Source organism: Nicotiana sylvestris, chromosome 6 (assembly GCF_000393655.2).
Source record: "Nicotiana sylvestris chromosome 6, ASM39365v2, whole genome shotgun sequence".
In the NCBI taxonomy this organism is placed as follows: Eukaryota; Viridiplantae; Streptophyta; class Magnoliopsida; order Solanales; family Solanaceae; genus Nicotiana; species Nicotiana sylvestris.
In genome coordinates this window covers 71080812-71152900 of record NC_091062.1, presented here as the reverse complement: position 1 = coordinate 71152900, position 72089 = coordinate 71080812, and the positions used below count along the sequence as shown (strand labels likewise).

The 72089-nt window shown below is 39.0% G+C and overlaps 3 protein-coding genes across 6 annotated transcripts; 1 reads left to right on the top strand and 2 right to left on the bottom strand.

Moving 5' to 3' along the window:
• Positions 1-16813: 16813 nt before the first annotated feature.
• On the bottom strand, positions 16814-17638 carry LOC138870760 (uncharacterized). The gene has a single exon (XM_070148596.1). The coding sequence runs from the start codon at positions 17636-17638 to the stop codon at positions 16814-16816; it is 825 nt and encodes a 274-aa protein (XP_070004697.1).
• A 3159-nt stretch (positions 17639-20797) lies between these two features.
• On the top strand, positions 20798-28516 carry LOC104235208 (cyclic nucleotide-gated ion channel 1-like). Of its 3 annotated transcripts, XM_070150231.1 has the most exons (9): positions 20798-21020; positions 21110-21268; positions 21785-21936; positions 22351-22903; positions 23156-23368; positions 23717-24000; positions 26463-26574; positions 27030-27266; positions 27480-28516. In XM_070150231.1, exons 3-9 carry the CDS (start codon positions 21908-21910, stop codon positions 28176-28178), a joined length of 2127 nt encoding a protein of 708 aa, XP_070006332.1. In that variant the 5' UTR covers positions 20798-21020; positions 21110-21268; positions 21785-21907; the 3' UTR covers positions 28179-28516. The 3 variants fall into 3 exon arrangements, with proteins under 3 accessions (XP_070006332.1, XP_009787221.1, XP_009787222.1); XM_009788919.2 differs by having other exon boundaries at positions 20798-21268; XM_009788920.2 differs by lacking the exons at positions 20798-21020; positions 21110-21268 and adding an exon at positions 21299-21380.
• A 1033-nt stretch (positions 28517-29549) lies between these two features.
• Positions 29550-34880, bottom strand: LOC104235209 (plastidial pyruvate kinase 4, chloroplastic). 2 transcript variants are annotated; one of them, XM_009788922.2, is made up of 5 exons: positions 34773-34880; positions 33909-34007; positions 33237-33664; positions 31081-32730; positions 29550-29961 (listed from the first exon to the last, which is right to left on the bottom strand). In XM_009788922.2, exons 2-5 carry the CDS (start codon positions 33957-33959, stop codon positions 29826-29828), a joined length of 2265 nt encoding a protein of 754 aa, XP_009787224.1. In that variant the 5' UTR covers positions 33960-34007; positions 34773-34880; the 3' UTR covers positions 29550-29825. The 2 variants fall into 2 exon arrangements, with proteins under 2 accessions (XP_009787224.1, XP_009787225.1); XM_009788923.2 differs by lacking the exon at positions 34773-34880 and adding an exon at positions 34648-34748.
• Positions 34881-72089: the final 37209 nt, after the last annotated feature.

Here is a 72089-nt window from a genome sequence, read left to right as displayed (position 1 = left end):
GGTTCGCTTAATCACTTCTTCTCTCTTTCTTTATCAACTATCTCTCCTATTAGAATCCCTTCATATATAAAAAGGATCTTGTGTAATTGTTCTGTTGCATTTCTTCATTTCTGTCCCAAACTATAATGCAGTCTAATTTGATAAAAATGTATGTTTAGAGCTGTTGGCATTTGGAGTTTCCATAAGAAGTGTACATGCTATCCTATGCCTTTGTTGTCATAGATTCTTTTGGACATTTTACATGAGACGAGTTGATCCTGAATCTAGGTGTGTTCCTTAAATAGAAAAGTATCCAGGGGTTGTTTGGATGTACGTGATGTATTAGGTTTTGTAAAATTGGTTTTTTTTATTTGGTTAGATCTTTGCCTTGGCTATTTCTTGTTTTAAAAGGTTCTGTAAGTTACCTAAAATAGGTTCAGAAGCAAGAGTATGTTTGAATTCATGTTTTAGCCCTATGTTAGTTGATAGGTTTTTGCTGAAGAAATGCATCATATATAGTTTACAAGCAGCTCCTCCTACTTTGTTTACTGTTGAACACTTTTAGTTTCTTTGTGAATTGGAATCCACATGTAGTGTCAGGAAAATGTTATTTTATCTAGTAAGTTTGAGATTGAAATATATTAAAAAGTGAAGTCCCAGACTATTTGTTGCTTGTTTCTCATTGATTGTGTATGGATGTAAGGCATGTACAACTTGTTTATGAACGGCCCAGAGCAATAATTTTTTTTGGGCCTCAGTAATCATCTTTCTTTTGGCATGCATTGGGTTTAATTGTTTGACTTGCATCTGGGCTCAATTATGAGCCCAATGAGTGATAATGCCCATCTCATTTAAAAAAAAAGTGTGCATTGATACACTGGGCCTGCCGTTGGCCCAGTTCCCACCTCGATCAGTTTAGGCCTGTTTGCTTTGCTTTACACATTAATCAAGGGCCTGAGCCCAAGTTTGGATGCAAATAACCTTAGGTTTAATTAAGTGTAATCCCTTTAAAATGGTTGGAGGAGTGCCATTTTTCATTAAAATTACCCATGACCCTCTTATTAGCAATACAAAATTTAGAAGTAATTAATTCTTTAAATACCCGTAGTTTGCTTTAGATGCGCAATTAAATTATTACGACTATGGGTACGGTTCCCGTGACGTGTTTGTGATAATTAGTTTTAAATTATGTTAAAATAAGTGTACCTTTAGATTGCCTTTAAAATATATACCCCTTTTCCTAAAACAATTTGAGGTGTGTCATGCTTAAAACCCATAATATATGGCCCTCACAAATTTAATTCAAGAGTTTAATACTTCTAAAATTGAGGTGTGCCATCAATTTAACTCTCCCTAGCCCTCACAAATGTTGTTATTAATTTGAACATTTGTAGTTTCCTTAGGCGCGTTCTTTAATTAATTCCATCATAGCTATAGGTGCGGTTCCTGTGACGTAGTTGTGATTTCTTTTAAAATTTCGGGCGTACATTTCATGTAACCCAAGTTCAATTTCTCAACAATGTTAAATGGAACGTATTGCGAACTGCGGGTGCGTTTCATGTAGCGTGGTTCAAGGTGTGATTTAAATAACGTTGAATCTTCCTAAAATTGTTTTAAAATAATTAAAAGCGGTTCTAAAGCGAAAAAAATACAATAGGTTAAAACATGTAGTAAATCAGATAATAGGCCAATTTTAATAGTTTAAGCGACCGTGCTCGAACCACGGAACCCGGGAATGCCAAACACCTTCTCCCGGGTTAACATAATTCCTTATCTAAAATTTCTGGTTTCGCAGACTTTTTTTGATAAAGTCGAATTTTCCTCGATTTGAGATTTAGAATAAACTGCTGACTTGGGACACCCTAAATTATTCCAAGTGGCGACTCTATAATAAATAAATAATCCCATTTTGAATAATGTCACTTTAATTGGAAAAACTCCCTTATATACCCTCGGGTGTAAAAAAAGGAGGTGTGACACCGAGCGCAAACGAACAATCATCATTTCGATCCCGGAGGATGCACGAGTTTTTGTCGCCTCCGTATCGGTGGCTAGTTACCTTTGAAGTCTGGTCATGGAAGAAGACCAAGCTTTGATGGACGAGGTGGGAGCACCATGTCTCTTTAATGAGGCCCAACAGGCTTTGAATCAGGTAAGCCCTAACCTTCATTGTCAATACCAGTTTCCATACTTGTGTTTTTCTTTTCTTGCCTAATTTTTTTTCTTCTATTTATGTAGGCCTCGGTGCTTCATCACGAAGCTTTCTTTAGGTTTTGAGGAGAACTGAGTCGATATGAGGCTGATATCCATGGGCTCACCGAGGAGAACAATGCCTTTAAACTTTTTAGTGAACATAAAGAAGAAAAAATCAAGGGCCTCCAAGCTGAACTGGTCGCGGCTCAAAAAGAACAGAGCGAACTGACCAGCAGGTAATAAAAGTATTAGAAGCTCATGAAATCGGTTTGGGAGTGATGGATAACAATTCGATCTCATATGTCCAGTAGCTACATGAGACAATTGAGCAACTCCGTGGAGAGGTAGATACGATGAAGGCAGAAACCATAGCGTGGAAGAAAAATATGGACCACCTTGCCTCAGAGAAAGAGACAACTAGAGCTTAGTTATCCTCAACTAAAATCCAACTCCAAGGCATGAAGGAGAAGAATTTGGCACAAGCCAAGAAAATTGAGGAGCTCCAGGCTCGGTTGGTCACGGAACTTGCAGTGGCAAAATCTAAGGCTGAGACGGCTAAGGCCGATGCTGAGGCAATCGTGGCCATCTACAAGTCTGATGCCAAAGCCGCTCAAGCTCGAGCAAAGGAAATTGATGATACTGCTCAGACTCGAGCATACTGGGTTGCTGAGCTTGCCAAGTGCCAGTCTTGAAGGGAGACTCTCGTGGAGATCCACGCTCGTGGCTTTGATCTCTCTGCCGAGATCAAAGATGCAAAAGAGCTTGAACCCGAAGCCAAAGCATTGGTCTCTTCTAGTGATGATGATTCCAGGAGTATGAGTGGATCCAAGAGCGGAGAATACCCCGAGGGTGAAGATATTGCTCCTGAAGAAGATTAAGTACTTAGGGTTTTTTTTTTGGATTTTTTGCATAGAATTCCGATCGGACCATGTTGCCCTTGTAAATAACTTTGACGTATATAAAGATCTTTCTCGTGAAATTTCATTTAACTTACGCCTTATGAAATTTGTGCTTTATTTATGCCTTGTGAAATTATTATTCATAGGTTCGAGGTTCAGGTAATTCGACCAAAATAGAACTAGCATAGCTTTTATCGAGTGAGTTCTTGCTCAGACTCGAAGTAAGGTAACCCTTAGGTTTTATATGAATTAGGACGATCTTTTGAACTCAAAGCAAGAGATAGACCTTAGGCTTTTGTATTAGGCCGACATGGCCTTTGTACAAAGAATTTCTATGGCTTTTTCCCCCTTTTTCGGCTTGAAAAGTTTTTGTCATTTATATTTGTAAAACCTGTAATGCCTTAGCATGGAATAAGGGATTGTTCGAGTGTTCCAAAAATTTTGTACTCATTAGAGTTTTCAGGGCTTGATATTATCGAAGCCCTTCATAATTTTGCTGAGGGTAGCCCTTTTAACCGATTTATGAAAATATTCGAAGGCCTGTTTTATTACGGAATTTGGACGTCTCCAAACCGTGTTAATTTGGCCGTAGCCTTTTTATTTGGGACTTGCCCCTTAGGCTTATTTTCCCATTTCACCTCGAGCTTGCCCGAAGTGTCAGTCCCCGAGTGGGGTGGCCGTGGCCTATAAAATCAAGGGCCGCCTTTAAGGTCTTATTATCTTGAAGTTTTAATAATTTGATCTCGTTTGTTTTTCGAACGTCAGTCCCCGAGCATGGGGTTCTGTTATGATCGGCCCTTAAGCCTGTTCACATAATAGATCAAGAGTACGAAATTGTAAAGTAGAAAAAAATTTCTAAGGCATGAGATATCGGCAAGGAAAAATATATCTTTTAATAGGTGATTATACATGCGTACATGTTTGATCTAGGGCTAGAGTAACCTATATGGGCACGGTTAGTTCGAACACTTGGCCCTTACAAAATTTACCTACTGAGACCCCGTAGTTACGAAGTCATTTCCTTGCAGCAAAGTTGATATTCGAGGGTAATGCCCCCTAGTATTCGAGGTTGATTGTAAAGAAGCCTTGGATACTGTTGAATTATTATATGTTAGCACGATCAATGGTTGCCTCGTTAAAAACCTCACCAAAAAATCCATTTGGGACAAAAACAAGTCTAAGGGAAAAAGAGTGTAACACGTGCTTTCATACCTAAAGACTTCATATTGAAGAATCCGTTACCGTCCTCGATCGAACACCTGCAATTGATTAGTTTAAAATATAAATGAAAATGGAAAAGGTCGTACCTTAGCAGTAGTATCACTTTAGAAGTGACACATTCTAATTGTCTAGTAATTGTTTGTCGTTCATTGTGCTGAGCTTGTAAGATCCCTTTCCAATAATGTCGTGGACCTGATATGATCCCTCCCAATTTGGAACCAATTTTCCTTCATTTGGGTTTCGAGTGTTGAGGGTGACTTTATTTAGCACCATGTCCTCAATTTTAAAGTGTCAAAGATTGGCTTTTTGGTTGTAGTACCTTTCAATCCGCTATTTTTGTGTGGCCAATCGAACGAGGGCAGCCTCGCGTCTTTCATCCAACAATTCTAGGCTCGTATTCATGGCCTCGTTATTCGATTATTCTATTACATATCAAAACCTAAGGCTAGATTCCCCTACCTCGACCGGGATAAGGGTTTCGGCACCATAGACCAAAGAGAATGGTGTTGCCCCCGTCCTGGATTTCGACATCGTGCGGTATGCCCAAAAAACCTTGGGCAATACCTCTCTCCATTTTCCATTAGTGCCGGTCAATCTTTTCTAAAGATTTTGAATAATGGTTTTGTTGGTTGAATCGGCTTGTCCGTTTCCACTAGGATGGTATGGCGTTGATAGAATCCTTTTAATCTTGTGATCCTCGAGAAATTTAGTCACTTTGATACCGATGAATTGCTTTTTGTTGTCCCACATGATCTCGGTAAGCATCCCAAATAGGCATATAATGTGGTCCCAAATGAAGTCTATGACTTCTTTTTCTATGACTTTCTCGAAAGCCTGTGCTTCAACCAATTTAGAAAAATAATCAGCAATAAATAAAATAAACTGAGCTTTACCTGGGGCCGATTGTAGAGGGCTGACGATGTCCATTCCGCATTTCATGAATGGCCATGGGATAAGATCGAATGGAGCTGCTCCCCGGGCTGGTGAATCATCGACGCATATCTTTGACATTTATCGTACTTTCGAACGAACTCGTTTGTATCCTTTTCCATATCAGCCCAATAGTACCCTGCTTTGATGAATTTCTGAACCAGTGATTCGGCACCGGAATGGTTCCCATAGGTGCCTTCGTGAATTTCCCATAGGACCTACTCAGTGTCTTCTAGTCCCAAACATATTGCCAATGACACATTAAACATCCTCCTTAATAATGTCCCATCCTCGGCTAAAGTGAACCGTGCTGCCTTGGTGCGTAGAGTTCTTCACTCCTTCGGATCAGACAGGAGTTTCCCGTTCTTTAGGTATTCAATATACTTTGTTCCTCTAATCCCAGGTCAAACTTGTAGAGTTTATTTTGGCATGACCTTCTTCGATTACTAATCTCGATATTTGTACGACAGTCCCTGAGTTAAGTTCGTCATCCACGACCGATGACCCCAAGTTTGCAAAGGCATCGGCCTCGCTATTTTGTTCCTGAGGTATGTATTGTAAGGTCTAGTCTTTAAATTGATGTAAAGTTACCTGTAGCTTATCCAAGTATCTCTACATTCGATCTTCTCGGACTTCAAAAGTTCTGTTGACTTGGTTTACCATAAGTAGGGAATCATATTTGGCCTCGATGACCTCTGCTCCCAAACTTTTATCCAGCTCGAGACCTACAATCATGGCCTCATACTCGGCCTCATTGTTAGTTGACTTCGAAGTTTTGATAGACTGTCCAATTATTTTACCCATGGGTGATTTCAAAATGTTGCCCAGCCCGAACCCTTTCATGTTCGAAGCACTGTTTGTGAAGAGGGTCCACACCACTGATGGTGTACTCAATTTTAGTAATAGTTCCCAATCGACCTCGGGTACGAGGGCTAGTGTAAAATCAGCCACGAAGTCTGCCAAGATTAGGGACTTGATGGCCGTTCGGGGTTGATACTCGATATCATACCTGCTGATCTCAACGGCCCATTTGGCTAGTCGAACTGAGAGTTCGGGTTTGTGAAAAATATTGCGAAGGGGATAAGTAGTTACAACACAAATCGGGTGGCATTGGAAATATGGTTTTAACTTCCTAGAAGTGCTTATTAAAGCAAGCGCTACTTTCTCTAGGTGTGGGTATTGGGTCTCAGCCTCACCTAAGGCCCAACTAACATAGTAAACATGGAATTACATACCTCGCTCTTCTCGAACTAGGACCTCACTTACCGGTATTTTCGAAACCGCCAAGTATAAGTAGAGTTGCTCGTCCACTTTTGGGGTGTGAAGTAGTGGAGGGCTTGACAGGTATCATTTAAGTTCTTCTAAGGCTTGTTGGCAGTCCGGGAAACATGCAAAATTACTCTTTTTCTTAAGCAGTGAGAAGAAACTGTGACTTATATTTGAGGACCTCGAATGAATCGCCCTAGGGCGGCTATGCGCTCGGTCAACCTCTACACGGCCTTCACATTATCTACGACTTTGATATCCTCGATAGCTTTGATTTTATCGGGGTTGATCTCGATCCCCCGATTGAACACCATGAAGCCAAGAAACTTTCCCAAGCCGACCCCGAATGCACACTTTTCTGGGTTGAGTTTCATGTTGTATCTCCTTAGTATATCGAAAGTCTCCTGCAAATGTTTTAAATGGTCCTCTGCTCGCAGGGACTTAACTAGCATGTCATCAATATAAACTTCCATAGATTTCCCTATTTGTTCTTCGAACATTCGATTTACTAGGCGTTGATAAGTTGCACCATCATTTTTTAGTCTAAACGGCATTACGTTATAACAATAGGTGTCGTATTTAGTGATAAATGAAGTCTTTTCCTAATCCTCTGGGTTCATCTGTATCTGATTGTACCCGGAGTAGGCATCGAGAAAAATGAGAATCTCGTGATCGGTCGTGGCATCGATCATGCGATCGATGTTCGGCAAAGAAAAAGAATCCTTAGGGAAGGCCTTGTTCAAGTCCTTATAGTCTATGCAAATTCTAAGTTTATTTCCCTTCTTAGGGACCACCACTATGTTTGCTAACCATTCGAGATATTTTACTTCCCGAATGGACCCTATTTTGAGAAGTTTGGTTACCTCGTCCTTGATGAATGTATTTTTAACCTTGGATTGGGGTCTTCTCTTTTGCTTTACTGGACGGAACTTCGGGTCCAAGCTTAGTCGATGGGTGGTGATCTCTAGTGGGATCCCTGTCATATCAAGATGGGACCAAGCAAAACAATTTATGTTATCCAAAAGGTATTGAATAAGTTTTTTCCTGAGCTCAGGAGTTAACTCCATGCCCAGAGATACCTTTCGATCGGGCAGATACTCGATCAATATGATTTGTTCTAGCTCTTCGACCATTGACTTCATTGCGTCAGAATCATCGGGGATTATGAAGGTTTGAGTTATCATATAATCATCATCCTCGAAAGTTTCCTGCTCCTCCGATCGGGACGAGACCGGTGACTATGGTTGCTATTTGACTTCCTGCTTTCCCTTTGATTTCGATCCCTTTGTTAATGAAAGCGCCGATACCCGTATCACTTCGTCGATTGCAAATATTTCTTTGGCAGCGGGTTGTTCACCGTACATCGTTTTGACTCTTTTCGATGTTGGGAAATTCAGGACTTGATGAAGTGTCGAGGGCACTGCCCTCATGTTATGGATCCAAGGCCTTCTAAGCAGTGCGTTGTACCTCATGTCACCCTCGATCACATGGAACTTTTTTTAATTAGTCCACTAGGCAGTGCCTAGGGCTAGTTATATATATATATAATGAAATAAAAAAATAAAGTGGCATGAAATCCTAAAACATGAAAGAAATAAACTTTGTAAACTACATAAATCCTATTATCAAAGTTGAGTGATGCACACAACAATGATATCACAAAAGTTCTAATGTATGTTTTATAAGTAGAAGCTAGCCCTTGAAGCCCGTTACAATTAAAGTCTAGCTGATTCTTCCGCTCTTTGTAAATATAGCCATACGCTGCCCAGTTCCTCCTGTTGCACACATAACCAAATTGGTTGTATAAATAGCCTCCTCTCTTTTGCTCAATAGCCATTGGCCAAACTATGATGCTATGGAACACCTTTCCTTTGTCTTGTATCCTTGTATGATATCTGATTGCATCCCAATTCGATAGTATGCCATTCCAGTAGTTCACACCTATATAAAAATGTAAGCCATGCAAAATCTGGAAATGGTGCACTGTCCAAAGAAGTACGAGTACACTATTTTTGATTTCATTTTCGCGTAACTTCCATTTCTCATCTCTTGAAGCCTTTACATGAAGTTGATCCTGAGTCATCCTATCATTGTGGCACATGAAAATGTTATTCCAATTTGTCTCCAAGTAGCCCGGTATGAGCTACCAAATGAGCCATAATAAGTATGTTGACCATCGTTGCTCAGGTACACTGTGCCATAGCCTTCGCGTCGCCAGGTCTCTAGCGAGAAAGAGAGTAGGCGTAATACCTCGTGTCACCAGGGTGTTGATCTTGCTCCCGGTCCTGTTGGGCGAGGTCTATAGCATGGAAGAGCAGGCCAGATACTGTGCGCCACCAGGTCCATAGCGAGAAGGAGTTGGTGAAATCCCTAGCATCGCATGGGTGTTGAACTCGCTACTGGGCGTGCTGGGCGAAGTCTAAAGTGTGCTATGAAGCTCTCTATGCCTGCTGATTGTTGCGCCACCAATACCAACGCCAGGAACATTAGGTCGTATTACCAAGCTTGTTGCATTCTATGAATGTTCATTTGCCTCCTTAGTTCCATGATTGTGCATGCCATCTTTTCTCCTTCAAGGGAATGACCACATAGTGCTAATACCATCCATAGAAGTCGTAATAAATGGCAAGACATGAGTACAATAACGTCTCCTGCAAAAAGGAACACAAGGTTAGTAGAAAAAATGATCCCCATATTCTCTTCCTAAAGGATTTGAATATGATAATCCAGTGATGTCTCCCATACCCTACTAGCCCTTTCCTCCTTCTTTCTTAGTTCCTTGCTACCTTCACAAATCATATCCTCACCCTTCATGATTGCTCCTTACAAATAAATTAAAATTTTGCTTGGCAGTCCTTACCCTAACATAGGTATTTGAAGCTTGTCATTGTTTAATATTTTCCTACCTTCTGATTCCAATTCCCAGAATGATTGCACCTGGATCGTATGTTCCTGATCCAATGTCAAGTTAGTTAAGTGATCTGCTAGCTTGTTTCCTTCCCTCAACACATGCACAATCTGGAAAATACCTTTAGCCATAAGAAGTTTGATTTCATCCACCTGATTTGCAATGTTCCAAGGTGGTTCCCATACCTTATCTAACACTTTCTTCAACAATAATGAGTCAGTCTTAATTATACAAGGAGGAAACTGCATTTGAATTATGTACCTGACTGCTTCCAAACTGGCCTGAGCTTCAGTAATGTTATTTGTTGCCTTCTCCACAACATCTTCCTAGGCATATATAAGGTATCCAATACCATCCCTAATGCAAAAACCATAGGAAGCTCCCCCATTTTTTTCCTTTACAAGCCCCATCAGTAATACATTTTATCCAACCATCTGGAGGTAGTTGCCATAGTACCTTAGTATATTTCAATCTAGGAAGATGATTTAGCAATTTCTCATGTAAATCTGGCCCATTGGCAGTAACTCCTTTGAACCCTGGTCTTCTTACCTTGAAGAACATATGAATTGTGGTTGAAATCTGGAATATCAACCTATTAAAAGATACATTCTTCCCATGTTTGCCAGAATTCCTTTTCTTCCACAAATGCCATACTATTATAGATGGCATTGCTTGGTAAATTGCCTTCATACTGGCGTTTCCTGATTTAAGCCACCACTCATTTATTAATTGAACTAATTGCTTCCCTTCAGTTTTGATCCCTATTGGAGCACCAAAGTAGTTCCATACAAATTTGGCTGCTGGAGATGTCAAGAAAATATGGGACATTGTCTCTTCCTTAGGATGCCTATAACACCAACATCTTGATGTTTTAAAGTATCCCAAACTTAAGAACCAATCATCTAATGGTAGTTTTGCCTTCCAGAGTCTCTACACGAAAAAAACAAATCTTTAAAGGCACACCTTTTACCCAGAAAAATTTATATAATTTGCTTTCTGCCCTTCTCTTCCTTATAAATCGCCAAGCTGACTTCACTGAGAATGTCCCTTTTGTTTATAGCTTCCACCATAGTTTATCCTTTATTGAGTAATCTGAAGGTGGTAAGATTGTATCCATGATGTGATCGGCTACCTCCTCAGGCAGTAATTATCTCAAAAGACCTTCATTCCATGTACCATTTTCCATCACCTCATCAACATACTTATAAGATTTATCACACCAATGATCTGGACCTTTTGCATGATAGAGAGCTCCCAAACTAGTCCAATTATCAAACCAAAATCAGGAATTCCCACTCCTCAATTGCTACTAAATTTGATCTTCCACCTCATCCCTCATTTGGATCATCATTCTCCACACTTAGAGAACCATGTCTCCCTGGTACTACTACTTCATTTATCTTCTTACAATATTTTTTCCTCATGAAAACACTCCATAAAGAGTCCTTAGTTCTATAGTTCTACCACAGTTTTGCAAACAAAGCCTTGGACACATCATACATTGATCTAAAACCAAGTCGTCCTTCATTTTTAGGTAGACACAAAGTATCCCAAGAAGCCCAGTGTCTTGCCCTTCCAATACCTGAATTGCTCCAAAAAAAACCTAGCAAACATCTTGTGTAATTGTTTGATCACATATACTGGAGGGTTCACTGCTGAAAGAAGGTGAATTGGCATGCTCTCTAACACATGTGCAATTAATACTTCTCTGCCATCAATTGAAAGTAACTTGCCCTTCCATGCTGATAACCTCTCTAGTACTTTGAATAGAATGTTCTTGTAGAACTCCTTCCTCCTTTTGCTATAGAAAATTGGACCTACTAAGTAAGTAAATATGAAGGAATGTTTTTGGAATTCAGTGATCAAATATACAATATTCACTTCATCTGTTGGTGCTCCTTCATGCATATAAAAGGAAGATTTCTCTTTGTTTATTTTCTGGACAGAGGCTGCCTCATAATCTTCCAAAACATTCATGACAAGCTGGACTGCTCTATAGTGAGAAGAACAGAATATGATTGTGTCATCTGCATAGGATAAGTAGGTGATATTATGGATCCACTTTGGCATGCCAAAGCGTATGAAATATGGATTATCAAATAATGTATCCAATGCTCTCCCAAGAACCTCTGCTGCCAGAATGAATAAAGTAGGAGATAAAGGATCTCCTTGCTTGACACCCCTTGTAGATTTGAAGAATCCATTGGCCTGCCCATTCAATAGTACTGAATACCAATTGTTGGATACTAATATGAATATTATGTCAATGAAGATCTCACCAAACCTCATCTGCATCAACACCTTTGTCAAGAACAACCATGACACTCTATCATAAGCCTTTACCATGTCTAATTTGATCACCACATTAGCTGATTTCCCTCTCATCTTTATATCAGTTATGATCTCTTGTGTAAGTAAAATATGTTCCACTATACTCCTGCCCTTAACAAATCTAGCCTGATTAGGAGAGATTAGAGAAGGAAGAAATTGTACTAACCTCTCATGAATTACTCTAGAGATGATCTTATTGGAAAAAATTGCTCAAACTGATTGGTCTTATATCTGAAAATGTTGCCACATTCTTATTCTTTGGAAGCAATACAAGGTTTGTATGTGTGATGAATTTTGGTAATTATGCACCATAAAAGAAAGCTCTCACCATATGAAGCACATCTTCCCCAATAATATCCCAACTTGCCTGATAAAAATGCCCAGTGAATCCATCTGGACCACTGGCACTATTTCTATTTAGGTCAAATACTGTTTCCTTCACCTCCTCCATGGTTGGTTCTTGCAACAATAATTCATTCTATTCAATAGACACCAACTTAGGGATGTATTGAATGATGTCAAAGTTGGTAGGCACCCTCTCTTCAGTGAATTGAGCTTGGAAGAATTCTACTGCCTCTCTTGCCATATCTTCTTGAGATTCAAGCCCGATTCCTATTGTTATCTAAGATTCTGGATAGTTGTAGTCTTTTCCTCTTTCCCCTCACATGAACATGAAAAAACTTAGTATTCCTGTCACTATCCTAAAACCATTGCATTCCATCCTTTTGCCTCCAAAATTCTTCTTCAAGATGATAGAACCTTGTGAGGCCAACTTCTACCTTGTGCAGTTTTTCCCTATTCTGGACTATTGGATTCAACTCAAACTCAATTTCATGAACCTTTATGATATCTTCCAATGCTGTAATTTGTTTGAAAATGTCTCTAAAAGTTTCCTTACTCCAGGCTGCCAGAACTGACTTTACTTTCTTCAACATACATATTGAAAGGATTCCCCATGATATCAGTTACCTAATTCTCCTTTATCACATTCAAAAAGGCCTTATTTTTAGCCCAAAAGTTGAGAAACTTGAAAGGCTTCTTCACTTGCACAGTGTCAATATTACATGACAATAGAAGGGGTGCATGATCAGATCCATATTTTATGAGATGCTCAACTTCTAATGATGAGAACAAATCAAGGAATTCCTAATTTGCAAAGAACCTATCAAGCCTTTTGAAGATGCAATCTATATCCGACCTTCTATTCCACCAAGTATACATACTCCCTTTGTAGCCAAGATCATACAATGCACATGCATCAACACAGTGTGTAAAGTCTTCCACTTCACACAAATACACTGGACGACCCCATACTTCTCTTCCTCAGATAGTATCACATTAAAATCCCCTCCAACAAGACAAGGGGATTCCATGTCTGAAGCTAAATGGTACATTGAATCCCATAGCTCAATTTTTCAATCACATCACATTTAGCATATCCAATAGTCACGTAAATCTCCTTGTTCAAATTCCTATGAAACAACTTTAAAGTCATTTGTTGTTCCATGTTCATCACAATATCTACATCAATATCTTTATCTACAAAAGCCCAGATTTTTACATTCATATTTGCATAAGCAGAATGTATCCTTAACTTTTGTCTATATTCCTCCACTTTGCTAATGTCTTGCCAAGGTTCCATCAAACCTATTAAATAGAAGTTGTACTTTCTGTGTAGGTTAAGTAACCTATTGAAAGCCATTTGATATTAATCGACCTCACATTCCATACTAGAGCATTATCCATAAGATTAGTTGGAAGTAGAGATCATACTCCTTTTTGGTTGCACCCTTATAGGCACAATGTCTTTGATGTCCTTCTTGTGCCTCCTTGTAGGTTTTGTTGATGATTTCTTCCTATCCACACTTCTGGGGGATAATTCACCATCTCTTACTACTTTTTGGAAGTTAGCAGTAGTAGATTCTTCTTCAATATCCTCCCCCAAATCTTCCCCCTCTCCTTGTGCATTGTCAACCTCCTGAAGTGCTAAAGGGTTTGGTTCATGATTCTTGGCTATCATTCCCAATTCCCTTTTTCCCTTATTGTTGATCAGTGTGCCTTTGGCTAAGATTTCACTAGTGACACTGAAAGTTTTCCCAGCTATTATGCCAGGATCATCAATATCAGCAGTAGCTAATTGCATAGGTTTAGGGACCAGGGATCTGCTTGTTTGCTCACCTATCATCTTCTTCTGTTTCAGCTATGGCACGTCTACTGCATCACGTCCAGTTCCCCCTGGATCAATCGCATCATGTTCATCTCCCTTAGGTTTTACTGTAGTAGCCCTAGGGTTTACTGTAGATGTCTGATTAGGATTGGTATTTTCCTGCTCATTGACGTCACCTTCTTTATTGGTTGCCTTAGCATCTTTATTGATTTTATTAGCACTGGTGTTGGACTTCAATCCCTTACCATTCACGCTTTGATCCTCCTCCTCTACCTCCTCATATGTAGAACTTATCTCACCTTGAGCACCCTCAGGTATTTCCCCTTCCTCTAAATCTTCCTCTGTTTGATTAACCCATAATTTTCCACCACTCCACTGAACCTTCTCGTTTATCTTTGGGAATTTAGCTGTATTATTTGTGTCAATAGTTTGAGAGGGAATATCTTGACACGATTTATTAGTAGTAGCTAGGTTACACCCAAATGCTCTACTCACCCATTGTGCCGTGGATTCCTTATGTATATTTTCAGCACTCTTACTCCTTTGTGCACTAGGATTAAATACATGAGTAATATGATTTAACTTCTTTGCCCTCTTAGGAGTATGATTTCCAGCCTTAGTAGGAGAATCCTTATCCACCTGAATTACCTCCTGGACTTCATCAACAACTGCCAACTGCTTGTTTTGCCCTTCCCCAATGTCTTCACCTTCAAGTGCTGTAAATTTGTTAGATTTTTGTAGCTGCTTATCACCATTGCTAATAATTGGAACTAGTTCTTTCCCAATTTTGGATTATTGTTATCTAATCTAGCACCTGTAATTACTCAATTGTCTTTGACCTCTTTCCATTGTTCCTTTGAATTATCAACCACCTTACCACTGGACAAAATCATCAAAGGACCTTGAATTTTGCCTTTCCCTTCCACAATGCCTCCTCTACCTTGTTTATTATCAGCCTTGTTTTCCACAAGTTCTAGATGTAGTTTCCAACATTCAAGTTCATCATGACCTTGAAGTTTACATTCTTTGCAGTACTTCGGCAAATAATCATATTTTATTGTCACCCATTTAGTCCTTATGTCTCTAGTCACCTCATTCTCAATATCTATACGTACCTTCTTTGGTAATTAGCTAGAAGATCCACCAACACTTTAACTCGTGCACAACTAGGTCGAGTTTTATTAATGGTAGCCATATCTAAGTGCAAAGTCTTTCCCACAGCTGATGCTAACGATAAAAGACATTCCTTATCAAAGTAGGTAGGTAACAGATTAGGGAAAGATATCCAAGCCATAACTTTTGGAGTCTCTTACCCAGCTTTAAATCTGGCATTGTAAATAAGAGTTCTCAATTGATATTCATAGCCATCTTTACCTTTAACATAGTAAACACTTTTGGACGTGAAACTAATATAATCCTTCCATAATGTCATTCTAATTAAAACATGTCTATCATGTAGAAACCCAATGTTATATTCACCTTTAATTCCACATTGAGTAGGTATGATTCTACGTAATTCTTGAAGCTTAGGCTATCCATATGAGAACTTTCATACTACTGCATATTGCAAACCTTCAATCACGTTCATGCACTCCACTTCTGCTTTAGTAAACTTCACTAATGGCTGCCCATGCAAGAAAGTAGCATGCCTAAGGGGAATTGGTTCAACAGTACGCGTAGAACTAGGGTTCGCCTGGACTGTTTTGTTGATCGCGTCTGGTTTAAAAATATTGGAGTAATCTAAAGGCTTGGGGATGTTTGTAGTAGGGTTAGGAATAGAGAGGATGCTTGGGTGGGCTGACCAACCCCCGTAGGAGGCTGGTCATCGGCCAGATTGACTATTAAAGGACTATCGCTGGAAGTCACCAAGAGTCGCCGGAAATCGCCAGAGAGAGAAGCTCTCAAGTGTATTAGGTTTCTAGGAGTAGCATGGTTTTTGAACTTTGTTTCTTGGATGGTCCCGCCCATATTTACTGGCAAAATAATTTCCCATTTGGTGGTTTCACTCGTCATGTTGAAGTCGTTAAGTACTCGACCTGGGGGCACAATTTGATCTTGTAGGCCGAGTTGCTCTACGACCCTTGATCGAATAATATTGGTCGAGTCGCCTAGATCAATCAACACAAGTTTAACTTGAATTTTATTCATAAGGATAGATATTACCAGTGTATCATTGTGAGGTTGTTCAATCCCTTCTGCATCCTCATCGTTGAAAGACAGGGTCTCTTCCGGTAAGTAGTCCTGAGTCTGTTTTTCTCGTGTGATTGTCACCTTGGTGCGTTTGAATACCGGTCCTTGGGGAATATTGACCCCTCCAACGATCATGTGAATCACATGTTGTGGCTCTTCTTGCTCGTTCTGTCTGTTTGAATCTCTATTTTTGAAGTGGTTCTTGGACCGATCACTTAAGAATTCTCAAAGGTGCCCCTCGTTGAACAACCGAGCTACTTCCTTGCTTAGTTGTCTGCAATCTCCAGTTTTATGGACATGGGTGCCATGATACTTGCATATTTGGTTTGGGTTTCTTTGGGTCGGATTGGTCTGCAGAGGTCGGGGCCACCTGGTATATTTGATACGTCTAATGGCCGATACTATGGCGGAAGCATCTATGATGAAGTTATATTGTGCAGTCGAGGTGCTTATTTGGACCCGTCATCCCTATCGAAACCATTCCTGCTCATGAGCCCTCGGGAGCTTTGTCTTCGATCATTCCTTGTATCATTCCGAACGGGGTTGTGTCCAGACCCGCTATTTCTTCGATCTCTCCCGTATGGCTGATATCGATCTCTGTTCAATCGTCATTCCCGATCGACATCCTTTTTAACTCTGTCCACGGGCCTATTGGGATAAATCAAACCAATTGGAGCCCCCAGTTGATCGTCTTCGACCCTAATCTTTGACTGATATCGATTATGTACATCAGACCAAGTGATGGCCAGATATTCGATCAAATTCTGCTTTATATTGTGAAGTTATGGAACTCCCTTCGTTCAGACCTTGAGTGAAAGCTTGAATAGCCCAATCATCGGTGACCGATGGCAAATCCATCCGTTCTATTTGAAATCGAGATACAAATTCCCTGAGTATCTCGTTATCTTTTTGCCTTACCTTGAATAGGTTCGACTTTCTATTAGCAACCTTAATGGCTCCAGCGTGCACCTTCACAAAAGAATCTGTAAGCATAGCAAATGAATCAATAGAATTAGGTGGTAAATTATGGTACCATATCATGGCACCCTTTGATAGAGTTTCTCTGAATTTCTTCAGCAACACGGATTCAATCTCATCATCTTCCAAGTCATTTCCCTTAATGGCACACGCATATGAGGTGACATGTTCGTTTGGATCTATCGTCCCATTATACTTCAAAATCTCAAGCATACGGAACTTTTTTGGGATTAGCTTCGGAGCTGCACTTGGGGGGAAAGGTTTTTGGACAAACTTTTTGGAATCAAGTCCTTTTAATACTGGTGGTGGCCCCAGGATTTGGTCGACCTTGGAGTTATAGGTTTCCACCTTCTTATCATTTTCCTCGATCTTCTTTTCCCCTGTCTCGATTCGCTTCGTCAGTTCCTCGAGCATTTTTATGGTAGCGGGATTAGTATACGATTCTCCTTCATTCGATCTTTTTGGCACCGATTCAACTCTATGAACAACTTCTTGTGATGGCTCGAGCTCGATCCTGCTTGGTGCACGATTCTTATTTTGGAGTTGTGCTATTATAGCTTGTTGAGTCTGCAACATCTTGAATATCATTCGAAGGCTAATTCTGCCCCCTTCACCGCTCTGTGCGTTCTGATCGGCTGTTCGAGCGTCTCTGCGGACGCTATTCTCAGGGTCGATGCCCGAATTCCCATTAATGGCAATATGGGAGCTGACATCGATTGGATCCACGACCGGAGCTCCATCGGAGTTAACTGGAAGTACTCCATTTCCCGGGAAGGCTATGTTTTTGTTCTCGTCATAAAGACCAAGGCTATTGTCTGTGTGTGTGGATGCTGCTTAGGAGTTTGACATGTTGATCCTGAAATCAAAGACACTTCAAAGAACAAGCGTAAAATAATGTGTGTTACGAAAATTGTATCAGACAATCACTATTATCCTTTGACCCATGGTGAGCGCCAAACTGTTTACCCTTAAAATGGGATAATGATTAAACTTATAAGTGGTTTTAAGGATATGTGATTTCACTTGGCACAAACTGATAAATATAAGAATTAATTCTAGGAATTAACAATAAAACAAAGCAAACCAGTATGACGAACAATTATGGCCCTTGAGCTAATTGCCCTCGAACCAACTAAACAAGCTATTGAGAGTATGAACTGGACAATTGAGCTTGCAAGAGATAAAAGTGTGATATATTGCTATGATTAGGGGTGTTCATAAAAATCCGAAAACCCGAACCAAGCCGAAAACCAAACCAAACCGACCAAAAAACCGATACTTTTTGGTTTGGTTTGGTTTTGGTTTTGAAATTTAAAAACCGATTAAATTTGGTTTGGATTTGGTTTTAATTAAAAAAACTGAACCAAACCGAATATAGGAGTAGCTATTTTAAATTTATTATTACACCTATATATATGTATACCTTTATACAAAGTTTTAAATTTTATAGTAAATATTAATCGTTGGCACATTTAGTACAGTTCTTTACCTTTACATTCTAGTTTAATTGGTAGTTTTCTTTTGTTAAATGTAAGAATCTATTTCATGTTAAAAATAAGTATATTTTTAATTGAGTCCTTAAATTATTCATCACTATTTGATTCAATTATCATCAATATATCTTGGTAAATAATAGATTTCTCAAAGGGCAATTGATTTGATAGTGTTACGTTGAAAATGTGGTCGCCGAAATGTGTGATTGGTAGTGTATGTTTTATATTTAAGAAAAAATCGACAAATAACCGAAAAAAACAAAAACCGACAAAAACCGAATCGAGAAAAAACCGACTTAATTGGTTTGGTTTGGTTCTAATATTTAAAAAACCGACTTACTTGGTTTGGTTTCCTTTTTGGGAAAAACCGATCCAAACCGAACTATGAACACCCCTAGCTATGATATGCGTAAAGGTAAGATGGTTACAAAATGATTAGAACCCTCTTTATATAGTAGAGGAATCCTTTTTATGGTACAATTCTAATTACATAAGTAAATCCCTTGATAGGCTGAATATCCGATCCTAACTCGATACATGCCGAGATTTCCGTCACGATCCTCGCCTAATCACGAATATCTCGGATTTCTATTATTCGGCGTAGTAGGCCTTCTTCGATCTTGTTCGATCTCTTTCTTGCTTTGGTCTAGGTCACGGCCGACCTCGATCTTCATTGGCCGTTGATCCATGAGCTTATCAATCTGTCTCCGTACCATGATCCGATATAATTGGGGTCTGGCCTTGACCTTCCGTCCCGACCTCGGTTAGTCGCACAAAATTAGGCAAGCCCGATTTTGACCGTATACAATTTGCACTTTACATTTCTACAACAACAATATACCCAACATACTTTTACATGTGCAGTTTAGAAAAATAATTTGTACGTAGACTTTAACCCTACCTTGTGCATATACAGTGCCGGCTCTATGGTAAAGCAAGTAGGGCACTTGCTTTAGGCCCCCAAATTTGAGGGGCCCCATTTTTTAGTTATAATAATTTATATATTTTTTTTAAAAAAAATTTAGACTAGTTTTAATTTTGGTAACAATTGTAAATATTATCATAATAAACAAAAATCAATATACCTAAAGAACGCCTAGTTTCACAACCATCTTCTAGGAAGAATATTGCAATTCACTAGGCCTCCGACTGCATCTAATTACAAATAAGTTTTATATAAAGAGAAAGATAATTTTATTAAATTTGTGAATAAATTATCAACATCAGAATAATTATTATGGGAGGTATGAATACTTTTAAATTTTTACATTCTCTTTCTTATTTTTTCAAGTCACAATATCTCTTTCTCTTCTCTCACAAAATTATATACTTTCTATTTTATTTCTTTCTCCGAGAGTATAAAAGTTCAACAGCTCAAAAGTTTTTGTGGTAAAAATTTAAGATCATTAGATGACGAGAACTTAAAAAAATATTGTCTTAACCTTGAATGTTCCTTAAAATATAATAGTCACTATGATATTGATGGTTTAAACTTATTTTTTAAATTAAAAATATTAAAGAAAATAGTACAAGTAGAAAATAATACTCCAATCAATACATTCAATAAAATATAAAAGACTTGATTCTTTGTCAAATGCTTTTTTTAATAAAATAGTATTAACATTTCATGTAATAGTTGCCTCAATAGAAATAATTTTTTTTAAAATTAAAAAATAAAATCTTACCTAGGATCAATAATTTTCAAGAAGGATTAAATGAATTGACTATATTGTCATTTGAAAAAAAATTATCTGAAGAAATCGATAATAAAAAAAATATTTACAACTTTATATCTCAAAAAGTTAGAACAATAATTTATTTTAAAAAATATTTTACTTTTTAAATTTAAGGCCTCCAAATAAATTTTGTCTTTAGGCGACTAAAAATACTCGTCCCTGTGCATATAAAGAAGCTGTTTTCGAAAGATCATCGACGCACTTTGCATCTCTAATCTTTTATAAACTTCATTGCATTTATTTGAATTTCTCATAGTGACTCCTTTTACAGCGTGGCCAACTGATTTAATTCCTTTTTGGAACTCCGAAAGTGATTTAACTTATAAACATTATAATAAAATATAAATTACTTTAACATTGTCTGTTTAATTTTATCAGTTATAACCAATTATTTATCATAGTTAAAAAATTACTCCACCAATTTATGCCTAATACAGATAGTTACTTGTAATTATTATTTGAGTATTGATAGTACATATCTGGAGTTTAAAGAAAATGACACCCGCAAGAAAGAAGAAACAAGGAAAAATCCAAGGCAAAGGCCTGGCTGGACGTTGCCCTGTGTGATTTTCAAAGACAGCTGATACCGGTTTGAAAAGCCACCGAGTGGGTCCCGGTAAAACTAAGAACTGGACCCACAAAGGCGGATCCTCTCGCGGACTCTCCTGACTAATCTCTCTCTCTCTCTCTCTCCTATGAACCAGAAAGGAAATCTCAGACAAGTTGCAAGTATTTTTCTTAATTACAATTCAAAATCAGAGCAGAACCATAAATCCGCTTCGCTTTCTAAAAAAATTAGTTGCTTCTTGCTGTTACAGAGTGTAGATTCTTCGTGAACATAGTTAATCGCACTTTGCTTGGTTTGCTTTCTTCACTCCCATGCTTCGCTTTCTGTTCAACTTAAGATCAGCATTCCACACGGATAATTAAGCGATTTCTGTTGAATTCGGTCAACTCCAGTCAAAGGAGGAGGTTTGGTAAGCTGATAGCCAACTTAAATATCGACAAATGCCAATTTTATTAATATTATTTCTTTGGAATTAAGGGCTACAACTTTCATTATGAGGAATTGCCTCATGTTTGATCAAGGTATTGCATTTTGTTGCGCCACTACCCTTATGTAGAAATTTGCTGGTTGCAAAATCTTCATGTCTTCAATTTGACTTTTGTTGTTTTTTCTACAGCATTCAATGCCTTTAACCTCAAATTCATTTGTAACTTCCAGTTATTTTTCTATATTTATTTCATGTGTTATTGGTTTCCTCTTTAACTACTTATCTACCTCTCATGAAAAGGATAAGTTAGACTTTACAGTTCTAGTGTATGTCCTAATTTTAAAAACTTTTGTGACAAAGCTTTATGCATCTTAAAGAATCTTCTAACTTCGTTGAAAACATTTGTTTGCTAATCTGTTTTAAAAGGAATTGCTTTTTTTTTGGGTTGTTTGGTGGTACCTGTAGTTATCTGACAGGCTAGCATACTAATGTTTTCAGGGAATGGTATTTAGCTCTTTGTGGAGCTACTCGAGACAGTTCTCATCAAGAAACTTGTTGCCACTAGAATGATTCTGGAAGTCAATCCCCCACGTTGAGCAGGTTGATGCATTGGCTAAAGTTATGAATCACCGCCAAGACGAGTTTGTGAGGTCAGTTTTCTGAGAACTTGTGCAATCCCCTTTTCCTCTCAATCCACTAAATGCTTTTTCCAGGTTAAACCTTCTAGTAGTTTCTTTCTGAATGTAAATAACACAAATGAACAGATTTTATAGATTTATAAGTGGAAAATAGACTAATTCTAGACCTGGAGGGAAACAATAGAAAGCCTACATAGCCTTACCTATTTGAAATTGGATGAGAACAGAAAATTAAGAGGGAAGTCCAAGCACATTTATGTTTGGTTACTTAAATGGGTATTGAAAAAGCTTAACGAAGTAAATTTTAGCATGGACTATTCTCTTTTTTTCGTTTTGTATATGTATAGATGTTATATAACTGCACCAATTTGCTGACATGTTTTTTGCCAACTTGTATTTCTAATACTTGAATTAATTGCCTTGCAGGTTTCAGGATTGGAAATCAGAGAGAAGCTCTGAGGGAAATTTTCATGCTAAAGGTGGAGTCCACCGAAGTAAAGTTGTAATAGCTTCCGACGAATTACATAATCGCTTGGAATCTGGTAAATGGAGGGCCAAAGGCATAATACAAGCTGTAAAATCTAGTTTAAGTGGTTTTGTGGAAGAAAGCTTGGGATCCAAAAAGAACATTCTTGATCCTCAAGGACCTTTTCTTCAAAAGTGGAACAAAATATTTGTATTATCCTGTGTAATTGCTATCTCCTTGGATCCTTTGTTCCTTTATATTCCAGTGATTGATAACGACAACAAATGCCTGGGGTTAAACAGAACGTTGGAGGTGACAGCTAGTGTTTTGCGTTCTTTTACTGATATATTTTACTTTCTTCATATTGCCCTTCAATTTCGAACTGGTTTTATTGCTCCTTCGTCACGTGTATTTGGAAGAGGTGTTTTAATTGAAGATGCTTGGGATATAGCAAAGAGATACTTATCCACTTACTTCTTGATCGACATTCTTGCAGTTCTACCACTACCACAGGTGCATGTTACTTCCCTTCAAAACATTACTTTGGCTTTCTATTGAAGAGAGACTCATGGTTGGTACATTTTGTGAAAAGATTATTCTGGTTCAAGCAGGCAATGTATCGTATCTCATGGAGATCATAGATTTACATGATGTGGAGCATTTTTGCACTCCATGTATTATATTGCATGTTAGCTTTTACCTACTTCCTATGTAAATAGAAATTTATGTTCAGTTGTTTACTCTTATCCTTTTATGTATTTTCAGGTTGTAATTTTAATTATAATTCCTAAGTTGCGGGGTTCAAGATCTTTGAATACCAAGAATTTGCTGAAGTCTGTTGTCTTTTTCCAATATATTCCAAGGGTCCTTCGAGTGTATCCTTTATATAGGGAAGTCACAAGAACATCTGGCATACTCACTGAAACAGCATGGGCTGGAGCTGCTTTCAATCTCTTCCTTTATATGCTTGCCAGCCATGTAAGCTTGCAATAACCTTGAGTTACAATTCTGATGGATAGTATACTATCTACTCTGTTGTTCAAATTTGTGTTACCCAAAGTTACCTATGGTTGATTCTATCTAAAAGGTGTCCTTTAAAATTTTGTTATTTTGACTAATTGGAACCTTAGAACTAAAAGTTATGGATTTTCAGCCATCTTAGGTTTTCCTGGCATATAAACTTATGATATGCCAGCAGATATCAGTAGTATTATGAAATAGTTATATCATTCTCTATTATATTTTCTTTTAGCGGTGACATCATTCTCTATTCTATACTATCTTGTACTCATTAAACTGAGAATTGAGTGGCTTTGTGCTCTTTAGGTACTTGGAGCCTTTTGGTATCTGTTTTCTATAGAACGCGAAACTACTTGCTGGAAACAAGCTTGTGGAAATTCTTCTCCCTGTCATCATGCCTCATTGTATTGTGATGATGATCATACAAAATTTAAAACATTGCTGAACAGTTCCTGCCCTATAGAGACACCAAATGCAACGCTATTTGATTTTGGGATATTCCTTGGCGCTCTCCAATCAGGTGTTGTGGGACCAATGGATTTTCCGCAGAAGTTCTTTTATTGTTTCTGGTGGGGTTTACAAAATTTAAGGTACGCCTGCACTATGTGCCTCTTATGCATATTAAAAAACAAGTTGGTTAGATCTTTATACCCAAGTGTTTTTCTGTTTAACCACATTTGCATGTACTGTGTAGTGATTACCAGAGGCGGATCTAGGATTTGGAGGTTCCGGGTGCCACACTAATTTTAATGTACACGTGTTGTATTTACATGGTCCAAATAGGATATTTATTGGGTCAGTTGGATCTATTTTTTATTTCGGGTCAGTTATTAGTCTTATCAGGTTTATATATGGACAAACCAATCAAACGAAAAAATAATTACATTGAAGTTGTTCTCCTAGAAAAAAAAATCAATTTTCTACTATCTATTGATACATGATAACAGTAGATACAAAGCGAAAATAGTGTGAAGTTGAAATAGAGTGTATAGACTTTTATGTATTTTGATAGCATAAATTAAGAAGAATTATTCTTGAAAAATGATTCTATAAGATGGGAAAGAGAAGGTTTTTGGAAGGAAGAAACTTTTATAACTTATAGAAGAAGAAAGATAAAGTTACCAAGAATTAATAAAAGATAAAAGCAGAGAAGAATTAATTAAATGCAAATAGTCAATAGGTAGTAAAGAAAAAGGAAGAAAAAACAACATGGTCTCCAGTTTGTCCTAAATGCATGAAATGGAAAAAATATTAATGTGCTTAAGGCTAGGATCAAACTCCTATCACTTGGGAGACAAACCAGAACCTTTGCCAGCGGCACCCAACATTTTGCTGAGCTGGGTGCCACTTAATTCTATTTGGCAACTTTGTCTGTATGTATACATATATTTACAACATTTCGGCCGAGGTTTGCGGGTGCGTGCCACCCCCCTCTTCCTTAATAGATCCGCCCCTGGTGACTACTAACCATCTATTAGAAGTTCAAGCAGCAATAGAAAGAAACTTCTTTGTAGAATAGTGTATGCGTAGCTTGAGCATTTTGGACTTTGCGATGCTAGAGCACTCGGTTGGTTTTTATTGGTTTTATAATGTTGAATTTTGTGACCATCTCATCTAATAGCTCAAAGTGTTAGAGGGAGGATATTGTTAGTTACTCCTATTAATTTAGGTTTGCAATACGTCCTGTCACATATTGCCTAACTCTTTTTTTTTTTTTTTTGGACTAAGCACGTGAAACTATTTATGTTGATGGATGACAGTGAGACTTGAAACCAAGTCCGTTGATATTATGTTGAATTTGGTGACCACCTTGTCTAAAATTTTAAGCTTCAGAGAGAGGATACTTTATCTATTTATTTAGGTTTACAACAGATACCATTCAAGAAAATTCAGTCTGGTGATGGAAAATAACAAGGGTAAGAAAGAGGGGAATCATAGGTGAGGGACAGGGGGTTCTTTTTTGGGGTGAGGGGGGAGACACAGTGAGAGATGGATTTGGTAAACAAGGGGTGGGGGTGTTTCAACTTGTATGTCAATATCATCTAGGACATGCACAATGATGGTTTATAACTGTTTGTTTTGGTTTCATTTTTTCGGTTCGGTTATTTTCGGTCTTGGTTTATAAGTAAATTGAACAGAATAGAAATAACCTCGATTCATTTTGGTTTTCCTGTTTGAGTCTAATGTTCACATTTAGAAAATTGGTCTATTCTTTCTCTGAAAGTAATTGGACCAACAAAAAGGAGGTAGGCTAAATCAATAAATAATTGAATAGAAATATCTACAACGTTAAACAAATAACGCAGTGGTTCAAATCTCAGCAGATACAGAAACACTAAGTAAACAGCATTTTCATCTCTGGCTCTCTTTCGAAGATCTTTGTTGTTGTTTTCCAATAAAAAAGTTATCAATCAGATACTTATTTTAATGTTCTGCATCAGTCTTTTACCGGCAGCTGGGTAGACATTAATATTAAAAGCAGACTAAACCTACCCTATCACAGCTGGGCAGTTCTTCAGTTAAACAGATTTTTGTTTTCCAGAAAACGAAAAACCAAACCGAAAATTGAAATCTCTTTTAATGTTAAACTGAAGAATAGCCCAAAAGATATTGAACTGGAAATATCATATTTTTTTCTGTTCAGTCTGTTTCTTTGGGTTATAACCAAATAATGCCCACACCTAGTAGTGTATCTCTAATCCAAATGTGGCTTTGGAAAAGAAACTAAGCAAAGGCTCTTCCATTGAGGTCGATAAGGTTAAAAGAATCTCCGAAAACTTGATGCACTGCCAAAAGATTAATTTCTTTACTTTGCCAGGTTGTATTATAGCTTCTCTCTTTTCAGCCTTGTCGACATATCCAGTAGGCATTTCTGGTATGTTTAGCCCTTTTTAAAAATAAAAAAAATAAATGGTGATAATTTACTTTCCTGACTAGGATAGATGTGGAAGTCCTGTTAATAGAATTTTGAGTTGTGTCTTAAAAGGTTCATTTTCATTGAGTTTTCTGTCTGTGGTTATTCTAACCAAAACCTTGCTCCTTTATTTTGCAGTTCCCTTGGTCAAAACCTCCAAACAAGTACCTTCATCTGGGAAATTTGCTTTGCAGTTTTCATTTCCATCGCTGGCCTGGTGCTATTTGCCTTTCTCATTGGCAATATGCAGGTAGTTTTTGGTTCTTAGTTTTTCATCACTGTTCTGGAAGATCTAAAGCCAGCATTTGACAGCACAATTCAAAATAATAGCTATCCAAGATTTTATCTCAAGAAATAAAACTTATATGGCAAAGTTCTTATTCTGGTGGCACCTCCTTTCTCTGTCATGTCACAACCTGTTTAAATTCGTTTAATTGGAAAAAAAATTATCGTCGACTTACTAAGGTTTTTGGTACGTCTTATGTGTATAAACAACGTCATGGACTGCGATTTTGTCAACCTTATGGTAGGCCATGATGCCCAGTAGAAACGTCTGTTTGGAATAAACATGTGAATCAGTTGCATTATTAAATGATGGGTGCAGGGATTTAGGGCTTCTTGAAACAGTGCCATTTTACTCTCAGTCGTCAAACTTGAAAATTTTCATCCCAGGCTCTAATCAACTAAAATACTTGTATGTGATAGACATGTCTGCAATCCTCAACATTAAGATTAGAGGAGATGAGGGTGAAAAGACGAGATGCAGAACAGTGGATGTCACATCGGTTGCTCCCTGAGAACCTCAGAGAGCGGATTAGGTGCTATGAGCAATACAGGTGGCAGGAAACTAGGGGTGTTGATGAAGAGAATCTGATTCACAACCTTCCGAAAGACCTCAGGAGAGATATAAAGCGTCATCTTTGTTTAGCTTTGCTCATGAGAGTAAGTTTTGTCACTCCTGCTCTTTGACTGTGGTTCACCCTTATTTTGCAAATACAGATGTGATTTATTCCCCTCTAATGGTTGGCATCATATATTAGATGAACTTTTTATATATAAAAAGTGAGATTTTCTAAGCGTAGTATAGTCAAAAGAATGTTGTTCTTATGATCTGTTTATTAGTTCTTGATTTTGATTATGCATGGATATTTTAAGGTGCCAATGTTTGAAAAAATGGATGAACAACTCTTAGATGCATTATGCGACCATCTGAAGCCAGTGCTATTCACCAAGGACAGCTTCATTGTTCGTGAAGGTGATCCAGTTGATGCGATGCTGTTTGTAATGAGGGGCAAACTACTGTCTGTAACCACTAATGGAGGGAGGACAGGTTTTTTTAACTCTGAGCATCTAAAAGCTGGTGATTTTTGTGGAGAGGAGCTACTTACTTGGGCTCTTGACCCTAATTCGTCAACTAACCTACCAATCTCAACTAGAACTGCCCAAGCACTCTCAGAAGTTGAAGCATTTGCTTTAGTGGCTGATGATTTAAAGCTTGTAGCCTCTCAGTTCAGACGACTTCACAGTAAGCAGCTCCGCCACACTTTCAGGTTTTACTCAGGCCAATGGAGAACTTGGGCAGCTTGCTTCATACAAGCAGCATGGCGGAGTTATTGCAGGAAGAATGTAGAAGAGTCTCTTCGTGATGAAGAAAACAGGTTGCAAGATGCATTGGCAAATGAAGGTGGCAGTTCACCAAGTTTGGGTGCTACCTTTTATGCATCAAGATTTGCTGCTAATGTACTCCATGCTTTGCGGCGCAATACTGCAAAAAAAGCAAGGGTGCCAGACAGGATATCACCCATTCTGCTTCAGAAGCCAACAGAGCCAGATTTTACTGCTGAAGATAATTAACTGCCATTAGTTAATTCTAGTACGTGGTCTTGTTGTAAATGATTGAGTGCATTTTTAGTCGTGTTTTTGTGTATAATATATTGGCAATTTCTTCAAGCCTCGAGGCTTGATGGAAAGAAAGCAATTGTATTTGTACAAAAGAAATGATGTCTACCATTTTACCAGATTATTATAGAATCCACAACAATAAATACCTCAATTCCAAGCCAATTATGGTCAACTATACAAACCCCCACATTTTGCTCCATCTGGACCTATTTTATTCTCGGTGCATGTCTCTATGTATTCACTGTTGTCGGTTTGCCTTATAAATTAAATAATTTTATGTTGATCGTCAACTAACTAAAATCTCCTTTCTTTATCAGAACTTAGGATGCACAACAAATTCGCACATGCAAAGTTCCTTTTTCATATTCTTTGCACAACATCAACAAATTAACACATGCAAAGTTCCTTTTTTCATATTCTTTTTAACCGTGGATAAAGGTTGATGGCGATTGCTCTTTAGATATGACTAATTGGTTTTTAAGTACCATCTACCCCAGAAGTCTTTCACCAGATAGAAAGAGCTAACAAGCAATATCATGTGTTTTGACCGGCTTGCTGCTGACTGCTGAATTACACTTATGTCTACCTAATGCTTTTCAACTGGGTTACCAATGAAATGACTAGGAATAAGCCATTTAACTTGAGCCCCATATCAGAATAAGTGCACAATACTTTTTAATCATTGTGATGTTACTTTTTTATTGGTAGTACCCATGGATTTTTGTTCCTTCATAATGCGCAACAACAGGCTTTTTTTTAATGTGTCATTTGGTAGATCCAAGTCCATCGCCCATTTTGGGTTCACTAGGAGCTTTGGTAACAACCATAGGAGGTGTGATGTACATGCATAAGAAAATGCAAAGCGTTCTCTTGCTTTCCCAACGTATTTATGGAAGTCGCAGGGAACTTGACCATCAAGCTTGAAAAAAGCTGAAGAGGCTTTGCACCTGAAATATGACTAATGCAGATCCAGAACAATAGTCTGGGCTTTCAAAGATATGAAGATGCAAGGGGTAGATCCGAATCATCAAGGGCATCTCTAAAAAACAAAAAATCACTCTTTACATGAATGCTATTTAGGGAGAAGAGTCTCTTGACTCAGGAGCACTTGAATCTATTCTTTCTATGTCTCATCCGCCTATATGTTTAAGCATCCGCTATTCCTCAGTTCCATGCAATGGCATTTCATCAACAGATACCACTTACTGTTCACATTGGCCATCTCAAGATTATATACAGTGTGCCGTTAGGGGGAACTCTTGATAACATTGGTGTTCGGCCAGCTTGCGCATACTTTGACTATTTCACCAGTTACTTGCCACCTTTCACAAGTACAAGCACCAAGAATTACATTACCAGTACCTCCAAAGATTTGGGCAAACAAAGAGATCACCTCGTATTTTTGTCTCAGTTTAGATTTGAACCCTGGTTTCACATAGTTCTTCAACTGTTAAGATAATAGGATTGTACACTACTACTAATTGTTTGGTTTCGCTTAATATTGATGTATGTACATAGCAGAAGAAATGGTCATGGTGAAGTAGAGGATGTACACGAGTGGGGAGAATACATCAGCAGCTACTCGTACGGTCAACGCAACTAAGAGTCATGGCTGGATAAAGCAAGAGGCTTAAATTCCGCATTTGGCTTCATGGAGTGATTGCTCAATATTCTGTGTAAGAAAGTAACAGCTTCCACAATGCATTTACCCTTGTTCAACATGATACAACTTGTCCTGCAATAAGAAAACAGATTAAACACGGGTCGTGCTGTCGAAAAACATTCACAGGAAAATGGAGTAAAGGTCGAGTTTCTACTACAGTTCTAATACGAGTTAACAACAGCACATATTTGAGATTATTTGGAGGATTTTAAGGGGGTTAGGTGGGCAAAAATGGTTTGAGGATAAGTGGTCAGACAAGGGCATTTATTTCTTTATCAACACCATTGGTTATCTGATTTAAGGGAAAGACCTCTTTGTTGATTGTATATGAGCTAGTAAGTCCTACACAACACCAGTCCAATATCTCAGTCCACAAACTAGATGGTGTGGTCCTTCCAAATACCAGTTCTAAGCAAAAGAAATCCAAGTTCAACAGAAAGCAAAGTTACTCTTACAAAGTTAGACATACCAGCCCCATATATCTCCATGGTTATTTCCATCATCCAATTAATACTCATTCTTTGACTTTTAATTGACCCCTTGTTACCCACCTCAAGGCCCCCCCCCCCGGTCCCACCCCACACAGAGATGCTTATTAACTAAGAATAAACGTGATCACAGTTGATTTTTAAAGCATTCAGGACCTTTGCCGATTATTTGGCATCAATTGCTAAATAACTCCGTTTCAAAGATTAGTTATTAGCATACAATTTTTTGGGCTATACATGAGTTATTGGGACAACTATTCCTCTCTGTACTTGGTTCCTTTATAGCTTTTAATATTGTATATAATCTAAGCCTCAAGTATATTTCCAGTAAAAGATGCGTTTTATCTTTCTCCATGTACACTCCACCTACTATTGACAAGTATATCCGTGCATTCACAAGTTTCCATGCCTCAAAACTAGTTAAAACTTATGCATATGTGCTGAGCAAATTTGACTTCTTTGAGATATAACTGATCAAGAAAAGTCCATTCAAGTGTTTGACTTGATAAGTTATGTCACATTTTAATGTTAGAAGTTCCAGAACATGTTAAACTCCATTTAAGTATATAGAAAAAATAAAGAAGCAGCCAGACTATAACCTCCTCGACTCCCGACTCAACTCCTCAAAAAAACCCAAAAAGGAAAGATGGGAATCAAAATGCACTCACACACGCACACACACAGAGGCAAAGAGACTACTGACCTCATTCCGTCTGTCACATCAGTTAGCTCAGCTCTAGTGGGCACCCCATACTTGACGAGCGACTCCAGGACCTGTGTTGCCCAAATGACAGGAACATGAGCAGCTTTGCAGACGGAGATTATCTCCTCCTGTATATATGCCATGTTTTCCCATCCACACTCTACAGCAAGATCTCCTCTGGCAATCATGACGCCTAAAGGATTTGGCATTTTCATTGCCTCCAATAGTAGGAGCGGCAATCTCTCAAATCCTCCTTTTGTCTCAATCTTTAAAACAACCCCCAAGTCCCCTCTTTTCCGCTTCTCAAGTTCTTGGCGCAACAGTAGAATGTCACTGACATCTCGGACAAATGATACCCCCACCATGTCTGCATGCTCGGCCACAAAGTCAAGATCTATAAGGTCCTTTAAAGTGAGGCCTTCATACCGAATATTGCTCCTTGGAATATTTATGGACTTCTCTGACCCAAGTTTACTACCTGTAGGACTTGCATGGGTGATTGATACAACAATTTCGGAAGTGCTAGTTGCTTTAATAATACCCCATATCTTCCCATCATCAAAAGCAATTGGTTCCCCAGGCTTCACTGCATCAAAAACATATCCAGATGAGCAGGTTATCCTGTGAGCACCAGCGGAAGAATAATTCAACTTGTTTTCTTCATTTTGACTATCTCGTGAGATAGACAGCAAGTCACCAACCCTTAATCTGATAAATTGCTTGAGAGGAGGAATGTTTACTACATGTCCAGCTGAAAATTTCTTTCTCTTGTCCTTGATAAACAATTTTGCACCTGACTTGACATAAGCAGTCTTGCTGCATTCAGCCATAAATCCAATGCCGGAGAAAACAGGATACTTGCTTAAGATCTTCAGTGTCCTTCGTTTTCCACGAGCATCAGATAATGTCACAACATCATTTGGCTCCAGCTTACTAAGAAGTTCTTCACCGTCCACATGTAGAACAGCATCAGGGGATACATGGGCAGGTGGAGAACCAGCTCCTGGGCTTGAGAGCCAAACTAGGGCAGGACATATCACTTGACCATAAGCATTCTTCTTGGGAGATAGTTTCAACACACGTGGACCGGGCTGTAGCGTTCCAGTTCGAAGCTTGGGCCCAGCTAAGTCCATGAGAATTCGACAAGGCTTTTCAAGGATTTGAGAGCTTCTTTTCACCCTTCTGATGATCTCACTCCAAATTTCAGGGCTTCCATGGGCACAGTTGATACGAACAATTGTAGTTCCAGCATTGAGAAGATCTTCCACTAGTGTTTCGTTTTCTATAGCTTCTTGCCCCACTGTTACCATGATATGAGTTTTTCTCTTTTCTGGCAATCTGCCCAATAACAGGTCTCCAGTATGGGATGCCCTCCTCCTTATTGTACTAATAGAAAATTCCCCGTTGATTTGTTTGTCCAGACTTTTGGTTGAAGAGATTCCTTCACTATATGAGACACTACGACTTGAAGAATCATATTTCAAGTTATCTAACAGTCGGATGCCTGCAGAAAGACTTGCAAGAACATGTTGATTTATTGTGTCTAAACTCAGAAGACCAATGGAAGAAAGTTCATCTTTAAGCTGCTCTACGTCAAGGCTTTTCAATGCCAAATAATGAATTAGGTTTGTTGCACTGACCAAGTAATTTCTGTCATCCATGGAATCTCAAGTTAGTTGCAGGAATATATGATCAAGCAGGGAAAATTGCAGTAGAGTTGCTGGTGGAAAAGCTGATAAAGAGCAGGTATTCAGTGTAACCACTCTCAATAACTTTTACGCGTAATGATTCAAGTTTATTTTAAAACACTCAAGATACAGTAAATGAAAGTACTTAAGTAAACCAAAAACTTCATCAATAAAAAGGAAGAACGCATATTGATTATGTGTCTGTATTCTACTGGATAAATCCTCCATGCTAGCTATGTTCTCATCACATAGCAATAGCCTTCCATTAGATCTTTCAACCACGCGCTTCCTACACGGTTCAATTTATGTTGTTATTTCACAGAAATGATAACTTTATCTGCTGGTATTTCTCCTTTGGGAGTCTGAGAGAGGACAGAAATGAGGGTAAACAGGCCTATATTATCTCACAATAGAAATGGACATACTTCTTATGGAAATATTTATAAAAAAAATTAAAAGAGAACATACTTGTGGGACATTGTAAGTTTGGAGGCGTTCCATTGTTCCATTGCCAGTACATGCAAATGAACAGCAATCAGCTTAGCAAGTAAGCCATCTTCCTTACCATTGATCTCATTACTTTTAGGAGTACCCTCACCACATGGCAACAAGGAAAAAGTTGTTTCCATCTCTGGCGCACAAGAATTTCCATCTTGTTTCCGATCAATGGCAACTGGATAATCAATATAGTAATCTGAACCTTCTTTTTCAGCATCGTCCTTTCCATTTGGAATAGCAAAGACAATGTTCTTTCTGGTAAGGCTTCCATTATTACCGGCTACAAATTGGAAAATATGTTCCCTAATGCCAGGAATTTTGAAAAAAGGTTGTGGAATTGAGTACTTCTTAGACAGGTTGGAAGATCTAACAAACAAAAAAGAAGCAACTTGAAAGCCCTGCAGAAAGGAGAAGAAAAGAACGTTAACCCACTAAGCAATGTTAAAAAGAGCGAAGCTAGAATAGAACAATGAAAAATTAGGGACCGTGGAGAACATAGCCTAACAGATACCAAAGGAGAGTGATAAACTTTAACTAGCAGTAGTTAGCACAAGGTACACAAAATCCAACACAAGTTCATTTCTGACACTTGAACTAAACATTGTGCTATATGAGTATCCTTGCCGCAAGAGGATTACTTACATTAGCAGTTTGATTGGTGAACATGGAAACAGAAGCTACACCACCCAACATCTAGAGACAGACACCGATAAAGTCCACAGGCAAAAGGCAAATGAGAATCTGCAGAGTACAAGGAGAGCACTTTAAACTTGAGAGCTCGCAGGTACATTTAACAACTAAATGTGAGAATGCATTAGATTTTTCTTTTCTTATAGAGGAACCGGAAAATAGCACAATAACTAAATCCTTAAAGCTCCCCTTGAGTGCAAATGAATTGAAGCCCATCTATACACACACAAATTATATTTAGTCTGTTCAAGTAAACACAAATTGTAAATCTTTTTTACAATTAAATCATACATTTAGTCACTGGGGTTGTAATGATATAATTTCCTATCTTTCCAAGAGCTTGAAATTAGTTAATCCAAATAGGCTCTAAGAAATCAAATGAAGGATAGCATCTAAAAGTACAAACATGAAATATGCTTGATTCGATAATAAAGTCTTGACACTTTACACATAAAATGTTAAAACCAAAAAAAGGAAGTAAAAAAGAAGAATTACTTTTCCCTGATATCGTTTAGCCAAGATAGTATAATCTTGAGTCCATATACTCACCCCACAACCCCAAAACTTTAGATGAAGACACATAACCACCATTATTTCTATGATATTAAAGGAACACTTTGTTCTCCTATGGCACGTTTACTTTAGCTAAAACAACCAAAGGCAAGCACAGAAAACGAAGATTAACACATACCAAGAAGAAAGAAAAAAACTTTCTGGTGATTCAAAATGAAATCTCGTTAAAGAAATTTACAGAGGAAAGGAAAAAGGGGTATATAAAAATATTAAAGATTTTGCAGAAAGGTGAAGAGAAATTACCAGGGAAGGGTTTGGGGAGTGTGGAGATAAAAAGCTATTGAAGAAATGTGAGGAGAGAGAAGTTAAAAGAAGGGTGATTGGGGAGTGTGGAGGGCGCGTGCCAGATTCAGTGTAGGCAGATCAAAGATTCTTCGGCCCCATTTAGTTTAGTACATTTATTACTCCAACAGCTATACGGCATCAACATGTGCCACAAATTCTTTTTTACTGTCTTCATTTTCCTACTCTGCTTGATGTAACATAAATAGGGCCATCAGTTTTGACAATTAAAAAAGCTGTTTGGGATAATACATAATTTCCTTCGTGAACTTGTTCAGCTTTTCCTGTTGCACACTTAAACTGTATGGGATCTTATGACCCCCCCTATAATTGTTCAAAGTGGTATAAGTATCATCTTACGTGAACACCAACAATTTCCAAAGATCTAGGGGTCGTTTGGTATAAGGTATAAGAAGGTATAGTATTGGTATAAAAAATTAATATTACCTTAATGTTTGTTTGATTAGCAAACGTGGTATAAATTATCTCGGGATTAAAATAAGTGTCGGAATAATTTATACATTGTAGAGGGTGGGATAATTAGTGCCGGAATAACTTATACCTTCTTCTTAGAAATTATGCAATTTTCATTTTTAATATAACATACCAAACAGTGAATAAAAAATAATATCAGGATAACTAATCCCAACATAACTTATCCCGCATAAATCGTATTACCCCTTAGTGTAACACACGTGCCAATCATGTTTCATGTGTCAAAGTTTGACAAGGAAAAATAATTTTTGAACTGAGAAATTACTTATTTAAAGATCAAAGATGGATGCAACTATGTTGAAAATTTGGTTAACTAAGGCTGTATTACTAGTCCGAATTAATTTACCAAAGATTTTGTCAAACACATAGGCTGCAACTACAACTATATACGACTCCTTTTTATACAAATATATGGATGGATTATGTAGAAGTTTTATCAATTCCAAACCAACCATATGTGACGTCTTTCCTATCTATTTCGTGAACGATTGGCATCCACTACGGAATTAGAGAGGCTCAATGCTTCTTTAACAACACTAATTATCTGTGGTGCAAAATATGAGAAGCAAAATGATATTGAAGTAAGGAGGAGATGGGATGAAACTAGCTCGAAAGAAGGTTAAAAAAATGTACGGTCAGTGTAAAGGATCTGTTCTATGAAAGACGAGGTGACAAGGTTTAGGAATGTTGTCAGGAAGATGCTAGTGTTAACAAAAAGTTATCTATCTATATCTATCTATACTATTTTAAAAATAGGAAGTCTTTAAGGCTAAAGTTAAATTACTAAATCACCCTTCTTAAACCTAACCTATTTATCTTACACACAAAAAAAATCACGTTAATCGTTGCAATTCGAAGAGTTTCCACAGCTTGGGGAAGCCACTTTAACACTTCCGTTATATGTATGTACTAATGCTTTGAGAGAGTAATTTTTTAAAATGGCATAATGGAGATTAAAAAATGCACAGAGCAACATTGTCCAATAAAAAAAAAATTAAAGCAATTTCATTAGCCGAAGAAAGTTATTGTGCTTTCTTCAGTGGGAGACATTTCTTTGCAAGGACACATTCATGATTCATCAACCGTTGCAACTTTTCACATCTATCATATTTTTATTTATAAGACTGAAAACTATAATGTGTGATCATGCAGAAGAGTTCCTTAAGTATATATTGCCCGCCAAATGACCAAAATATACACTGCACTTGTGAAACAACATAACTTTGCCAATTGTGCACTCAGTAAATTTTACGGAGAGCGAATAAAGAGAATTTTTATGCGTCTTGTGGTTTGGTCCCAAGCAGGATTAAGAGACTGCCACATAAGAATATTTTACCAGAGGTTATATTTGCATTTTTGGTCCTAAAAACGTTGTGGCAAATAAGAAATTAGAGCAACACTTTTGAAAGAAGTCGGCTTCGATAATGAAAGATGATTGTTTAAGATTACTTATGTAGAACTCCGTTCATGATATAATCGTTTTGAATACCTTTGTAATGAAAGAGTTGTGCTTCCAATGACGCTATTTTTAATGCTTGAATTTGTGTCATGAAAATGCTCTTTCTTCTTTATTTTTCAAGCCATCAATTTACTCAAGATTAATTTTCTCATCGAAATTTTTCTCATCAAATCTACACTTTGCATATAATAATACCTCAAAATGATTCATATACATGTTATACGTTGAGAGTGATTAGTTTCTTATCTTAGTTGTTCACCTTCTAGAAAATGGACCCGTTTTTTATGTACTACTTTTTATATTTTAAATTCTTTCCATTTTTTAATGTTATTACAATAGGATCACTTTTGTACCTTATTCATATTTTAGCTTATGTTGCCTTTAGTTTTATATCTTAAATCTTGAGTGCAGTCACACCTATGCCAAACAAGTTGTGCTAATAGAGTTGTCTTTAATAGCCCGTTTGGCCAAGCTGCAAAAATCAGCTTATTTTGAGAAGTGTTTTTTTTTCAAAAGTATTTTTCTTAAAAGTACTTTTGGTGAGAAACAATTTGTGTTTGGCTAATTAGTTTGAAAAGCACTTCTGAGCAGCAATTAGTGTTTGACCAAATTTTAAAAAACTGCTTCTAAGTGTATTTTTTTTTCAAAAGTGCTTCTCAAAAAAGTGCTTTTGGAGAGAAACTACTTTTTTCTGCTTCTCCAAAACTGCTTCTGCTTCTCCTCAAAAGCACTTTTTTTTTTTTTCCAAAATCTTGGCCAAACATCTCAATACTTTTGGCCAAAAAAAGCATTTTTGGCCAAAAATAAGTTTGGCCAAACAGGATATAAATTTTTTTGTGCGTAACCTTATATTTTGTGACAATAATTTTTCTAAAATATTTTAAGTATTAGAGTTATAATACAATTTTATGTATTTTTAAGTATGTTAATTTTAAATTTAGAAAAAAACATGTACTTAAAACCTTGTATTTCAAACGCTATAATTTATTTTCCTGCAAGGAGAGGTTAATGCAAAAATTTTATATGAAATATGACTTGATCAAAATAAAAGTTAAACAACTCCTTATAAAACTAAAATTGTATGTATAAATTTAGTTGAAACGTTAAATGCCCTCCCCTTTCTTATTTCATCATTGTCATTTGACTATTTTCTCTTTAGCTATCTTTAAAATGTAAGCCAAGTTTTTTTTTTCTTGTGAAACAAGATTAAAAAAAGAACTCTAATAAAGTATCTAAAAGCTTTATATATAGTAAAATCTTTCGTAACATAAATAGCCCTAGAATATCAATATTTGATAAAGATGTCGTTATATAATCTATAATTAACTATACTATTATTTGCTTCTTGTTCTTGAAAAAGATGTAAAGTTCTGCGTATATTTGAGCTAGAAAGATGAATTCACACATATAGTTATCTACAATTTTGTGAGTCTCTATTATACTGCTTTTAGTTTGTTATATTCTTGAACTTACATTATACGCAATATACTTCGTAAATATTGGGATAATATATTTTTAGTACATCCGGATCCTTTTAGAAAAGTACAAGGAGAAAACTGACACTAAAGTTAATCATTTTAAAAATTTTGTGCATGACAAATACATTAACAAGAAATAGCGAGGTTTGGATACTCCACAAAAGAGCAGTCAACCTTGAGAGACAATTATATCAAAGCGTAATTGATATTGTTAAAGCAGAAGTATATAGTGAAGATAAAGTTGATCAAAGAATGATCTTCTGACATCATCTATTGGAGCAACCGAATTTTAAACTATAGAGATATATCAAAATTTAATTGATAGCATGAAGGCTAGATGAATAGAGATAGAATTGATCAAAGAGTATATCTTTTAACTTTATTGATAAAAAATGATAACGTTACATGAGAATCCTAGCTTGTGGTGTATTTAAATTTATACTTTATAATATGTATCCATTACTTTAATAAATGATACAGGATTCACACGTGAAGAGAGATTAGTACTAAAGAAATAAGGGAACCCCGGAAAGAATATCCTAAAGTACTTATCAAATTGAATCGAAATGTTAGGACGACCAGTCAAGCAACAACCACCACAAATGAAATCAGACAAGAGGTAGGCAACTGAGTGCAATAGTCAAGAGTTAAATGAGAAAGATTAGACCTCAAGTTTCAGGATATGGTCCTAAGGAGAAATAAGAATCAATTGGACAAAGTATATGAACTAGGCAAGATGTACACGAGTGAGTACAGTACGCAAGAGTCTAGTAAAAGAAAGTTATGCCTCAAGTTCCTTGATGGAATTTCGAGGGTGAGCTAAGATCAACCAGACAAAGTATATAAAGCACCTGAAATATAATTAGCACCTTGTGACTCATAATAACAGGAGGTGATGAGAATAGTAAGAAATACGAATGTGAGTGCATTACATTAGCAAAGATGAACAACAGATTAAGGGAGATAGCCCTAAGAATTAGGAGGGGCAAATAATGATAAATCATCGACTCAGCGGTCCATAGCCATAAAAACTAGAAATGTTAGATAGCCATAGATGACTATTTGTATTCAGACTAAGGGTAAGAGTTACATATACAATATACTGATACCCACTCGTATAACGTACATCTAGAAGTTAAATTTCATGAATAGCTATAATAAATTATTTTGTGTCATATAATGGTACTAAATATTTGTTATAACTATGATAGCACCACTCTTTCAGTTACGCTAAATAGTATTCTCCACGGGCATCAGATAACTTAGATATAAATATCAAACTAGTAGTATTTATATATGGTTATGAACATCAAATATATTCTGACATTAACGAGCATACAAACCTACCGATATAAGAATTATTCCAGATAAGATTCTCCAATATTTAGATTCATGTTAGTCCAAAATTTAGATTTCATGTTACACTTCATATTTAGATTTACTATTAACTTATTAAATTGTTTGAGTTATATTTATTACATCCTTATTATAATTATTTAGTCCAGAAAGGTCTTGTCCTCCGTTTAGGGGAAAGTAAACAAGATTTACTGGGTACCCTTGGAGATACTTATCTCTTTCGGGTGTGCAGGTGATAAAGTTCGTAGCTAGAGATGGGCTTTCTAGATTTAGCTCACAATCTCCATTGATTTATTCTAGCGGTTGCAGATCTCTTCTCAGGCTTTTATTTCTTTTTGGACTTTTATATTATTCCAGGGAAATGCCCCATTGATTTGTGTATTCAGGCATCAGTTGGAGGCTTATGACTTTCCCAGTGGGTTTAGCAGTCAGACATGTTAAATACTGGAGGCTCCAGTATTTAGATTCATGTTAAGTTTTATGTTATAATTTAATTTTCATATAGTTATTGTCTTAAGATTTATTTATGATTTTTCTTGGTGTGATATTCTATTTTGAATTTCATTTAGTTATAATAGGCCTTGCTCAATGGGTAAGGTAGGTTGAGCGCCATCACGCCTCACCCAGCTTCAGGGCGTGATACTTTAAGCCCTAATTAATGGAGGTTTCAAGGATATTGATTTATTTATGATTGACCTTCTTGATGATACTCTTATTGTTCCTATTTTACCTAACCTACTGATACCAATAATGTACATGTTATTGTTGTTACTGATTGTGATAATAGTGAGGAGGATCTATATAATGAAAGTGTACAAAGTAATTATGATAGTGATGTCCTAGATGTATTTGAGAGGCAAAAGATGTTTGAAATTACAGACCAACTTGATAGGTATAAAATTATAGAAAAGGGTATAATATTTAAGGATCTTGCTAAAGCTGATAAGGTTATTGGTTTTATGTTGTTTCCAATAAGAAGGGTTTTCATCGATAAGAGTGTTAGGAGAAGACTTATATACAAGTGTGAAGTTGGGTGTCACTTTAAGTGTTGTATTTCTGAGGATAGGAAAAAACAAGGGATAAAGAATTTTTTTTTGAAGGAATGATCATAACTGTGGTGAAGTATATGAGAATATAAGAGCTACTCCTGCTACTTTAACACATTATTTCAATAGAAATATTCATAATAATTCTAAGTTTATGGTTAAAGAAATGAAGGTTGACTTGAAAGACAGACTTAAAATGAATGTAAGTGATTCAAATCTAAAGAAGGTGAGAGGATAGTTTTAGAGAAATTGGTGGACAACTACTTGGATGAGTATAACAAGTTAGAGGCATATGCTCAAGAATTAAGAGAAAACCACATCGTGACTGATGTGGTGATACATATATCTAAGAATGCAATGGGGGAAGGTAAGAGGAGATTTTTGAGGATGTATGTCTGCTTTTAAGCCCTTAAGAATAACTTAAAGTATGTCTGAAATCCTTTTTAGGACTTGATGGAACTTTTTTAAAAGGCAAGTGCCAAGGAATGTTGTCGGTGATGAGGCTCAAAATTCTTGTAAGCATATATAAAATTATGGTTTATTGTTAAATAGCTTACCTAGCGGGTTGGGTTAGGTGCCATCACGACTAGTTAAATTTTGGATCGTGACATTAACAATCAATTTAAGGCATGTCATAGACTAAGAACTATCTCGAGCATAGATAAATTCCTCGGTGCTTGCTCATAGGCTCTTACTCCACACATATGCGCATCCATAGCACGTAGCTATCATAAATAACTCAGGCAACTAGTGTCTCAACCAAGTTTAGGTAATATACTTACTTCAAACAAGCCAAATCAAATATCTAACAAGTCATACAATACTCCAGAAAGTCCACCCCATGCAAATAAACCTCCGGACGACTTGAAACTAGTCAAAAACAGCAACCCAAAAACATCAAATAATGCCTTAGGAAACAAACCTAAGCGATAAAGATCGAATACTTAACTAAAAAACTCAAAGTCAACAAAAAGGTCAACTCGAGCCTGCACCTCGGAATCGGAAAAATCTTATAAATTACTACAACCCATTCGAATACAAGTCCACCCATACTAATTTCATCCAATTCCAACTCTGAATCGATGTTCAAAACACAATTATTCTCTTTAGAAAATTTTTGATAAAAAAACCCCATAATTCTCCAATAAAAACAAAGATTAATTCAAAAATGAAACATTTTAATACACAATTGAGGTTAGATACTGACCCCCATGAAAATACGAGAAGAACGCCGCAAAAATCACTTAATCGGAGCTTTAGAACTCAAGATATGCTCAAAATACCAAATGAACGCAGTCTGATTTTTTACACATAGGGATTTTCGCTTTTGCACCCAAAACTTGCACCTGGCGGTTTTTCAGCAGTCATTTCCGCTTTTGCGGTTTGCATATGCGAAGCACCAGCAACAATTAACTTCTCCAATACTAAAATATGCATAACTCCCTCATACGACGTCCAAATTCGATGATTATTTTTGTTATGGCTTCGTAATTACGATATGGATCTAATGCTTCAATCAAAACATAATTTGGAGTTCAGTTGCTTAATATTATACCATTTATGCTTGAAGAAATGACGTCGAAACATAAAAAACTAGCGCAACACAACCCAAACCTATCTGAAACTCACCCAAGCCCCTCGGGATCCCATAAAACATACCAATAAGTTCAAAAATATAATACGAACCTACTCGAGGCGTCAAATCCCACATAGCAACATCAAAATAACGAATCGCATCTCTAATCAAACTTAATGAACCTTTGAACTTTTAACTTCCAAAACTCGTACCGAACCAAATCAAATCAACTCGGAATGACCTCAAATTTTGCAGACAAGTTCTAAATGATATAACAAACCTATTCTAATTCCTAAAACCACAATCCAAACCCAATAATATTGAAGTCATCTCTTGGTCAAACCTATGAACTTTCCAAACATTCAAATTGCCAACTTTCTCTAATTAGCGCCAAAACCTTCTAGAAACATCCAAATGAAACTCCAAGCATGCGTCCAAGTCCAAAATCACTATTTGAACCTAACGATATCGTTAAAACTCTTATCCGTGGTCAAATACATGAAAGTCAAACTTGGTCAACTTTTCCAACTTAAAGCTTCCTATTTAGGAATCATTCTTCTAAATTAATTTCAAACAACTCGAAGACCAAAACTGACGATACACGCAAGTCATTGTACACCATATGAAGCTATTCATGAACTCGAACCATCAAACTAAATGCATATGCTCAGAACAACAGGTTGGGTCATTGCAATATGAAGCAATTTTAGATTAAGAAAAACAAAAACTTGAATAAAGAAAACAGAAATAACCGTAACATACATTCTGTATATCTGACATGAATGTAACCTCTTCACCCTATTTCAAGTCCAAAGAACTCTTCAAGTTATTCATAAATTACTGCCATATTCTTTTTGTTTCTTATCCATCACAACCTTGAGTTGCTTTTGACTAGTTTCGAGTCGTTCGGAGGTCGGTATGCGGGAATGACGTTTCTAGAGTATTGTTTGGCTTGCTCGATATTAGATTTAGTTTGTTCGAGGTAAGTAACACTTATAAACTTGGCGCTGAGGGTATGAATCCCTGAACATACGAGTTATGTATTTGGTGTTGAGGTGACGCACATGCTAGGTGACGAGCGTGTGGGCGTTCACCATGTGAATTATGACACGGTTGATTCTGTGATACTGTATAGTTACCTAATCTTGTTTCTATCCATGAAATTTCTACGTGTTAGAGAAATTGAGCTGTGAATTATGTTAGAAATCTTCTTTAGGCTATATGCTTATTCTGTTGGGACCCATTGAGGTCATCTCTGCTGTTGAGTTATTTGCTTAAATTGCAGTTATATACTCAGTCATATTTATTCATTCTCATATCATACCCCAGTCTCTGTTATCCTTTGTTTTCATATCATGTTATCATTATTTGGCTGATTGGCATGAGATTTGTGAGCACGAGGGACTGGAGAGATGAATGACTGAGTTGGGGCCTAAGAGTCGTGTTGTGATAGATATTATGGACTAGACTGCACGCCTCAACAGTCCATATAGTTTTTATTATTATTGACGGGATCGGGCTTGTCACGAACCAAAATCTAACCACGTTATGATGGCACCTATCGTGATACTAGGCCAGCCAATTATTACCCATTCACTCCATTTTCCAATTTAAGACTTAAGAAAAATTTTATTTTTAAACAGAAATCCAATAAGATAAAAATAGAACTCAGATCCAGCTGAATGAAATACATACTCCCAACCCCGAGTGTCACTAAGTCATGAGCAACATACTACAACTGTCTGAAATATATAAGACTACATAGTCTGAGAATGTTTGAATAAAAGTACTATAAGGAAGATAAGGAAGGAGAAGGCGGAACTACGGTCGCCAAGCAGCTACCTCGCAACCTCCACAGAAAGTCCTCAATTGGCAAGATCAGCAACCCCTACCGTGCCCCGAGATACCTAGATCTACACACAGGGGTGCATGGGGTAATGTAAGTATACCAACTCAGTAAGTAACAAGTCCAAACTATGGATTGATGGTAGTGACGAACCAAACCTCATACAGGTTGCAACAGATAATTGTATGAAAAAGTAGGCATGCTTACAGTTCATGTAATTTCTGAGAAATAACTAAACACAGTATGAATAATACAGAGTATAAAACTCAGGAAAACTCTAAGTACTAATGCACAAATAGCATTATCAATGTAACGTATGATACCTCCACTCACAGTGCTCAACCACTTGGTACTATATACGGCCCACTCGGCCCAGGGAAGATCCATCCCGGAATATACGTATATCGTAAACTATAAGTCACTCAGTGCCGAGGAAAATAGTCCAATCCAGCCTCATGGATAAGATCCATCTCCATACCAATACTTCGGACAAGATCCATGTCCAGGAAAGATCCATCCCTCAATATCATCAACTACTGCGCTCACTGGGGGTGTAAAGATTCTAGAGGGGATTCTCTGAGCCCAAGCGCTATATCAATGCCAGCGAAGGCATGATCAATATCTTGCTGCGGCATGCAACATGATCCCGTACTGTCACTCAATATCTAGCTCTTGGCCTCACTTAGTCAATACTCTCCACTCTCATACACACGGGCAAAAATGTCATGATACAAGCCCGACAATGATATGATATGTCAAGTAGCAATAATCGAGACTGAGGCATGATATACTATGCATGAACAGGACTGAGTATAGATTATAAATGAAGCTAATGACATGACAGCAAGAAACAACCTCTTTGGTCTCAACAATATAGGCGTGAAGCCTGAACATGATATTTAGCATGATTTAAAGCTTATCAACTTAATCACATAATTACAACAAAAATAACCACATAAAAGAGTCACTAAGCGGTGCCATGGAATGATCCAGGCCGCATTTCTCACGGTGCACGCCCACACGCCCGTCACTTGGCATTGCATCACCTCAATAGTAATCATAGAATACACAGTTCGGGGTCTCAAACCCTCAGAACCAAGTTTGGAAGCGTTACTTACCTCAAGCCAATCCAAACTCTAGCCCGCGACGCCTTTTCCTCTCGATTCAATCTCCAAATGCCCCGAATCTAACCAAAATCAGTATATAACCATCAAAATATGCTAAGGGAACAAATCCCACTCAAAAATAATCAAATTATAGCACAAATCCCGAAATTGACCAAACCCGACCCCCGAGCCCACGTCTCGGAATCCGACAAAATTTACATCAATGGAATCCTTATTCCCCCACGAATTCATTCATATCAAAAGTACCAAAATCCGCCCACAAATTACCCCTCAAATCCCTAATTTTAGGTCTCCAATTTTCCAAGCCCTAACCCCAAATTTGCTACTGATTTTCCCATAAATTTCAAGTTTACAACATTAAAAATCATCATAAAACGAGTTTAGGGACCAAGGGCCTTACCTCTAAGAAACCCTCTTGAATTCTCCCTTCAATTAGCTCTGCAAAACTTCTTTCCGTTTGGAATGTTATAAAAAATAACCCGAATTCGTGAAGGTTGAAATATATATGTTCTGACCCAGCAAAAACGCATCTATGGTCCAATTATCGTACCTGCGGACCCGCACCTGCAGTCCCAGGTGCGCATCTGCGGATTTCACTTATCTGCCTAGCCACCGCACCTGCGATCATATTCTCGCACCTGCGCTATAGCAGGTGTGCCAAAAGTTCCGCTTCTGCTGCTCTAGCCTTTCCCTCTCTTGGCCGCATCTGCGACTTCACTTCCGCTTCTGCGGGCTCGCACCTGCGGTCCCCAAGCCGCTGGTGCGGTTATGGCAGAAAACTCAATAGCTTCAACTGCAAATTCCTAACTCCAAACTTCCCGTCAACCATCCGAAATCACCCCGAGGCCCCCGGGACCTCAACCAAAAGCACGAACAAGTCATATACCACTGTCCAAACTTATACCAAACTTCAAAACATGTCAAACAACATCGAATCAACCAAATAACATCGGATTCAAGCCTAAGGTTCCAAAATCTTCCGAATTTTGCTTTTAATAAAAAAGTTTATCAAACCTCGTCCGAGTGACCTGAAATTTTGCATACACATCACATTTGACACAACGAACCAGTTGAAACTCTAGAATTCCATTCCGACCCCTATATAAAAATCTCACCTATCAACCGGAAAATGCCAAAATTCCAATTTCGCCAATTCAAGCCTAAATCTACTCCGGACCTCCAAAACACAATCCGATCATGCTCCTAAGTCTCAAACCACCTCCCAAAGCTATCCGAACCATCAAAATTCACACCCGAGCCCTTTTTCCTATAAGTCAACATCTGGTTAACTTTTTCAACTTAAGCCTACTCAAAAGAGACTAAGTGTCTCAAACCTCTCCAAACCACTACAAAGCCGAATCAACTAACCCGGTAACACATAATACAGCTGGACAAGACAATAAGAAGAATAAATGGGGGAAACAGAGCAGTAACTCATGAAACGACCGACCGGTTTGTTACATCCTCTCCCTCTTAAGCAAACGTTCGTCCTCAAACGAGTCAAGAAACATACCTGAAGTCCCAAATAGGTGAGGATATCTGATCCGCATCTCCCACTCGGTCTCCCAGGTAGCCTCCTCTACGGGCCGACCTCTCCACTGCACTTTCACAGAAGCTATATCCTTTGACCTCAACTTTCGAACCTGCCGCTCCAAAATAGCCACTGGCTCCATATCATAAGTCAAACCACCATCCAACTGAACCGTGCTGAAATCCAAAACATGAGACGAATCACCAATATACTTTCGGAGCATAGAAACATGAAATACCGGATGCACACTCGATAAGCTAGGTGGCAAAGTAAGCTCATAAGCCAGCTCCCCAATCCTCTGAAGCACCTTAAAGGCCTAATGAACCGACGACTCAATTTACCCTTCTTCCCAAATCTCATAAAACCCTTCATGGGGAAACCTTCTATAGAACCTTCTCACCAACCATGTAAGACACATCCCGAACCTTCCTGTCCGCATAACTCTTTTGTCTCGACTGCGCTGTATGAAACCTCTCCTAAATTACCTTCACCTTGTCTAAATCATCCTGCACCAAGTCTGTACCCAATAGCCTAGCCTTGCCCGGCTCAAACCAATCAGCTGGAGATCTACACCTCTCCCATACAAAGCCTCATATGGAGCCATATGAATACTCGTACGAGTACGCAAAATCAATGACACAAGTACGCAACATGTCCTCTAATATCTGAATAGTGCACTCGAACTGTCTGTCCGTTTGAGGGTGAAAAACTGTGCTTAACCTAACCTGAGTACCCCATTCTCGCTGTACAGACCTCCAAAACTGTGAAGTAAACTGAGTACCTCTATCTGAAATGATGGAAACTAGGACACCATGCAACCAAACAACATCTCGGATATAGATCTCTGCCAACTACTCTGAAGAATAGGTAGTACACATAGGAATAAAGTGCGCGGACTTGGTCAGCCGATCCACAATCACCCAAATAACATCGAACTTCTTCAAAGTCGATGGGAGTTCAACTACAAAGTCTATGGTGATCCGCTCCCACTTCCACTCTGGAATATCTATATGTTGAAACAAGCCACCCGGTCTCTGATGCTCATATTTCACCTGCTGACAATTGATACACCGAGCTATAAATCCCACAATATCCTTCTTCATTCTCCTCCACCAATAATGTTGTCTCAGATCCTGATACATCTTCACGGCACCGGGATGAATGGAATACCGCGAGCTTTGAGCCTCCTCTAGAATCAACTCCCGTAGCCCATCTACATTGGGCACACATAACCGGCCCTGCATTCTCAATACCCCATCATCACTAATTGTCACATCTCTGGCATTGTCGTGCTGAACTCTGTCCTTAAGGAAAAACAAATGAGGATCATCATACTGGCGCTCTCTGATGCAATCAAATAAAGAAGACCGAGAAATCACACAAGCTAAGACCCGACTGGGCTCCGAAATATCCAACCTCATGAACCGATTGGCCAAGGACAGAACGTCAACTGCATGAGGTCTCTCTCCAACAGGAATAAATGCCAAACTCCCCATGTTCGCCACCTTCCTACTCAAGGCATCCGCCACCATATTGGCCTTCCCCGGATGGTACAAAATAGTAATATCATAGTCCTTTAGCAGCTCTAATCATCTCTGCTACCTCAAATTGAGATCCTTCTTCTTAAACAAGTGCTGGAGGCTACGATGATCAGTAAACACCTCACAAGACACACCATACAGATAATGTCTCCAAATCTTCAACGCATGAACAATGGCAGCCAACTCCAGATCATGAATGGGGTAGTTCTTCTCATGGGGCTTCAACTGACGAGAAGCATAAGCAATAACTCTACCCTCATGCATCAACACACACCCGATACCAACTCTCGAAGCATCACAATACACGGTATATGAACCTGAAACTGATGGCAAAACTAACACTAGAGCTATGGTCAAGGCAGTCTTGAGCTTCTGAAAGCTCACCTCACACTCATCCGACCACAGGAATGGAGCACCCTTCTAAGTCAACTTGGTCAGGGGAGAGAATGAACCAACGGTAATAACCCGCCAAACCAAGAAAGTTGCTAATCTCTATGGCTGAGAACGGTCTAGGCCAACTCTGAACCGCCTCTATCTTCTTCGGATCTACCTGAATACCCTCACTGGACACCACGTGCCCCAAAAAAGCCACTGAACTGAGCCAAAACTCACACTTGGAGAACTTTGCATAAAACTTCTCCTCCCTCAATCTCTGCAACTCAACTCTCAAATGCTCCGCGTGCTCCTCTTGACTACGCGAATACACAAAAATATCATCAATAAAGACTATGACAAACGAGTCGAGATAAGGCCAAAACATGTTATTCATCAAATACATGAACGCTGCTGGGGCATTGGTCAGCCCAAAAGACATCACAGGGAACTCATAATGACCATATCTGGTCCTGAAAGCCATCTTAAGAATATCCGAGTCTCTGATCTTCAGCTGCTGATACCCTAAACGAAGATCAATCTTGGAGAACACTCTCGCTCCCTGAAGTTGGTCAAACAAATCATCAATGCGAGACATGAGATACTTGTTCTTAATGGTAACCTTGTTCAACTACCTATAATCAATGCACATACTTATAGTGCCATCCTTTTTCTTCACAAATAGAACAGGAGCACCCCACGGCGAAACACTAGGCCGAATAAACCCCTTATCGAGGAGTTCCTAAAGCTACTCCTTTAACTCCTTCAGCTCAGCCGGTGCCATTCGATACGGTGGAATAGAAATGGGTAGAGTGCCCGATACTAGGTTAATACCAAAATCAATATCCCTATCCGGTGGCATGCCCGACAGGTCAGCATGAAACACATCGGGAAAATCCCTCACAACTGGAACATAATCAATGCTGGGAGTCTCTACACTAACATCCCTCACAAATGCTAAGTATGAAAGACAACCCTTCCCAACTATCTGTTGGGCTTTCAGAAATGAAATCACCCTACTGGGAACATAATCAGTTGAACCTCGCCACTCAATGCGTGGCAACCCTAGCATAGCCAATGTCACTGTCTTAGCATGACAGTCCAAAATAGCACGACACGGAGATAACCAATCCATGCCCCATATCACATCGAAATCAACCATACTAAGCAACTAGAGATCCACTCGGGCATCCAAACCTCTAATAGTCACTACACACGACCGATATACACGGTCCATAACAATAGTATCGCCCACCGGAGTAGATACATGGACAGATGAAACAAGAGACTCGCGGGGCATATCCAAATAATGGGCAAAATATGACAACACATAAGAAAAGGTGGAACCGGGATCAAATAATACATAGGCATCTCTATGGCAGACTGAGATAATACCTATAATCACAGCATCTGAAGCAATAACATCTGGTCTAGCTGGGAAGGCATAGAAACGGGCCTGACCACCACCTGATCGACCTCCCCCTCTAGGGCGACCCCTAGCTGACTAACCTCCACCCTGAGCTGACTGAGCGGGTAAGGAAGTAACTGGTGCTGAAGCTGAAGGTTGACTCCTTTGCTGGGATGAACCTCCCGTAAGACGGGGACAGAACCTCTTGATATGGCCCAAATCTCCACACTCCAAGCAACTCCTCATAGCAAGTGGCGGTGGGGACTGAAGGGAGCCCCGCGCACCGGGATGCCCATATCACGACCTGGATTCCCACCCTTAGGAGTCGTGATGGCGCCTACTAGTATGATCTAGGCAAGCCAATTAATTGCACAATTTACCTTTTTACCCATTTTATACTCATTAACAATTTCAAAATAATAACATTTAAACAATGAAATTTAATACACGCGGAAGAAAGAAACAATAAGCTATCTGAACATGAATATCTAATACAACTGTTTGAGTCTTGGCTACCCAGAACTGGTGTCACAGTTTCACAGACGGTCTAAGAATACTACAAATAAAGGGTCTGAAAGGAATAAATACAACACTGTCTCTAGAAATACAAGAAAGAAATAGGAATAGTAGATAGAAAGAGACTCCAAGGCCTGCTGATGCCTGCAGAACTACCTCGGGTCGCTTAATGATCAAGAATCAGCAATCTCAATGCGGTCCGAAGTCCGGAACACTGGGGTCTACACAAAAGATTGCAGAGTGTAGTATCAGCACAACCGACCCCATGTGCTGGTAAGTGCTTATCCTAACCTCCGTGAAGTAGTGACGAGACTAGGACCAAACTACCAAATAAACATTGTGCAGTATATAATATACATCGGAAAGTAAAGCGGGGATAAGCAAGTAAAGAAGGGAGGGGGAAAGATGCTGCGGGGGTATACCGGTAATAACAGTAAATCCATAGTAACAGTCTAAGGGCATCTTAGAATTCACAGCGAACAAAAGAAACTAATATCCAAAATAAACACACTTGTATCAATAATTGTTACGGCGCTCAACCCGATCCCAATATGTATTAACACTGTTGCAGCGTGCAACCCGATCCATATCATTTATCATTGTTGCGGCGTGCAACCCGATCAACGTATATCATTGTTGCGGCGTGCAACCCGATCCACATATAATATTATTGTTGCATGCAACCCAATCCACATATATTATTGTTGCAACGTGCAACCCAATCCACATATAATATTGTTGAGGTGTGCAACCCGATCCACATATAATATTGTTGCGGCGTGCAACCCGATCCACATATAATATTATTGCGGCGTGCAACCCGATCCATATATAATATTGTTGCAGCGTGCAACCTGATCCACATATAATATTGACAACAATCATAACAAGAGTCCCAATAAGGGATCAATAAGGTCTACACTATCCCGGCAAGGGATTCGACAGCATAAGTAATTTGTCCCGGCAAGGGAGAAACAGCTATAACCAAACTTGTTACAACACCTAACTACCTCAGCTATAACCAAACTTGTTACAACACCTAACTACCTCAACTATAACCATAATCCCTACCCAACACAAATAATCATCAACCTAAGCATCCATAATATCAATTAAGAACACAATGCAAGGGAACCATGACCCAACAATAGCCCGGCAAGGGGGCAACATAATGATCTCTTCTCTTTCTCACTTTTACTTCACATTTCACTTCACAACTCGAGCCGATGCTCTAGAGTTTCAATTATCACTTATACTTTCACAATTCGTTATACAACTGGAGCCAACACTCTTCAATGTTCATAGGTCACAATTCTTCCACAACTTTACACAACAAATAGAAATCTTCACCAAGGCATGAATAATACAACGGAATCATGAAAATCATAATATAAGACTCACAGTCATGCTTGACACCAACGTATAGATACTCGTCACCATGCCTATACGTCGTACTCAACAAGAAGCAAATAACAAATAGGACACAACTCCTAATCCCTCAAGCTAAGGTTAGACCAAACACTTACCTCGAACTTCCACGGCCAACTCAATCCTCAAACACCGCCTTTCCTTTCGAATTCGGCTCCAAATCAATTGTATCTAGACATAATCAACTTAATAACATCAATAAATGCTAAACAATCCAATTCCAATACTTAATTATAGCTTTCTAATCATTCTTTCCAAAAATCCGAAAATCGACCCCGGGCCCGCTTGGTCAAAACACAAGGTTTGGACCAAAACCCGATCACCCATTCACCCACGAGCCCAAATATATAATTTATTTTGAAATCCGACCCCAAAACGAGGTCAAATTCCCAAATAATCAAAAAGCCCTAACTTTACCCAAATCCCTAATTTTCTACCCTTAATCACATGTTTTAGGCCTAGAAATCTAGTGGGTGTTGATAAAAATGGAAGAAAACAAGTTAAAGATTACTTACCCGAGAGGTTATGGTGAAGAAGTGCTTCAAAAATCGCCCAAGAGGTGCGGAGAAGATGAAGTTTGTGAAAAATAATGAAAATCCCGTAATGTTCTGTTTTTGGAACTTAAAATAACTGGGCGAAATTACTCACTGCGTTCACGACAGGTCCATCGCGTTCGCAATGGGTTAGGCCTGATAGGCCTTCGCGTTCGCAGAATATGGCTTGCGTTCGCAGAGAAATGACCCCTCGAGCCTTCGCGTTCACGTCCATGTGGTAGCGATCGTGTAGGTCTAATGTCCCACCCCCTACCAGGCTCAATTAGCCTTTGCATTCGCGTTACCAGGCCTACATTCGTGAAGGGAAGACCCCCCAACGCCTCGCGTTCATGACCTGGGTTACGCGTTCACGTAGAAGGAATTTCCTTCAGGATATTTAACACATTGCGTCCGCAAGGGTCCTCCCGCGAACGCGAACAAGGAAATATCAGAATACCAATAGCTGAAAACCTGCAACTTTTTAAGAGTCTAAAACCTTCTGAAATACATCTGAAACTTACCCGAGCCCTCGGGGCTCTAAGACAAACATACGTACTAACTTGAAAACACCATATGAACTTATCCATGCGATCAAATCGCCAAATTAACATCATTAACATCGAATTAAACCTCAAAATCAATGAATTATTTCAAACTTCTTAAAACATCAAATTTTGCAATTTAGGTCCGAATCACGTCAAATGGCATCCGTTTCTTACCAAACTTCACAAAGTTATCTTAAATCACATATAAGACATGTACCGGGCACCGGAACCAAAATATGGTCCCGATACCAACATGTTCTAATCAAAATTTATTTCAAATTCCTTTTAACAATTTCAGAAAACAATTTTCTTTAAAAATTCATTTCTCGGGCTTGAGACCTCGGAATTCGATTCCGGGCATACGCCCAAGTCCCATATTTTCCTATAGATCCTCCGGGAACGTCACATCATGAGTGTCCATTTATCCAAAATGTTGACCGAAGTTAAATTAACTTATTTTATAGTCAAAACTTATCATTTTTCATAGATTTTCATATTTAGGCTTTCCGGCTATGCGACCAGACTATGCACGCAAATTGAGGTGATGCTAAATGAGGTTTTCAAGGCCTTAGAACATAGAATTCAATTTTAAAAGCAAGTGATGACCTTTTGGGTCATCACAGCCCATTAGAAGAACCCGACACAGATAAGCCCTGAACTGATGGTGCTTGAGTCGAACTCTAAGCTGGAAGGGCACTGAGAGATGAATGACCCTGATGTGAACTTTCAGAACCTTGGACAGATGACCCACCACAGTGACCTAAATAGGCTGGTGAAGCATGCCTGAATGAACGGTCTCTGCCGTGCTGAAACTGGCCTCCCGAAGAAGAACCCCCAAAACTACTAGATCCCTGAGGCCTCTTAGCTTCCCTCTCCTCTGGATCCTGGCGAAGAAATGACTCAATCTCTCTAGCAATGTCAACCACCTCCTCATAAGAAGTGCCAGATACTCTCTCTCTGGTCAGAAAAATCCGTAGCTGATAGTTGAGGCCATCAATGAACCTCCTGATCCTTGCCCTGTCTGTGGGAACTATCCAGATGGCATGATGGGACAACTCGGAGAACCTCATCTCATACTGCGTCATGGACAGGCCCTCCTAAAGTAGCTGCTCGAACTCCCAGCGCAGCTACTCCCTACGGGAATGCAGTATATACTTCTCTAGAAAGAGAATGGAGAACTGATGCCAGGTAAGGGGCAGTGCACCAACAGGCCTACGCCTCTCATAAGCCTCCCACCAAGTGAAGGCAGCCCTAAAAAACTGAAAAGTAGTAAATAAGACCCCATAGTCTCCAGAATACCCGCTGTACGCAACATCCTTTGACACGTATCCAAGAAACCCTGGGCATCCTTGCCCTCTGCACCATTAAAAGTCGGAGGCTGAAGTCTACCAAACCTCTCCAATCGATGCTGCTCGTCGTCAGGCATAACTGGAACCACAAAATTCTGAGCAGTTGCAACCGACTAGGCTAGTGGTGCCTCCGGTGTCTGGAGTCCCTGAACAACCTGCTCGGGTGTACGGGCAGCAGGAGTCTGAGTGTCTCCCCCAGCCTGAGAAGTAGCTGCTACAGTAGAAACTGTGATTGCCTGAGCAAGACTGGTGCACACAGTCAGAATCTGAGCCAAAGTCTCTTGGAGACCCGAAATAACTATAGGCACAGTCGGTGCCTAAGCTGGTGCTGTTGGAGCATCCCCAGCTGGAGCCTGATCATGAACTAGGGCGGCGGGTGGATCTGCAAGTGTTTCCCTTGTTGCTGTGCGGGCCACACCCTTGCCCCTACCATGGCTCAACCGCATCCTCGGTCTCTAGCGGCCCCAACTGGTGGTATGGTGGTCGTCCATCCCGACCGGTAGCACGTGTCCTCACCATCTATGAGAGAATAGAATAACAGAAGTTTAGTACTCGGATTAATAGATTCACACGACAGAATTCAAGAATATGATGTTTTTCCTAAAGGTTCTGCAGCCTCCCGAAGATAAATACAGACGTCTCCGCACTGATCCACGAGACTCTACTAAACCTGCTCATGACTCATGAGACCTATGTAACCTAGGCTCTAATACCAACATGTCACGACCCAAAATCTAACCACGTTGTGATGGCGCCTATCGTGATACTAGGCCAGCCAATTATTACCCATTCACTCCGTTTTCCAATTTAAGACTTAAGAAAAATCATATTTTTAAACAAAAATCCAATAAGATAAAAATAGAACTCAAATTCAGCGGAAAAAAATACATAATCCCGACCTCGGGTGTCACTAAGTCATGAGCAACATACTACAACTATCTGAATATATATGAATACATAGTCTGAGAATGTCAGAATAAAGGTACTATAAGGAAGATAAGAAAGGATAAGGCGGAATTGCGATCGCCAAGCAGCTACCTCGCAATATCCACAGAAAGTCCTCAACTGGCAAGATCAACAACCGCTACCATGCCCCGAGATACCTGGATCTGCACACAGGGGTGCATGGGGTAACGTGAGTACACCAACTCAGTAAGTAACAAGTACAAACTATAGACTGATAGTAGTGACGAAGCAAACCTCATACAGGTTGCAACAAATAATTGTACGGAAAAGTAGGCATGCTTAAAGTTCATGTAATTTTTGAGAAATAACTAAACACAGTATGAACAATACAGAGTATAAAACTCAGGAAAACTCTAAGTACTAATGCACATATAGCATGATCAATGTCACGTATGATACCTCCACTCACAGTGCTCAACCACTCGATACTGTATACAACCCACTCGGCCCAGGGAAGATCCATCCCGGAATGTATGTACATCGTATACTATAAGTCACCCAGTATTGAGGAAAATAGGCCAATCCAGCCTAAGGCCCTCGTCAACCATCCGAAATCACCCCGAGGCCCCTAGGACCTCAACCAAAAGCACGAACAAGTCATATACTACTGTCCAAACTTATATCAGTCTTCAAAACACCTCAGACAACATTGAATCAACTAAATAACATCGGATTCAAGCCTATGGTTCCAAAATCTTCCGAATTTCGCTTTTGATCAAAAAGTCTATCAATACTCGCCCGATTGACCTGAAATTTTGCACACACATCACATTTGACACAAAAAACCTACTGCAATTTCCAGAATTCCATTCTAACCCCTATATAAAAATCTCACCTATCAACCGGAAAACGCCAAAATTCCAATTTCGCCAATTCAAGCCTAAATCTACTCCGAACCTCCAAAACACATTCTGATCACTCTCCTAAGTCCTAAATCACCTCCCAAAGCTATCCGAACCTTCAGAATTCACACTTGAGCCCTTTTTCCCATGAGTCAACATCCATTTGACTTTTCCAACTTAAGCTTACTCAAAAGAGACTAAGTGTCTCAATCCTCTCCAAACCACTTTGAACCTGAATTAACTAACCCGGTAATACATAATACAACTGAACAAGATAATGAGAAGCAGAAATGGGGGAAATAGAGCGGTAACACATGAAACAACCGACTGGGTCGTTATAGGGCTGCACACCGCAGCAGGTTTTATTGATTCATGATGGAGTCGAGCTGCACGCTATAACAGGCTATGTTGGCTTATATTTAGTGTTTGGGAAGGATCCGCACCTCTAGAGTCTGACATACCAGTAGTGAGCGGAGGTACCGTACAATGCTGAGTGATTGAGTGTGCTGAGTGGGAGTGCTAGACAATGAGATTGAGTACTCTAAGAGTTTGAGTACATGAGTTCATCATTGTGATACATTGCATTTGATATGCATACTTGACATACACACATAAAGATGCATTTTCTCATGCTACACGATTTTATGACATTTATGATTTCACATGCACATTGACATGTAGGCATAGAGATGTACTTTCCTCATGCTATCTGAGAATGAAATATCTTATCTGTTGTTGATATTTTTTGGGAAAAATTACATTTTTCTGATTTAATTATATTTTGTTGATTTCGATGAAAGATATGGGTTTTACTATTATACCTGAAAACCATCCCTATTTTTCCGTAACTGTGAACTAGTTGAGCATTATATCTTTGAGTTATTTCTTGTGCTGCTTTTATTATATTATTACAAGTTGTTCTTAGCTATTGGTGTTGGACTCTAACCATTATCCAAGCTCGTCACTGCTTTCAACCTAAGGTTAGGTTTGTTACTTATTGAGTACATGGGGTCGGTTATATTCATACTATACTTCTGCACCTTGCGTGCAAATGTTTATGCGAGTGACGAGAGCTGACAATGAAAATGTATCTTAGTTCCAGTTATAGTAGCCTATTATTCTTGTTAGATTTAGATTTGTAAATCTATTTATGTACGTTTCAAAAAGATGATGTATTTATTTCATAGCAGCTTTGTAAACTCTAAGTCTTAGAAGGTCATGATTAGTACTAGCAGTCCTTGGGGAATTGACGAGTGTTTGGCGTATATAAAATTTTGACCCGTACTCTGTCAAATAATAGTATAGAAAGATGTTGAACCCACATAGTTTGATTTATCTATTCTATAGACGTTTCTTGTTTTAATTACTATTTGAGAAAACCAGAGAGAGTTGAGTGGTGATTTATCAAACTAAAAATGCATGAATAGAGAAATAGAAAATATTTTATTTTTTACAAATATAATAAAAAGATGTTGGGATCCTGATTTCACTTAATATTTTAATTATATAATAGATATGCTTATTCTTTAATTTCTATTTCTCACAAATGTATAAATGTCTCTCACGATTATATTTATATATTATTACTTAAGTTAAACAATTAGTTGTACTCCTCTCGGTTATACAAATTGATTATCAAAATAGTAATATTACAGAGTTAGAAATATATACTTGAACTAAAGCATGCTCTTTTTAGTAAGTCCCTTTTGGTTTCCCTACTTGTTATAATTGATTACTACAATATTCGCCTCTTTCGATGACAAATAAGTGTCAAATCAATTTTAACATATAAAAGCTAGTTGTCATTAAATTGAAGTTAACATCTATCAATACCAAAATTTACTATATTACTTCTTCCGCCTCTTTCGATTACAGAATTAGTAAGAAGTTAATATGTAGTATGAAATACATAGATGTTACAAATTAAATGACACCTAACTATAAAGTAGATAAAATTAAATAAAAAGCTTCAGCTCAAGCATGTGAAATTGATGAATAATTTACTATTATATAAAAATATTAAGATCCATTATTCTCCCAACACATGGTAAGTTACTCCATACTGGAGCTAATACTGCTAATGAAAATATTCTTGTCCATTAGAAGAAAATAGAAAGAAATATTCAGAAAGAATAATTCTTCCTATTTAATTAAAAGCAGGATATAAAATAATTTTCAAAGCTAAAATTTATTAGGAACTAGAAACAAAAGCCACTGTAATGACTGGGCAAAAATTCAATGAACTGAGCAACTGGCTGAAATGAAAAGGAAAGACTCTGAAATGGATTTAGTTGTCTGTTGAGCTCTCCTTCTCTCCACCCTTCATCATTCGCCGTAGTATACTTTTATAATCAAATCATAACAAGTTGGTTTGGTTATAGCTGCTTGTTTTGGTTATGAAAGATTCTTTTATTTTTGGATCTAGTTATGACCACTTTGTTGTGGTAGATGGATTTTATGCCAGTTCATATTTTGTCATAACTTGCTTTTTTCTTTTCTTGAAGTCTTATTTCTTTTGCACCAATTCTTCTCGTAACATTTCATGCGGAATCAAGTTAAATTTGTGAAAGAAACATAATAATTTTTATATTTCTACAAAGAAAGTTATACGTTAAAATCATGTAAAATGTACTTATCAAACTCTCCCACATTTAAGCTTTTACTCGTCCTCGAGGAAAGTTTTTTTTTTTGCGGAATAATTCCTCGAGGAAAGTTTTTTTTTTTTGCGGAATAATTACGCATTCGCAACTTTGCGACATCTAATGACTCCACCTGAAATTTCAATCCATTTGAACTTTGTAAAACTTATTTTCTTTATATCTCCACTTTTACTGTAACGATCCGACCGGTCGTTTTGCTTTCTAGAATCCCATTCCCCTAAATAAGGCTCCTTGTATGTGCTTTTATTGTTTTATGACTTGCGGAAATGATTAGTTCGGGATTTGAAAGAGTTTGAGTTGAAATCAGAACACTTGGTTCCTTAAGTTGGCCTTAAAAGGCTAAGTTTGACTTCGGTTAATGTTTTGAAAAATCGACCTCGGAATCGGGATTTGACGGTCTCAATAGGTTGGTTTGATGATTTTGGACTTGGGCATATGTCCGGATCAGGTTTTGGATAACCCGGGAGCATTTCGGGCCCTAATAGTGAAAATTGGCTCTTTGAAGGTTTTAAAGTTCTTTAAATTTGGTTTGGAGTAGGTTTTGGTGATATCGAGGTCCAAATGAGATTCTGAGACCCGGGAATAGTTTCATAATATCATTTAAGACTTCCGTGCAAAATTTGGTGTCATTCCGAGTAGTTTAAGTACATTTCAGTGCATTGGGAGTAAATTGTAGAACTTGAAGTTCATATTTTTTGATTCAATTGGTTTGGGGTGTGATTCTTAGTTTTAGTGTTGCTTTGAGTGTTCCGGGAGTTCGAGCAAGTCCATTTTATGATTTGAAACTTATTGGTATGTTCTAGCAGGGCCTCGGGGGCCTCGGGTGTTAATCGGACAAGGCTCGGACCAAGTTTGGACTTGGAGTAGCAGCTAAAGCTTCCAGCTTCTGGTGTAATCGCACCTGCGCTTGGATAGCCATAGGTGCGAGCTCATAGAAATGAGACCTTGACCGCAGCAGCAGCCCAGCATGGCCTGCCCAACCATCACAGAAGCACAAGTCAGATTGCACCTACGAAGGCGCAGGTGCAAAGGAGATGTTCGCAGGAGGGGGGGGGGGGGGGGAAGCAGTTGCAGGTGCGCTGAGAAAGCCACAGAAGTGGGCGTAGAAGGGGGAGGAGGCCATTGGGCAAGGGTCGTATCTGCGATGATTTTTCCGCAGATGCGGAGCCGTAGAAGCGGTCAAACCTCCGCAAGTGCGAAAATCACAGAAGGTAGAACCTCATTTAATACGGGACTTAGGCTTTTTGAGCTAATTTGTTTCATTGCTTGGGCGATTATTTGAGCTCTTAGAGAGGGGTTTTTACCCAGCATTTTGAGGTAAGTAATTTCTACACAATGTGAGTTAAATACATAGTTTATGAGTAGATTTAACATGTAAATTAGTAAAAATCATGGGGTTAAGTGAAAACCTAGGGTTTTGATAAAATAGGATTTAACCACGAAATTTGTTATGGAAGTTAGAAAAATCATATATCTTGGTTCATGAGGTTATGGGTAATAATTTTCTTCAAAATATTTTCGGAATCTGCGCACGTGGGTCCGGGGGTGAATTTTAGGAATTTTTCAAATAGGATTGAGAAATCACTTTGATAGTTAGTATGTGAACTTTTGAACATGTATTGACTATTTTATATAACATTTGACTAGTTTCAACTCGTTTGGCACCGAATTGAGGATTTCGGCACAATCTTGGACCGGAAAATAGGCTTTAAGACGAGGTAAGTCTCTTTTCTAAACTTGTAAGAGGGAATTTACCTCATAGGTGAATTGATTAATATGTGCTCCTATTTGTGGGGGCTACGTACACATGAGATGATGAGAGTCCATGCGTAGCTACTATTTATGCTATTGTCTGGGTAGTCTAGAACCCATACCATGCTGTACTTATGATGTTTGCACCCTACTTGCTAACTTAATTGCTTTAGTCGTATTGGAACTTGATAAAGAAATCGTAAAAGATTAAATTTCACTTACTTGAAGTCGCTGATGGGTCACTTGACTGTTATTGAGGATTGGTGTTTCTTTATATGTTAGCTTCTTAATAAATCTTGAATCGGCTGTTATAAAGTATTTTCTCTTTTTGTGGAGCGGGCCGAATGCCTCAGTAGCAGATAGATGCATCTATGGTTCATGCCGTTCGGCCCTCGACAGTGCACAATTTAAATAATTTTATATTAGATCGGAATGTACGACCTCGGCATAAATTGCGCGTAATAAATCTTTGGAACTAATTATAATTGATATTGCTTCATTGGCTTGAGATATAAATTGTTAAATGATGGAAATGAATTTGGGATTTACTATTAGTGAAAGGATTGCCTACTATTTCCTGTTGTTGAGTTTTCAGCTATATTTATGTAATCCATGCTTAGTTACAATTCTGACATTTTATTGATAGCCCATAGTAAGTGTCAAAGTCGCCCCCTTGTCACTACTTCTTCGAGGTTAGACTGGATACTTACTAGGTACATGTTGTTTATGTACACACGCTATACTTCTGCACTAAATGTGCAGGATCTAAGGCAGGTGCATCTGGATATCAGTCTAACAGGCATCCTTGACTACTACTAAGAGACTTCGCGGTGAGTTGCCTTCTGAGCCCGTTCTGCAGCAACCGAAGTCTTTCTTTTGCTTGTATTTTCTGTCTATTTCAATTTAGATAGTAGTGTAGTATTCTTTTGTATATTCTACTAATTGCTCATACACTTTTGATGCTAGGTCTTGGAGGTTTAAGCTAGTAGACACTTGATGGTTTTTGGGTTATCTTATTTATCTCACTACTTAAAAAAAATATTGATCTCTCACTTTTATTAAGTTCTTACTTCTTATGTATGCACAAACTGAAAATATACTATTTCATATCTTTAAAAGAAAGGATCACAGAGTTAGTTCATTGTAGGCTAGCGACATCGTTGGGCGCCATCACGACCTATAGGAGAAATTGGGCCGTGACAACATGGTATCAGAGCACTAGGCTCAAGTAGGTCTCACAAGTTGTGAGCAGGCCTAATAGAGTCTTGCGGATCCATACAGAGACGTCTGTACTTATCTTTGAGAGGCTATAGGGGGTTAGGAAACTACTCTTTCTTCATCTCCTATCGTTCATTTGATGTTATACTAAGTGTCTTTCTCTTATTCTCTCATAAATGGTGAGAACGCATATGGTAGATGTTCTGGACAAGGGAGGAGCTGCTCCCCCTATTGCTAGAGGCCAAGGTAGAGACCGGGGGAGGGCACCATCCCGATATAGGGGATGAGGACATCCTAGAGTTGCCCCAGCTATACCACCAGTAGATCCAATAGGGGATCCCATTATTGAGGAGCAGGGAGAGGAGCCTGCAGCAGAGCCAGCCCCGATAGATTTCATGTTAGCACGGGGCTTTCAGGAGATTATGGGTCGTATGCTACGGTTTATGGATTCTATGACCCAGACTGGTTAATTTCTAGTAGACCCAGCCACATCTCAGGCTGGAGGGAGGGCACAGACTCCTACTGCTCAGGCTCCTGGGCATGCAGCTAGTGTATATCAGGCCCCGGGCACACTACCCATGGGCGGGGCCCAGCCAGTAGCAATAGCCATACCTGAGCCTAGACCAGTTGCAGCCAGCGAGCCACAAAAGCTATTAGACAGATGGACTTGGCTACACCCTCCTGTCTTTGGAGGTGAACAACATGAGGACCCCCAGGAGTTTATTGATAGGTGCAAGGGCAGGCTGCACAATATGAGTATATTAGAGTCCATTGGGGTGGACTTCACTACTTTCCAGCTGGAGGGCAGGGCTCGTAGATGGTGGAAGTCACATCTTCTTGGCAGACCAACAGGTTCTCTTCCCATGACTTGGGATCACTTTACATGCCTTTTTTTGGATAGGTATTGTATACGGTCAAAATCAAGGAGCCTGATTTCGAAGTCTTGGATTGGGCAATGAGTTCGAGTTTGGGCGACTCAAAGTAGAGGTCGGACCCAGCTAAAAGACACACACCTCGAGGAAGCAGATTGAAGGCTTGGAGTGACCTATATTGAGGGAAATACATTCTCAAGGGCAATCAAGAAAGAGCAGGAGATTCCCAAGGACACATGGATCAAGGCATAAATTAAAGGATAAGATTTGTACGAAATGGTACAAGTTCGTACCAGGTTGTTATACACCTATACCAATAGAATTCTTTTCCTCAATTAGGAATGTACTATATTGGGGTTTTCTCCTCCTATATAAAGGGGACCCCAATCATTTGTATCACACATTATTATTCACTACAATAGAATATTATACTTTGCTTTTCTTGTTTAACGTGCTCAAAAAGTGTTCTTCAGCTTTATTGCTTTTTACTTTATTGTTCATACCCTATTGTTCTTAGCTGACCTCGAGGCCCCCAAGAAAGTTGAGCTCGAGGTCCTCATTGTTCTTACAATACTGGTTTGGTTCATCAATTCTTATTATTTAAACTTAGTATTGCTTGTATATCTACTAGTATTAGAATAAATCACATATCTTTAAAACCACAAATTACATTTAATTGTTACCCCCATTTTTTGAGGTAAACAGTTTGGCACCCATCGTGGGGCTAAAGATAATAGTGATTGTTTTAGTGCTAGTTTTCTGATAGCACACGTTATTCTTCACACTTTTTCTTGTCAAAGATTCTTTGATTTCAGGTTTAATCATGTCTAGCACACAGAATGCACCTATTCACGAGGACGAAGGTCTTGGAGAAAACAACGGTATAGGGGTCGGTGTTCCACCCATAAACCCTGAGGTGGTGCCAAACGTGGAGCCAGTTGATATCAGTCCGCACAATGCTAAAAACACGGACGTAGGTACAGACCCCACAAGGAACGCACAGAGGGAAGCCCGAGCAGGAGTCTAGGAAACACGAGGGATGGAAGAAGGAGGAGTCAGCCTCCAAGTGATATTTGAAATGCTGCAAGCTTATCAAGTCGCCATTGCTCAGCTTCAGAGTCAAAATAGAACTCCTAACACTACCGAGCCAGTAAATGCCCTGCACGAGCCAGCACTAGAAAGGCCTGACGAAAGCGGCTCAGGGGCTGAACCCACAATCATGAAAATGCTCGAGGAACTGACTAAAAGAATCGAGTTAGGAGAAAAGAAGACAGAAGACAACGATAAAAAGGTGGAAACTTATAACTCCGAGGTAGACCAAATACCGGGAGCACCTCCAGTTTTAAAAGGTCTAGATACCAAGAAATTCATACAAAAACCTTTCCCCCTAAGTGAGGCTCCGATGCCCATTCCCAAGAAATTTTGCATGCCCGATATACCAAAATACAACAGAACAACTGACCCTAACGAACATATTACTTCATACACTTGTGGAATCAAAGGAAATGACTTGAATGACGATGAAATCGAGTCAGTATTATTAAAAACGTTTGGGGAAAAACTATCAAAATGAGCTATGATACGGTATAACAACTTAGCTTCTAACTCAAAAGATTCATTTGCTATGTTGGCAGACACCTTCGTGAAAGCACATACCGGGGCTATAAAGGTGGACACAAGAAAATCAGATATCTTCAAAATAAATCAAATGGATGACGAGATGCTAAGGGAGTTCGTGTCCCAGTTTCAGATGGAAAGGATGTAATTACCACTAGTCTCCAATGACTGGGTAGTTTAGGCCTTTATGCAAGGTTTGAATGAAAGAAGCTCGATTGCATCTCGACAGCTGAAGCAGAACTTGATTGAATATCCCGCTGTGACATGGTCAGATGTTCACAATCATTATCTGTCAAAAATGAGGGCTGAGGACAACTAGTTGGGAGCCCCCTCGGGTACAGTTCATCCTAATAGATTTGCAGCCAAGCCCCCGAAGGACTCAGACCGGGGATCAAGATTTAACAAGGAAAGATATCAACCGTACGTCGAAGATAGAAGGAAATTTCAAGCGGCAATACACCTCGGAATGATCAGAGAGTAGATCGAGGCCAAAATGCCGGAGGGCTCATGAGCAAAATCGGGTTCGATAGGCGCTCGGGACCGATGGAGGCACCCAAGTTATCAGAATACAACTTCAGTGTCGATGCCTCGGGTATCGCCTCAGCCATTGGCAAAGTTAAAGATACTAGATGGCCCAAGCCCATACAGACCTACCCTTCTTAGAGGAATCCCAACTTAATATATAAGTATCATGGTACTCACTAGCATAGGACCGAGGATTGTAGGCAGCTTAGGGAGAAGGTAGCCCGGTTGTTCAATGAAGGGCATCTTCATAAATTTCTCAGTGATCGGGCTAAGAACCATTTATGAGAAAGTGATGCAAATAGGAAGAATGAACCTAAAGAACCTCAATAGGTCATTCACATGATCATCGGTGGAGTCGATGTCCCACAGGGACCCATATTCAAACGCACCAAAGTGTCCATCACGAAAGAGAAATGGACTAGGAGCTATGTGCCCAAGGACGCCCTATTGTTCTGTGACAAGGAAGTAGAGGACGTATTCCGGCCTCACAACGATGCCCTGGTATGCTCTATCCTTTTAAATAAAGTTCAGATTAAATGTGTTTTAGTAGATCCAGGTAGCTCTACGAACATAATTAGATCGAGAGTCGTGAAACAACTCCGCCTGCAAAATCGGATTGTACCTGCATCCCAGGTGCTGAATGGTTTCAACATGGCAAGTGAAACAACAAAGGGAATTTTTTTTTCCAATAAACGTAGTCGAGACCATACAAGATGCCAGGTTTTATGTCATCGAAGGCGACATGAGGTATAACGTACTCCTCAGAAGGTCATGGATACACAACATGAGGGCAGTGCCATTGACCCTCTATCAAATGATGAAGTTCCAGACAAAGGAAGGAGTGAAAATAGTCCACGGAGAACAGCATGCTGCAAAACAGATGTTTGCAATTGTAGAAGCGATGTCGATGCTGAAACCCTTGACCTCGGAGAAGTTGAGCTTCAAAGATAAAATAGGTGGCAAAGTAGCAATCACAACTCCAAGTCTAAACGGAAGAAGGATAAACAGGTAACCGAAGGTGAAGATGGGAACTCCTTAGCTCCTCAAACCTTCGTTTACCCCGACAAGCTTGATGTTACCATGTCAACCGCTCAAAAGAAAGGTACACCTGGGAACGGGATTAACCCCCAAACTCAGGAAAAAACCCTTTTAGTTTATTATTGATGATATAGATTGCATTGTTTGGCCCCGTTCAGATATGGCAGGGATCTAGCCTTAAATCATCACACATAGACTGAGCAATAATCCCAGGTTCAAACCAGTAAAACAAAAAAGGAGGCCCCCAGTTCGAAAAACTTCGTATCAACACCTAGTCAACGGGATGTGCGAAGAACGGACAAGTAAAGTAATGAAAGACTATATTGGTGATATGACTAGTTAGTTCCCTGTGTGCAAAGGACCATTTTAATTCATCTACAGGAAACAATCAATGTTTCGGGGCAACGCGACACGGAGCTGAACATAGAGAATCGTGTCTTCGAAATTGGAATGAGTGAATTTATCAGCCTCATGGTGTTAAATCGAGGCATTAAGAATCATCCCCGACCAGGTCAAGGCTCTCGAAGATACCATGACCACGGATAGCAAGAGCTCAGAGTCATTGGTAAAAGATCTTACAAGCTCGACAGGATAGGAGCCTTTAAAGGCTCGCGATCTCGAAGACACCCCCTCTTACACGAAGGCCGTAGGCTTTAAATGTCACGACCCAAACTGGAGGGCCATGACTAGCACCCGACCATACTTGCCGAGCACCAACGTACATTTCATCTAACCTTCATTATTATCTTTTAGGGCTGACGAGATCAATATAAATGGTAGACCTGGATCATGGACAACCAGCAATAAAATATGACGGCATGAACATACATAGCAGGGGATGACCAGACAATCAAGAAACTACATATAAGGTATGAGCTACCACGCTACCATGAAAGACTATACAACAAAAACCAGCCGACAAGGCATACCAAACTATACATGAGTCGACACTTGTCTATGAGCCTCTAAATGAACATAAGTGCTGCAACATAGCCGGAACAGGGCCCCGACATACCCATAATGTCTATAACAAAAATGCATACCAAAACCAAGGCAAGTCCGGAGAAGGGATCTCGCCAATCACCGCTGAACTGGACAGCCTACTGTGGTGGGGGAGCTGCACCTACCTGTCTATCAGGACCTGCAGCACGACATGCAGCGTCCACAAATAAAAGGACGTCAGTACGAATAAAGTACTGAGTATGTAAGGCAAGGAACCATAAATACGATCAGTAATGTAAGCAAGGATAGAGAATATACAACCTGTAACATCTTAGTACCTCTGAGGGCTACTTACATGAAATGCATGATACATATGTATAAATACATAAACCTTTAAAGCATTCGCCTCTGTGGGCATCATCATCATCATATCGTACCCGGCCATAATAGGCTCGGTAGAATCGTACCCGGCCACGTGGAGCTCGGTAAAACCCAACTGATCAGTGGTTGCACAATAGGTGCCGTACCCGGCCAACTATAGCGTGGCTCGGTAGAGTAAAATAGATACATATATATAATGCATGCTCGACTCATGGAATCACATTCTAAACCTTTCGGAGTGACGTAAGGTCGGTATCCTCTGTACACGTTATTAGGACTAACTCTTCACTATGAACCTTATAAGAATCAGGAAGTACCAACAACATTGATAACATAAGAATAAGAGAAGCAACATTAACATCAATCGTTCCATAAGAGGGAAAACAATGTAAGTACTGCTAGCTTCTAAGAGTAGAGTATCTTTGGAAGCTCGTTCATTACATTATGTACAATCGGAGTCGTGCAAAAGAAGGAAAGGGATAGCCTCACATACCTTGTATATACTGCCCCAATCTCAAGCTATGCAATTGTCAAAACTCCTTAGTCTACAATAAGAGAAACGATACTATCGTTATCATTTAAGCGTCATAACTATTATGTATCGACCACAACCTATTTTACGATGAAACGGACAACACCTCCCCTATATATATGACCTCACACCATTCAAAATAGTCACCAAACAGCCCAAACAACATCAATAATAAACATATTGAGCCTCCCAAAATAGTCCACACACAGCCTAATCACTCCATACATACGACGACAACCGTAGTCGTGTCAAACGACCCGGAAATGTTACGAATAACTATCAGCCCATAACCCTACATATATATGGTGTTTCTCCACACCCTTCCTCCTCCAAAACTCCACAAAATAGTAGTAAAATACGCAGCCCAACAGCAACGCAAAACAGTCCACAAAACAATAACATTACTACCAAGCCTTTCGATATATATTTCACAAGTTCTAGCTTCAATGGCTTAGCCTCAACTTGGATAATCTTAAATACATATAGAGTAAGAGGTTCCTTACCTTTTTACAGAAAGAACAACTCCAATTTGACCTTAAATTTCCATGAAATATCCCTCCAATGCTGCCACAACAACAAAAAAGCGAAACTAGCGATCAATTAGTGTTTTTCGACACTAGAATCACTTTAGAAGGCTTGAAATCACCTAGGATTGATATTAAGAACATGAGGGAGTATTTACAGAACATAAACCCTTTAAAACAACCTCCCACACGAGCTGGAACAACACAAAAATGAGCAACAACAAGAAGAACAAGAGACTTACTAGCGCCACGGAATTCCCGACACTTGATTTGTGTTGTTTGCCCTTTTTTTGGGTCTTGAATCTTGAGAGAACCTTGAGAGGATGTTCCTAGGGTTCTAAGGTCTGAAAATAGTGAGAAGAAATGACTTAAAACGGGTTGGAGGCATCCTATATAGGTCCAAATATCTTAAACCGCTTTAGTGGGCCCCATAGAGAGGTGTTTGGCGCAGTCTCGCAAAAATGTAAATATCTCTCTACTCCGAGATCGTATAGATGAACGGTTTAATGCGTTGGAAACTAGACTCATAGATCTTTAATTTTGTTGGTATATCACCCCGTAATTCCTTGTAAATTAGGAGAAAAGATTAGAAACATTTGACCTAGTATTTAAGTAACATTATGAACCTAAGTTGAGACAACTTTTGTCGACTTTTGTTTCATAACTCGTTTGACTTCAAGACTTATGATACGGATATTATATGATTAAAATACCTTAATACATGACCTCTTGAGTGTATTAAGCACCGCTAGATTTACCTGAAAATACGAGTTACAACATCCTTGATTCATTTAACTTCTAATACTTGTTAATCACCCTTATACACTCTTGTATCACTTAAGACCAATATGATTGACTTCTTATCATCTCAAAGATAATTCCTTATTGGATTTATGTTAACTAATATATGGCATGAACTAACACATGTGGATATGGGTTGTAACATTAAAGCATGTGTTGCACTCTTTTTTCCTCGGCTTGGATTTTGTCCCAAATGGGTTTTACCGGCAAGGTTTTTAACAAGGCAACACCTATATGCTACCTAAGAAACATTCAACAAAGTATTCAAGGCTTATTTTCGACCAATCTCGAATACTGGGGGGCATCACCCTCGGAGGTTATATCCTCGAAGAAAGCAATTCATGCCAAGGAGGGCTTCGATAGGGAATGTTGTAATGGGCCAAACGGTCAAAAGAACCGTGTCCACATAGAATAGTTAAGCATCAAGCGGCAAAACATGTACGCATGTTTCAATTATTCGAAGAAGCATTTTTTATATCAAAACACTTTGTGCCTCAAAGAAGTCCACTATTTTCACATTTAACGGCTCAAGGGCCAAAACCCTGAATGCACCTGAATACTCGGGGACTGTTATCGACTATTGGCATACCGAGTTATTGAACACTCGAACTTATAAGACCTCAAAGAGGCACATTCGAGCTCACAAGACCTCAAAGAGGCACATTCGAGCTCATAAGACCTCGAAGAGACATCCCCTCGATATTAAGGCCAAGTCCATCACACTCGAGGACTAAAGGCTACGACCATATAAAAGACTACGGTCGTAAGAAAAGGCTACAACCGAAATAATGTGGCTAGGAGACGTCTGACTTTCGCTATAAATTAATGGCCTTCAACTATTAAAAAAACCAGTTAAATCAGGCTACCCTCGGCAAAGACAGAATATGAAATCAATTTAGTCCCCGAAAAACCTAAGGGCTCCGATAAATTAGTCTTTGGATGATCCAAAGGCTTCGATAACACCGGCCTTTGGAAAAACCTTTAGATGTATTCGATCATGCTTACGCAAACAAAATAACTAATAAGGTTCTGATACGTCGAGCCTTCAAAAAAACCAACGGGTACAAAAACACATGCTAAGGCATTACTAAAATTTCATTAAGTCTTTTAGCCGAAATGAGGGAAAAATTACATAGCCATTTTAGAGGGCCAGCTTAAAAGAGCCTAAGGGTTGATATATATAAGAGTCTAAGGGCCAATCTCAAAAGAGCCTAAGGGCCAATATATAAGAGCCCAAGGGCCAACTTTAAAAGTCTTAAGAGCCAGAAACTTATAGTTCCAGACTCCGCTCTCACTTCGATCTGAACTCAAGGCTTATAATATCCCGAGTTTACATCGGAGCGATTTAAACTTAGCTCGAAAATTATTATATCTATCGATAAAGATCTAAGGGTTTGGTAACACCCCGAACCATAAACCAATCCTCGGATTAATCATTCAAACGAAGTCTTCCATGAATAAATACAAGGTTAGTCCAGCACAGACCAAAGACAAGATAAAAGTTCCCCTTATTTTCAAAAGATGATTACGAGAAATATTTACACAAGGAAGGCTTACAAGGAAACAAAATAAATTGACCTAAAACTACTTCGGGGTCACATCCTTAGCAGCTGCATCTCCAAGAGTCGCATCATCAGGAGTTGCGTCTTCAGGAGCCTCACCCTCTGGGACTTTATCCCCATCTCCTTCACTCTTAGAGACACCGGCTGAATCATCCTCATCGGAAAGCAGAACGACCGCCTCTTCTTCAAAAATCTTCTCCGCTTTAATATTGGCCGAAAGGTCGAAGCCACGGGCATGTATCTCCTCGAGGGTCATCCTCCGGGATTGTCGCCTAGCATGGTCAAGGGCACTTGCTAACTTAAACTCTACCATAGAAGAAATCTCCCTTGTTCGAGCATTAGCTGCTTTGGCATCGGCTCGATACGAAGCCATAATTTCCGCAACATCAGATTTAGCCTTGGCAGGCTCATCAGCAGATTTGGCTTTAAGCTCCTCGATCTCGAGGCCCCGAGCTTGGCTCTACTCCTTCACACCTCGAAGCTGGCATTTGAGCGAAGCTAATTGCTATCTTAGAGTTTCCTTCTCAGAGGCGATATTGTCCATACCTTGCCTAAATCCTAGGGTCTCATTTTCTTTCATCTTAAGCTCCTCCCGGAGCTGCGCCTCCAAGTCGGCCTTCTGGTGAAACTGCGAAATTAAAAATGTTAGTTGCTAAAACTAACAGGTACATAACAGACCTTCGATAGCTGCGTTACCTTCTCTACATACTCAGCTCGACCTTAGCATGCCTGCATCAACTCAACTCGAAGATCATGGATCGCCATCTCTTTCTTAGCATAAAGGGCTTTGACGACGCCCTTCTCTTCCAAAGTCTTCTTAAGCTCAGCCTCGCATCGAGCAAGATCAGCTTGGGACTTGGAAAATGCCCTCTTATGGAGCACCACAACCTTCACGAAAAAGGATGGAAGATTGGTTTAGAACAACTAAAACAAAGGCACTGCATAGATAACAGAAATCTCACTTGTTTAAAGAAATTACGAGCCTCATTAAAAAAAAAAAAGAGGCATCGGGGTCGAGGCCATCGTCAAGCCCTGCGAGACATTCTCGAAAGATATCATGCCCTTCATGGCTTGCCTCTATCTCAGAAGACCTCATATTGTTGGCATCTCGAATTTGTTCCTCGGAGAAGTCGGGACCAGGAGGCGAATCATCCACATTGATCACACCAAATGATCCACTCGGGGCATTTTCTCTTATCTGAAGAGGCTCGGGGTCAGGTCGTTCGGCCTCGCCCTCCAAATGATCTCCTAGGCGAGGTGCTTTCTTTCCGGATGATGGTTCAAGGACTTTATTTGAACTCCCCTCGAAAATCTTCGGCTCTGGATTGAGCCACATCAACCCTAACCGGCTCGATGGGCATCAGAGCATCGACATTTTTTCTTTTTTCACGGGTTATCAGCAGGCAGTCATCATCTTTTTCTTCCTCCTGCTCCCGAAGA

Excerpts from the sequence above, each read along its gene's own strand:
- LOC104235209 (XM_009788922.2), bottom strand. The coding sequence starts at position 33,959 with ATGTTGGGTGGTGTAGCTTCTGTTTCCATGTTCACCAATCAAACTGCT. Across the intron at positions 33,665-33,908 it reads TCACCAATCAAACTGCTAAT|GGCTTTCAAGTTGCTTCTTT; the intron begins GTAAGTAATCCT and ends TCCTTTCTGCAG. Across the intron at positions 29,962-31,080 it reads GATGTGACAGACGGAATGAG|GACAAGTTGTATCATGTTGA; the intron begins GTCAGTAGTCTC and ends TTCTTATTGCAG.
- LOC138870760 (XM_070148596.1), bottom strand. The coding sequence starts at position 17,638 with ATGTTGCAGACTCAACAAGCTATAATAGCACAACTCCAAAATAAGAAT.
- LOC104235208 (XM_070150231.1), top strand. The coding sequence starts at position 21,908 with ATGAATCACCGCCAAGACGAGTTTGTGAG. Across the intron at positions 22,904-23,155 it reads CAGTTCTACCACTACCACAG|GTTGTAATTTTAATTATAAT; the intron begins GTGCATGTTACT and ends ATGTATTTTCAG. Across the intron at positions 24,001-26,462 it reads TGGGGTTTACAAAATTTAAG|TTCCCTTGGTCAAAACCTCC; the intron begins GTACGCCTGCAC and ends TTTATTTTGCAG.